The sequence below is a fragment of the Festucalex cinctus genome, chromosome 1 (genome assembly GCF_051991245.1).
Source record: "Festucalex cinctus isolate MCC-2025b chromosome 1, RoL_Fcin_1.0, whole genome shotgun sequence".
Classification (NCBI taxonomy): Eukaryota; Metazoa; Chordata; class Actinopteri; order Syngnathiformes; family Syngnathidae; genus Festucalex; species Festucalex cinctus.
In genome coordinates, this window is record NC_135411.1 from 30,307,929 (window position 1) to 30,380,017 (window position 72,089).

General features: G+C 42.1%; 2 protein-coding genes and 2 long non-coding RNA genes across 4 annotated transcripts; 3 read left to right on the forward strand and 1 right to left on the reverse strand.

The window, feature by feature from the left end:
• The first annotated feature begins 6,708 nt into the window (after positions 1–6,708).
• On the forward strand, positions 6,709–21,666 carry hs3st3b1a (heparan sulfate (glucosamine) 3-O-sulfotransferase 3B1a). The gene is made up of 2 exons (XM_077528383.1): positions 6,709–7,353; positions 19,005–21,666. Exons 1-2 carry the CDS (start codon positions 6,881–6,883, stop codon positions 19,621–19,623), a joined length of 1,092 nt encoding a protein of 363 aa, XP_077384509.1. The 5' UTR covers positions 6,709–6,880; the 3' UTR covers positions 19,624–21,666.
• Positions 21,667–22,662: 996 nt separating this feature from the next.
• On the forward strand, positions 22,663–45,455 carry LOC144022628 (uncharacterized). Its single transcript, XR_013284385.1, has 3 exons — positions 22,663–22,713; positions 41,740–41,800; positions 45,384–45,455. It is a non-coding gene; the product is annotated as an uncharacterized LOC144022628 (long non-coding RNA).
• An 8,784-nt stretch (positions 45,456–54,239) lies between these two features.
• LOC144022667 (peripheral myelin protein 22-like) lies at positions 54,240–59,150 on the reverse strand. The gene is made up of 5 exons (XM_077527703.1): positions 58,960–59,150; positions 58,289–58,378; positions 57,333–57,426; positions 57,112–57,252; positions 54,240–55,101 (listed from the first exon to the last, which is right to left on the reverse strand). The coding sequence occupies exons 2-5, from the start codon at positions 58,364–58,366 to the stop codon at positions 54,944–54,946; spliced, it is 471 nt and encodes a 156-aa protein (XP_077383829.1). The 5' UTR covers positions 58,367–58,378; positions 58,960–59,150; the 3' UTR covers positions 54,240–54,943.
• Positions 59,151–66,386: 7,236 nt separating this feature from the next.
• On the forward strand, positions 66,387–66,923 carry LOC144022737 (uncharacterized). Its single transcript, XR_013284395.1, has 2 exons — positions 66,387–66,428; positions 66,666–66,923. It is a non-coding gene; the product is annotated as an uncharacterized LOC144022737 (long non-coding RNA).
• Positions 66,924–72,089: the final 5,166 nt, after the last annotated feature.

Here is a 72,089-nt window from a genome sequence, read left to right on the forward strand (position 1 = left end):
GTCGCCACGTGAAGGAAGGGAAGAGAGCCTGCATTGAACAACATCCACATCACCAACTCGTCCGCCCCGTAAAATGATCAAAAAGTCATCACCGTCTTCCTGTCTGTTCATGTACAGGTGCTCTGTCTCGCTCACCTGGGTTTATGTGAGATTTTGGCAAGAAGCGAAGCCGCTAAGCCCGTGTGAGCCTTGCAACCTGCCACCAGGTTTCCTGCCTTCGTGTCCAGAAGGACAGCCAGTGAGAGATAAAACCATTTCTGCGGGATCAAGAGAGGAAATCCTCTCAGGCTGTGCACAGCTTCTCTCTGAACAGAGGATAGACGTGGAATTTATAGACATTTGAATTGGCCTTAGCTGCAGTTAAAGACCTTAAGCGAGTCCGAGCGGCGTCTTGATCTGAGTCTTGGCTCGACCGATAACCTCGCCATTAGGCCGAGGGCTTTGCATGTCTCCGACCTGGTTCGGTCCTGCTGCTCTTGTTCGGATTTGTGTGCTCCTTCTCTGGGATAGATGAGCTCATCCACTCAAGCCCAATTAGGCCTCTTAAGATCTCTGACATCTGACATACTGTAGACACGGCATCATGCACTTTGAGGAAGTTTATGACTCCACAATGGTCTCCTCTATTCCGTTTTAACTACAAAGCTGTGGCTGCTGTCGACGCCAGGATATCATAAACCAGAAACGCATGATTGCAGATGACCACTATGTATCCCCCAATGGGTATATTATTTTTGCCATCAGAGGACTGATTGCAACTGTGAAAACAGAGCATAAGAGCAGCAAGAATAATGGGCAGCATTGTATGTAAGAAAGAAACAACAACATATATAGAAGTGGGGGGAAAAGCACAGCTGTTTATTGAAGAAGAGAAAGAAGTCAAACACACTCACAAGTAGCCTGAGAGATGCTTACATTGAATTAACCGCATAGCAAACGGCCAACCTGACTGACTCCAGGCTCTTGATGTCACTCCAGGTCATGGCCCGTAAAGACAGACATCAACACACAAATATATTACAGTGTGTTTGCGGGATTTTCCGCCTGATTACACATGTAAAACCAGTTTATTTCTTTGTAACCTTTTCTATTCTGTTCAATTATGTTTTTGCATTTAGGATGGTGCCTTAAGATAAACTGACTTAAGCATACATTCTTTATCCTCAGCAAAGAATAACTAATTTACAGGCTTACTGAGGACTGACCAACTTTTTGTAAGCACAAATGTGGCAAAAGCTGTTTAATTCTTTATATTCTATTTCCAATGCCTTTCATACGTCAAAGTAACACTTCATAAGTAAACACTCATCATAAAATGCCATAATAGTGCCTGCCTTTGTTTTTGTTGACTCTCCAAGTCATTTAAAGTAACCTCACAAGCCAGCTTCATTATTATGATTCACTCAAGGGAGTTTGTCACATTATCAATCTGGGACTTCACTGACAGATGGAACTTGTTATATAATACTTCGAGCTGATTGGACAATGCAGCATCTTTGCACGTTTGTTTGGACCAATCAAGGCAACAGATGAAAACGTCTTCCGTCTCGTCTTAGGGAAGGGGAAGGGAGGGGGGTTTAGAAGCACAAACATCTTTACCAGATAAAAATGCACAAAGCACCTCTCGCTGTTCAAATTCAATGAGGAGAACAGAATTAATTGCAGCGTCCATTCATCTGTTAAGTTGGTTTGTTCCCCACCGCCCTCGGCACTTATTGGCTTCGCCGCATCCTAAACAATGCCTGATTGGTCCGACCTAAATAAGGTCGGCTGCAAACGTATCAGCGGGAGCGGTACGGTAAGATGTACCGCGAGAATTTAGCTTGCTGGCAAGTTTACATTTAAAGTACAGCAGCAAACAATATTATTAAATTGCCCTTTGGGTAAGTTCTGCCGAGCAATAAGTGGCCATGCATGTGTAACATTCTGCTGCTATGCTTGGTATGCCTTTTTGTTTTGTTATGTTTTTTTTTTTTTACAGTTTACATTTTACAATCAATCACGACTGCTGCTGTCTGTGTGGTGTATTAGACAAAACACACACATACACATCAAACAGTAAGGGAAGAAACTGGCAAGGTACTATTTTTTCCCTCGTTATGCCTCAACACAACAGCTTGACACAAGAATGCGTATGCGGGTTACATTTGCATTTAATTGCTGTGTTATTCACGCAGCGGTTGCCCGGCGCTGACACGTCAACAAAACAAGGTGAGAAGCAGGTACACAACGCTATTAGCAGCATGACACTCGTGTGGGAGGCAACATGTTGTTTGGTTAAAAATACACACACACAAAAGGACAAACAAACACTTATTGTGTTTATCTTGTAGCGATTGGGTGTCCTGAATATGCAATCAGTATGACTCCATATTTGCTATTCAGATCTGTCCTCTTGAAAAGTTGTTTTTGTCGCCTGTTTTGATGCTGCTTAATGACATGTTGCATTCTTTTTAAGTGCTACAGTACATCCATTTGACTATTAAGAAATGGCTGGTTGCATTCATCTTCATGCACCATCAAGCATAACAGATGGAGCAAATCTGGATAGCTCGGAAAGTAAATAAAAGCTCAATGAGCAAGCATGAGTGTGTCCACAAAAGATGCACGTCCCCGTTTTTTAACACCATTCACTACCTTTCACCTATTTATTATGATTAATTCATGAAACAAAATGGCAACTGAAGGGTTGTGGGAACCTTAAAAAAAAAAAAAAAAAAAAAAAAAAAAAAAAAAAAAAAAGGGCCGTGGGTGGCAGTGTGTTGTATAAAAGTCAGTAAATATTGGACTTTCATTGGTGACAAGCTGATAGCACGTCTCCGTGTCTGTTTACATTACTTACACAATTTTCCCATCGCAATATTCCTCTAACGGAGATTGCGGACAGATTTGCGCGAATGCTCAACACTCTTTTGATGTACATGAAATAAGCCAATTTTTTTCTTCATGGTATAATAATTGTATTCTAGTACTGTAAATGGAAAAATCGTATTAAAATACTGTTGGAAAAATCGCAGCCTTGTAAATCTCAGTAAACTGAAACGAGTGACTATGCACCCATTTTCTACCACGCCTGCCCTTCAGGTGAGCTGAAGCCGAATGACGGCCAAGTGATGGGCTACAGTTTGGACTGATCGTCAATAAGTCCCGGACAGACAAACAACCGTTCACAAATTTATTCACACCGATGGATAATTCATAATCTTCAACGAACCGAACAATCTGGTTTATGTAATATGTGAGGAAGCTACTAATACTGTTTAGTACACTTTGCAGCATATTCACTAAGAATGCGCTGCGTCCGGTAATAGCGCAAAATATTGCACCACAACTGCACCCGCAGTCTGCGCCCAGTTACCCACCTATTCACTAAGGATATTGCTCTAATCATATACAGGCGCAAACATGCCCACAAAACTGACAGCTTGGAGCAAATTTGCACCTGATTTACCACACATGGCAACGGATTTGCTCCAAGAACATGGTTGTTATAGTAACAGTTGCGAGAAAGATGACATTAGCAGGAAGCGAGGTTGGACCGAGAGGAAGCGTTTATAGCACTATTAAGCTGTGCAGAGCAGAGAGGACGACAACGACGTCATTCATTCATAAAGTACAAATTATTGGTGCGATCGTTTTTGAAAAAATATATTTTCAGAGGTTGGCGTGAGCGTACAGTATGCATCTGGCACGTAAAAATGATCGTAAAATCCTCCCCGCCATTGCCGATCAGCCCGGGTTAATGTTGTGCGGAAAATGGCATGCACTGCTGTCATGATTCCGGAGATCGAGGTGCGTCAGGTTAATACATGCTTTCCAAAAGCGTTATTTGCGTCACATAAACGCGGTGTGGCTGTTTGCTCCGGCGTTAGTGAATTAGACGCTGCATATCAATGAGTCTCATTTGCATAGGGGTGGGCATATTTTGCGTCAAATGTATGCAAATTACCTCATTTACATACGTGCAAATAACACCGGTGCACAGCGGCGCATTCTGTGGCGTGTGTGCGCGTGCGTGTATGTGCACGTGCGTGTAAATACGTGTAAATTTATACTCATTCACCTAAAACCTTTTTTGTTTTTTCTTCTTTTTCTGAATTCACCTAAAACCTAATAAAAATCCCATTACCCTTCACCTTAACCGGATACTTCAGAGTTTCGCCAGAGTCGTGAAGTTCAGAAGGTCAGGAGACCAGAGGAAAGGTCAAAGAAAGAAAAGATAAATCAAAGTAAAATCCAGCACCAACTAAACACTTCCTGCCATCCACATGGTTACAAAATCAGAGTTGTATGCCAACCCCAGAAACCCCCAAATCCAAGACCATGGTCCTCAATCGGAAAGGGGTCGGGAATGAGATCCTGCCCCAAGTGGAGCCATTCAAGTATCTTGGGGTCTTGTTCACGATTGAGGGTAGGATGGAGCGGGAAATCGTCGTTGAGGTGAAGAAGGAGCTGAGCCCAAAGACGAAGGTCTCAACCACGTTCTTATCCTCATCTATGGTCATCAGCTGTGGGTCGTGACCGAAAGAACAATATCCCAGATACAAGAGGCCAAAATAAGTTTCCTCCACAGGGTTGTCTGGGCTCTCCCTGAGAGATAGGGTAAGAAGCTTTGTTATCCTGGAGGCGGGAGGGGCTCAGAGTGGAGTTGCTGCTTCTCCACATTGAGGCGAGTCAGATGAGATGGCTCAGGCATCTGGTTAGGACGCCCTCTGGATGCCTCCCAGGTAAGCTTTTCCGGGCACATCCCACTGGGAGAAGGCAACTGGGAAGATTCAGGACATGCTGTAGAAATTCTGTCTCCTGGCTAGCCTGGGAACGCTAAAGGATCCTCCCTGAGGAGCAGGACGAAGTGGCTGGTGAGTGGGAAGCTGCTGTCCCTGCCACTCAACCTTGGATAAGCAAAAGAAGATGAATGGATGGCTCGAGATGGGCTGATAGAAATTAGCACAGATAACCCCTCAAAAATTGCTACTTTATCAATAATAAAGAAGCGACAAATACAGCATAAACAGCACTTACAGGCATACAGTATATTCTTCCCGCTTTGTTGGGGACCTTCTCTGCTTGTTATACTTACTGCATCTACACAAAATAGAGCTAAGTGTTGCATAAAATAATCAAATGTTGCAAGACTCACCACCATACAGCTGTGCCACCAAAAGCTGTGGGCAAGATTCTTTAGTAGACATCATATTTGACACAGCTCTTTGTATTTTGCAGGTGTACCAAATGTCGCAGTCCATGAGTGCATATCTCATATAGTAGTCTGAGGGATGAGATAAGGGGCTTAGATGAAGGGGGGCGGTGGTGAAACGCTGACTGACATGGCTGCTCAGGGGGTAATCCTGCTAATCCTCCGCTAGCTCAGGGGTGCGATGGAGCCACGGGCCTATGACCCCCACATCAAGATGACACACACACACACACACACAATGCAACGCCTGCACAACTGATATGGCCTCACACGTCCTCACCGTGACTTCCAGTGGCTGCACCACACCCTTCTTCCACAGTAAACCATGAACATTTATAGCTGCGTGACATGCACTAATAAACAGTATACAGTATATATAATTGCTCTAGTATAAATGCGTGTTCAACGTGTTTGGACAGGCAATTAGGAGCTCTTATGAGGCCAGTTACCTCTGACTCACTGGGACACTCACAATACAACACAACATCAGGAAGTCCAAACAAAAGACAGCTGAGACATGACAACCCTGATAAAACGTCATTAGTGCAAGCACTACCTATTTCTTACTAAGGCTATATTTCAAATAATATTAAATCATTCTATTAGTGCTTGTTCTCATTAGGGTCAGTTGGGGTCGAGCCTATCCAAGTTGGGTTTGGGCAAGAGGAATGGGGTAAACCCTGGATTGGTTGCCAGTCAATTACAATAAAGTAAAACAATACATTAAAAATAAATAAATTAAAACACTTGATCCAGCCATCCATTTTCTATAACACTGGTCCTCATAGCGTTGTCAAGTTGGAGACTATCCTAGATGACTTTCGTACACCCTGGACTGATTGCTAGCCAATCGCAGAACAATAATAAACACAAAATACAATTTTGAAAAGCATAAGGGAATATGCAAACTCCACACAGTAAAGCCAAGAGTTGAGATTCAAACCCAGAACTTCAACTGAGAGGCAGAAACCTTAAACACTACTTCTTTGTGCAATAAAGTAATAAAAATTAGAAAAGAAATATATAATGTGCAAATATGGAACCAGTATTGTATCCCCACATCAAATAAAGACCTGAGTGTTGTCTAAATGCTTGACTGAGGCTGACGGCATAAACAAAACAAGATGTGTTCCACTTGATCTTTACGTCTAATTTGATCAATTATTCATATTCACATTAACAATTCCTCTTTGCATTATTTACAGTGATAGTTATTCAAAGGAAGTCTTCCCGACAGCCTACATTGATTCCAAACAACGCATCACTGTTACCTTCGCATAAAACATTCATTTTAGATACTCGCTTTACCGTGTGTTGAAGTCACACTAAATAAACACTTACAAACTAGCAAAAAGTGACGTTTTTTTTTTTTTCCAATCCGTTTGGCTGGGAGTGACTATTATTTTCGACGTGTATCTTCAGTCTTGTATTACATTGAAGGGTTAAACCGGAAGTGTGCCTTCATGATTATGAGAAACTTGACACTGTGATAACTTGTCGCTGTGGTGCGTGTGTGCCCTCACAAGCCGCTCAGCCAGTGACGCACGCTCACCTGAGGAGCTCATCACATATTGATTTACATTTTTGGAAGACACTGTTAGGAGGAAAATGGCCACTTTAAAAGTTTAGCGAGCGTGGTGCACTTTGCCAAGATGCCCGACACCTGGACGCCAACTCGCTCCTATGGAATATAGTCCGGCTCTCCACGGTCTCCATGTTGTGCCACCACCCCACGTGAAGAACAAACTGTTCGTCTTCTGCATCATGCTGTCCCTGTGGGTCTACATGATCTACTGCTGCTTGGGCTACAGCTCGGCCGTGCCCGGGTTCGGGTACGAGCGCGGAGGAGCGGTCGCGGACCCACGGCGCGGCGGCTCTTCGGCGCGTCCGTCCCGGGACTTGCTCAACAACAACAACGCGGACAACGACGCGGACAGCAGAGGGGACGAGTGGGAGGAAGGCGACGTGAACATCAGGTCGGCTTTCCTCAATGAGTCGGAGAGTAAAAAGTTGCCGCAGGCCATCATCATCGGCGTCAAGAAAGGGGGGACGCGCGCCCTGCTGGAGTTCCTGCGGCTGCATCCGGACGTGCGCGCGGCGGGGGCAGAGCCGCACTTCTTCGACCGCAACTACGACAAGGGCCTGGACTGGTACAGGTGAGTGAGGGTGCGATTCAGTGCACTTTCTCAACCGACCAGACTTCTCCTGTCTGGCTTAAGGTCCCTTTCTCTCGGGGGGAGGAAAAAAAAAAATAATAATAATAATTTTCGGTATCACAATGTGTTCAACGAACTCATATTACCTTATTTTCGAGGGGAAATGTGAAAAAGGTGTTGTTTTTTCAGTGAGAGATGATCTTATTTCATACTTGAAAATAATGAACAAAGTAGCTGCTCAAGTGAACAATAATGACTGCGAGCGCACCGAATTTGACTGTAAAAACAAATAAAAACAAGTTTTTTTTTAATTAAAACCACTAATATATATATATATATATATATATATATATATATATATATATATATATATATATATATATATATATGGCCCCTGATGGGAAAATGGGTTCTATCTATCTATCTATCTATCATTGGATGCTAATGAGTTAAGGAGCTCAGCTGACAAATAATGGAAAATGAGGCCATTAGATACTGTGTTTAATAATACTGTATCTGGTTATAAGGCAAAAAAAAAAAAGGTACTAGTTTTTAGTTGTGTAAGCCAGCTTGTGACGTCAACACATGACAACCACCCCGCCAAAATGTCTCTGTTCTCTATCGGGGTTATTTACAAAGTGATAGCGTGCTTATTTGCGTAACCTTCGTCAGTGTACCTGGAACTCTTGTACAGCATCCAATCTAACCACTCGGCCTTGATAAGTATTTCATCCAGAATACGTTACTTTATCACAATATCTTACATTATTAGTATTAAGTGTAGTGTGGTTGCAGTTTAAAGTTGCAATTCAGCAAACCACATCATGTAGTCCCTCGGCAGCCGAGAGCATGATTCAAGCAGATTAATCTGTGCTTCTATTGATCTGTTGTCAGCCATTTGTTTTCATCTTCAAGCTCCGGTAGACATGAGAAATCAGATCAGGGATCAGCTGCTCTCTTTTAACTCGGTTGCACTATATGCAAACATTTCTTTTAAACACTCTTATCTTCCAAGAAATATGTCACAAACTTTTTATCTTTTCCCCCCAAAAATACAGTTATCGTAACAAGTTGGACGGCTGTGCAGAAGGTGCATGTGAGAGCGCAGGGATTAAGAGGGAGACTCCGTTTCAAAGAGGGGCACAACAGGGGAAGCGCAGCATTGTTCAAAGGATGATTTTGTGCTTAAACTGCTTTTGAGACTCTCTGGACAGGTTTAGAATATTTGGGGATTATCTGTCTTTGAGGGGTCTATTTAGTCCATCTCTTTGTCTACTGAGCACTAAGAACTAGCAACATTGTTGCTGCATGCACTTTTTCATGGCAAATCTTTGAAATCTCAAATCTTAATAATAAATCACTTTGACAACAATATTCCACTCACATTTAAACTTCATATTGTAAGTGAACTAGGTTTAGGAAATGTATTGATTGATTCTTGTGATGCACTGAAACCACTTTTTATCATCCTCAGTCCAAGTACTTACTGAAAATCTTAATACTCACCGATCCCGATTATCAATCCTTGATATGGTAACACCATTACATCTCACAATTATGACGAAAAGGTGTATTTTAATCAAATGTTGTTCATAAACATAAAACAAAAACCTTTCTTGAACATGACAAGTTCCATTCAAATAAGACGTTTGAGAGCAACATCATTTTAACCTCTAGCTGCACGTTTTTCAGCAGTTTTGCCACCCGTTTCTTAAAAATGTCACCTGTCACACAAGGCATTTCAAATATATATTTTCAAAGTCTGAACACGGGGGGCACAAAAGGAGTATACTCCAGATAAGAGACCAATAAAGAAACAACAGACAAAAAAAAAAAAAAAGTAGTCTCGTGGATATGAACATAGGATGCCACGATACCTCAATATTTCCTACAAAATAAAGTAGGTAAATAAAATAGAAGACTACTTCTGGATAATACCACAAGACATCCATCCATCCATCCATCCATTTTCTGACCCGCTTGTTCCTCACAAGGGTCGCAGGGGATGCTGGCGCCTATCTCAGCTGGCTCTGGGCAGTAGGCGGGGGACACCCTGAACTGGTTGCCAGCCAATCGCAGGGCACACAGAGACGAACAACCATCCACACTCACAAGCACACCTAGGGACAATTCAGTGCCCAATTAACCTGCCATGCATGTCTTTGGAATGTGGGAGGAGACCGGAGTACCCGGAGAAGACCCACGCAGGTACGGGGAGAACATGCAAACTCCACCCAGGAAGGCCGGAGCTTGGACTGGAACCCGAGTCCTCAGTACTAGGTGCTAAGCAGTCATCCAACGTGCCGCCCAAAGACAGGACAACTGAAGTGATATTTTTTTAATCACACTATCACTTCTCTTTGTGCAACGCACAGTATCACAGAACGTTACCCACCCGTCCTCCTCCGCCACAGCTTCTTGAGGCTCAAGAGTAGGCTACAACTTGTTGTCATCGGTGCTTACAAATCAAGTAGTTGTAGTATCTGAGCATTTTTTCAGAGTGGGAGAAATCAAGTACAGAAAAGCAGTATCGGCACTAGGGGTGCTAAAAAAAATCGATTCAGCAATATATCGCGATACTATATCGCACAATTCTCGAATCGATTCAATAGGCGGCTGAATCGATTTTTAAACTTCCATTTTTAATGGAAAAATATTCAACAAAACGTCTGACTTCGGGTTAGGATTCACACCTTGAGCATGGAAGAATGTTATATGAACGGAACATTAAGCCTTAATATTTTATTTTAATGCTGTTCAAACATGAAACAGATTACAACCTGTATAAGATTGAAGTTTCAGATAAATAAATAATACATTTTCATATAAATCTTACACTCTACAAGTTTACTGATTAGTATTTTCTAAATTTGAATGAAAAAAATTGCAACAATCAACTTATAAATTCATATCGGGATTAATCGGTATCGAATCGAATCGTGACCTGTGAATCGTGATAGGAATCGAATCGTCAGGTACTAGGCAATTCACACCCCTAATCGGCACCGATACAGGTTTCAACAAGTTGTGCAAAAAGTGCATTCAAAAGTTTTGAGAAGGTCAAATTATGATCACCTGTAAGAGTTTAGTACATTTTAGGTTCTGAAATTTCACCCAAAAGCCAAATGTGCATTTTGTGATTAACATAGATATTCTTCCTCTGCATAAGCCAGAATTTTGTCATAATGTCTTGAATGCATCTCAGTGTTCACAAAAGTGCCTCATCCTGACTGACAACTGAGTGAGTCCAACTTCCTCTCGCATGTAGCCGTGCATGCATGCGCGGGAAGGTGCTGATTAGCCGGTTTCACTTCACCTTCCACGGACAAACGCCGGTGGTCTGCTGGGTGGGCCCATCGGCTCCTGCGGTGGCATTGAGTAGTGCCACCGCCCAGTTATGGTCTACGATTGGTGTGTCCGCGCCACTGGAGGTCCGCACAGCGGGACGGCGACCACAACGCGGCACGTTTGGCGACGAAGCATGTCAATTGGTTGCACGCTTAACGTGGTGGGAACAAGTTCCTCCTCGACGCCTACTACTTCTCCGCAGCAAATCAAGCTCTTCTCCCTAGATGTGACTTAATTGCTCAAATCATGTTTTACCCCTTTGAGGATCCACACATAGAACAAAGAGTGGCCTTCGTACTAACACACTGACGATGGGCTAATCCTCTGCTGAGCCCCTTGGGGGAAGCTCACTGGCAGCCAGTGGCAGATAGAGGGCAGTAAATTTAGAGCGAGCCTTTAGAAAAGCGCAGCGGCATTATGGAGCTCAATGAAAGGGGACTCCAGCGAACCCCTGAGGTCTGCATTAACCCCGACAATAAAAGAGAAGACAATTAGTGTGAAACATGTTTTCGCTGCCTTCACTTTGTATGCAAATGGGCTCAGGAGTGTGAAAGTGCCCTTTGACGACAATCGGCAGGGGGCCGCCACAATGCGGGCATTCAATGGAATGGGCCCAAGAAGCTTTTGGGGAGTTTTGACTTTGGCGGATCTCTGGGATGCAAAGACTCCCAAGAGCCAGGTTCATCCCAGTCCACACAACTGGTGGCTATTTTCGCTTGCTCGGCACATTAGCGAGCACTATAGTGGAATGGTGGAAGTGGGAGCGAACTCTCGAGATGAACTTGGTCAGCATTTAGTCAGCATTTCCACTGAATGCGTTTCACAGGTTTCCCTGAAATATCTCCATAAGCATTACAACCATTAAAATCAGACCCAGCTCCATCATCATTTCCCAGAACAGAGTGCCACAGATTGTCAATAGTGATAACGCGCACCTTCTCTTTTTCTTCTTGTTACAACAACCCTGTGGGCTTTTGCCGAAAACAATTTGTCAAAGCCGCACCGCTTACTTCGGCGCTCTGGAAACACTGAAGTTCACTCGGCTCTATCCCCCCAGAGTTGATTCCCGCTTCCTCATCGCTCTCTTTTGTAGTATCTTCAGAGAGAATATGCTGCTTCCTGCGGCTGTCTCTCTCTTTCTCCCCACTGGAGACTCCCTGACAGCAAGTCGCAACAACTTTAGAAAGCAACAATCTGCCACAGCCATCTTTTGTTTGCTTGCTTTGATGCCGTTGTTTGCTTTCGCTCTCGCTCCCAGGCCAGCATGCAACTGAGCCTGCACTCTGGCAATAACCCTTTCAAAACCGGAATATTGGTAATATTCCGATTTTGAAAGGCTATGTAAACACGAGCAAGAACCGGGATATGTTTTTTAAAAACCCGAATAAGACCCCTTTCATAACCTGAATTCTTGTGCATATAAACGCATTCGGAATACCTCGATCGATCGGGGCATTGTTTTTTGCTGTGCGCATGCTCCCTATTTTCTTCTTCATCTTCTTTTCTTCTTCTTCGCTTATTTCATTCTCAAGGAAGCTTGGTCCATGTAGTCAGCTCCATCCTACTCGCGAAAGGAGCCTCCCTTGAACTCATTGATTTCTCCGCTATGTTTTCACGATTCACTGATTGTGTGCATCAGTACATGATGTTGTTTTCGGCAGTTCACAAACACTCCACAGTTTGTAAGGCATTTGTCTCAAAACATGAAAATAATGTTAAGATTGTTGCTTTTCATCAAAAATCTCAGCTTTAATGGTCTCATTGGAAATAGCCCAATATTTCTCTCTTGATTAAGTGCTTGGCCTGAAAAAATAATAGCCAATTTTGTTTCCTGGTTGAGTTTGAATCCTTGACGTAATACAGATCCTATCACACTGAGCTTTTCTTGGTAATACAACATGATTGTGAACACTCGACTCTTGAGAATTTACACAATCACGCTGTGGCTCAAAATGAACCACGTTTTGTGTTCTTTGCCATTTGATTGCACATTGGCAGTTGAATCAAAACATCAGAGTGCATTTCAGCCACACTAGATAGAGGCTGTTTCACGCAGATCTCACAGAATTGGATCAGAGCCGTAACAGAAGACTAGCCACCTTTGCCTTTGAAGCAGAGTACACACATACCATCAATCGGGCCAAATTTGAACATTTTCCCTCCTGTGCGATCAAAGTCAGATGTCTCTGTAACATGAGCCTGAGCAATTATCCTATGGTGTTGGGGTTTGTTAGGAGTCGTTTTTCAAAGAAGCTATGTGAAGTCTGCAGACTCACAAAGCAGGAAAGTGAGGTTACCGTACACACATACTGATAATCGACCAAATATGAGTATTTTGTCCTCCCTTGCCATCAAAATCAGTACAGGCAGGTCTGATGTCACCGAAAGATTATCTAGTTTGAATATCTTGTGGTATGTTTAATATTCACAATGGCAAAATGTGTGTCGTCTCCGGGTGTGAATCTCACTTGTGAAATACGATTTGATATGTACCTCAATATATGGGATCTCGACACAATTCAAGGATGAGCATTAATGAATCTGTGTTTTATTGCAGCGCTCCAGCTGCTGCAGTAGCAATACGATTCAGGGACGGTTTATTTTGATTTACTTGACACTATCCCGAAATGAACCAGACATTTTCCACATCTTTTCCACCTACTTCCAACAATTGGACTTTGTGCCCCCAGTGTGTGCCGTGAAAAAGCTTTGTACCATGTATAAGGGGCTTACATTGGCCTATAATTAGGGCTGGGTATTGCAGCTAACCTCACGATACGATACGTATCACGATACAGGGGTCACGATACAATATGTATTGCGATACATATGTATCCCAATACTTGATTTTCAAGGCGATACGTATCCCGATATATTACACTAATTTACTTGCATTTTATAATAACAGTCATATGTATACCTAAAGGATATGTCTTTTTATGCTGACTGACACAAAAATATTTTTGTTAGCAGCTCTTCTGGTTTACCACCAAGCGGCATGCCTGGTTTAAATGTGCATGCATTGGAGAGCAAGCAGCTTTCACAGACACACCGGGAAAATGTATTAATATGCATGAGCCGATATGAGCAAAAATATCAAAGTATTAAAATTACAGCTCTAAAATGTGCTTATTTGAAATATTTGGGGAAATAAAAACAGCATTTTTTTTTTCATGTAACACATTCTATTTCGTTTTTAAACAAAATATACAAAAATTGGTACATTAAGACATGTGCCGTGTTAAGTTGTAAATAAGTAAAATATATGTTGATGTTTTTCCTTTGCTTTCATTTTCTTAGCAAGACACAGTGTCCAATCACTGGTGAGCTATTTTTGCATTAATTGAAGGCAATTAACTTCAAAGACGCTGCTGGTTTTTATTTTTTGGGTACAAAGCAAACTGCAAAGGCAAACGTTAACTGCCTATTTAAAGTTAACGAGCAATATAAATTCTGACGCCTGCGTATCGATACGTATATTGTAATGAGGCCCGCAACGATATATTGCCGTATCGATTTTTTGAGCACACCCCTACCTGTAATTATTCGATTGTAGTCCTATAAGCAAATGCAGTACCATCCTGATGATAATTGTCTGGTGCACAATTTGCTGTTAATGCGAGGCTGACACTTGCCTCCTACCACTTAAGCTGTGCATAATAATGGATGCCGGGCTCTATTTCTACTGCTGTTCAGCGTCACATGAGAAGATCTTGCACGTAACGAACGTCATTTGACAACGGTTGCGCGATATGATGGATGGCTTCCCCAGACCGTTTGATTCGAGTCTGGAACTTGTCTCACTCTCAACTGATGCGATTATTCCAAGTGGCCACATACCAGCACCTCTCATCCTTTTCTTGGAGCGAAGAAGTGATTCCCACAGTCACTCAAGCCCCCACGGCGCTTCAAAAGCATAAGATTAGAACTCATCGGGACATTAGTTCATGCTCTGCCTTTTGCTTTCGCCAAGGTTTGCTGTCCTACAAGGGGTGGAGATGACTAGAAAGCCGAAGATTATTACTGTAAGAGTCAGTCAGGCACGAATATGTGGTAGGGAAAACCAAAGTCATACTGAAAACACTTCAGCATGGATTCACAGTACATGGTAAACACAGCCATATCGGATATGTCTCACCCCAAATGTACGTAGAAACAGGACGTCATAAAGAAAATAAAAAAATCAAGGTATTCTATCAGAACTTGTCACTTGAAGTGCGAATTTGCCTCAAGTTGCTACTAGTGGTATCATCAAACAGCAGCCACATAAAAGTCGTACCTTTGAACCTGCCCTCCTGATAGCAGTCCATACAAACAAAGGCTTTAAAAACTTGGTGGCTGCTTTAGTGGTTACACCTGACTGCAGGCTAGACTAAACAGCCACATCACAAAACAAGCCACTCCTATCCCTGTGTCTGTCTTCTGCACTATATACCTTCATCTGCAATACTCTTATTGCTTTACTCCTTCTCTTAACTGCCTTCCTACGTTATCTCCCAGTCCTTCAAGGATCCTCAAGACTGTTAAGGTGTATTGTTTATGTGCAAGGATCCACATACACTGACTATAGCATATAAACTAAAGGTAGCCGTAGCTTTTAGTGAGGAGCACATTTCTTCCTTAATGGTTCTAAACACATTTTTTTTCCCAAGTGCCACAGTGGGCTTGGATGGTCTGTTTTGAACTTTGTGAAGTTGAACAGAATAGGGCACTCAGTGGTCACTCCATTAGGTACACCCGCACTTTCCACAAATACTGTGGTGTACAGTATACAGTAAATGGTTGGCATCATGGCTAAATGGCGCTTCACACAAATGTATTTCATGATTCTGTTGAAACATCACAAACCAATATACTAATAGAATTACAATACGGAATAAAAATGACACATTTTTGAATTTACAGTTTAAACTTGATCTACCCCCCATGTGCTGTAATCACATTGAAACTTTTTCAAACACACTGCATGAGGGTTAAATGTAGTTCTATGAAAAACAAATAACAGGAAATATGTTTCAAAAATTTCCTGCACAACATATTTTTTAAAAACTTGCTAATATTGTATTGTGTCTTTATAGTGTATGAGCATTTTTTTTTTTTTAATAAAGTTGCTACTAATTTTATTTTTTTATTATTATTATTACATCTCTATGTTAGCTTGGATTGTGTATAATTTGTTTAAAAAGTGTGTTTTATAAGCCCCAATGTGTTTCAAGTGTGTGGGAGTGGTACTATAAAACGTCCGAGTGGCTAGAAAAGCCCGATATGAATTTGATGTCTTATTTCAGGCTTAAAGTATACCAACTTTTTTAAATATGGTCTCTATACCATATATTTAAAACTATTGCAGATGCATAAATGTTGTGACGTTACCTATAATGAAATTAAAAGTATATTATAATCAACAATTTAAATATAATACAAAATATATTTACACAAATGACAGCTGCATTTGGAAATAGTCATTTGTGCACATCTTTCATCTTTCACAGCAGTCTGTCTGCATGCGTGGATCTACAGTAAGAGATGCATAATAACTGCGGCATGGTTGTTTGTGCATTTCACACTCCGCTTGACTAGTTATGACGATGAATGTGTGAGGCTCTCAGGAAGGAAAAAAATGTAAGACCCCAGGGTCTAGACTGAGGAAAAAGGGTCAGGTGGCACAGGTGAGAAGAGTACGCAATACATGTGAAAACGAGGCATATGAGGACGCTTATTATTTATTTCCATCAATGCTAAAAGGTTCAAAACATTCTCAGCTCAGTTTTGCTTGATTAGTTTTTATACTAAAACTGCTGTGTTTGAAGAGAGGAGGTTGACACTGCTTGAGCGTGTACCAACACATAAATGACAGTAATCGCCTTAATGGCGCGGCTCCACTCCTTTCCTTGTTGATCATTAGCTTTCTTTAAAAACTTTAAGTATCCACAATTAAAGTCATTATTGTATGATGTCATGCTTCAAAAAGCTGGAATGTTGGATTGTTGTAAACATATCATGCATTGATTTACTGATACAACATACACCAGAAACACATTTGGAGGTTTTGGGGATGATCGACTGATAAATTGAAATGGAACAGCCCCACCTAAAACTCAAGATTCCGTTAGTTGAGTCATTGGGCCAATATTCCTGACAAGCCAGCCACCGAGTCTGGGCCAGTTGCAACAGCGTGTTTGTCTTAAACCTAATCCCCCTTGTCTCACTTGAGCCATTATCCAGTCAGGCCTGCAGTTAACAGGCTACATTATGATCCACTGGAGGCATCCGGGGTCAAGACGAACACGCTGCCCCGGTGCGAAACAGTTCTGAAGGTTTGTCTGCACAAATTCCTACAATCTCAACAATCTTCACACGGAATTACAGAGAAACACGAGATGAAAAGGTGCGGGCGAGTCAACTGTCTTGCCGTGACATTAAGAAGCGTAACGCCGCCTATTCAGGGCTAAACCGTCCTTTGTGTGTGGTAATGAAGGTGCGCGGTATTTCAATGTGAGATCTGAAAAATGATTGAGGTTTCACGCTAGATTAAATGTAGCAGCGAGAGATGAACGTCTTCCTTTAGGCTTGGTATTTAGAAGCTCGCGTGGCGCTCACACGCGAGTCCTTGTCATTCCAAAGAACACTCATGCGCTCTGTTAATACCGGACACTATGTCTACATTTGTCTTCATGATGACGGCTGGCTAGCTGCAATCTCACAATTTTATGCCTCTCGTGGAGCGAGGCTGTCAGAGTTCATCTACCAAATTTGAATACCATCGTCCCTTCCGAGATTCTGCGGGGTGCTACAATTTCTAAAAAAGTACTGATTTAATATCCTTGAAAAGAGACTCGCACAACTTTATTTTGACGTTGGAAACCGTACAAATGGTGACTTCGGAGTCCAATTATTAGCTCTGAAGAAGCAAATGAGGACAAAAAATTGATTCATAAAATAGTACTGTTGCCTTGAAATCCAATCAGTGGTACTCTGAGAGGTAGAAATAGCTTCATGCCTATTTTGTCCCAAATCAGATATGGATGGGGTGAATGCTCCCACAAAAAGGTCAAGTTCTGTCACATAAGGTAGATTAATTTGGACTAACGTCCCCATTAATGCTAACCATTAGACTCCAGGGTAACCATGGGAAACCGTTGTAATCCTTAAAACAACTGCTTTTTTTTATCATACAAAAAAAATAATTGTTTTCAGGATTACATTGGCTTTTCATTGGGGTTGTACAGTGTTAGTGCTTTTATACACTTGACGCTTGACTTTTAAAGTTTGGGAACATTTGTGGAAACAATACAAACAGTAAATGGACTCTAATGGGTAGCCTTAAGGGGGACATTAGTCCAAATTAGTCTGCCTTAAGGAACAGAACTTGATGTTTTTGTGGGCGCTTTCCCCCCCATCCACAGCTGATATGGGAAAAAAGTCACCTTGAACTTGGACTCGAAATGCAATAATAAATGGGGCATTGATTGGGAATGGATCCCGTGCTAGTCAGCTCGTGAGCCCCTACAACGTAAACCATGGCAAACATATAATACACGTTTTTCCACCGCTGGAACTTTTGGAGAACTTTTCAGTTTACCTTGGTAAAATTCAGTTTTCGCGTTTTTCCACCAACAAGAATTACCAGGGTAATTAAATTCCCCAGGGGGCATCTCAGCAGCAGAGTCTTGCTGAGCAAGGGAGGAACTTTGAGGGGGCGGGCTGCAATGACCACGGCTGATTGGTCAAATTTGGGGGCGTTGTTTTTACATCGGCGATGTATCAAACTCATTTGAATTAATTACCGAGAACTCGAAGACGCTGTGAAAACACAATTCTAAAATCCCTGCTGAACTTTTACAACCAAGAACTCCCTTTACTCAGAACTAGGGCTGCACGATATTGGAAAAACATGCGATATGCGATATACTTGCTGAACATAGCGATATCGATATTATTGCGATATTTAACATGTACCTAAAGAAATTACATTTTTATATCCTAATGAAAGAAAAACATTTTTCATGTGGCAAAATAAGCAACCTTAATGTAATCTTAGTTAATTAATTGTAATTATGTCTTGATAATTTTCAACTATTGAATGGCGATGCACATTTTAGTTAGCATCTGACTGGTCAAATTCATATAAAAAGCATAAAATTCCATATAAAACTTATTGCATGCCTTTGCGATATGCATATTGCAAGGGCCAATATCGCGATATCGATATTTTTTCGATATATTGTGCAACCCTACTCAGAACTCAAAATTCCTGGGCTTGTTGGTGAAAAAACGCCTAATGACTTTGCTGTCTGTTGCAGGGAACTGATGCCAAAGTCCTCCGAGGGTCAGCTGACCATGGAGAAAACGCCCAGCTACTACATCACCAAGGAGGTCCCCGCCCGTATCTACACCATGTCTAAAGACACCAAGCTCATCGTGGTGGTCCGAGACCCCGTCACTCGAGCCATCTCGGACTACACGCAGACCCGCTCCAAGAAGCCGGACATCCCGTCTTTTGAAAGCCTGACCTTTAAGAACACGTCGGCAGGCGTGATCGACTCGGCGTGGAGCGCCGTTCAGATCGGCATGTACGCCAAGCACCTGGAGCGTTGGCTCCACTACTTCCCCATGGGGCAGCTGCTGTTCGTCAGCGGCGAGCGGCTAATTAGCGACCCTGCCGGGGAGGTGGCGCGGGTCCAAGACTTTCTCGGGCTCAGGAGAGTGGTCACAGAGAAGCATTTCCACTTTAACCCGGCAAAGGGCTTCCCTTGCCTAAAGAGGCCAGAGGGCAACAGCAAACCCCACTGCCTGGGCAAAACCAAAGGCAGAACCCATCCTAACATTAACCCCGAAGTGGTGCAGAGACTACGAGAGTTCTACAAGCCCTTTAACAAGAAGTTTTACCAGATGACTGGTCAAGACTTTGGCTGGGACTGAGGGGAAGACAAGTAAAGCAAGGCTCGCTCCTTGACAATTGTATGTGTTTTTGATAGAATTGTATCATCCAGAAGGTTTAGAGTATATTTGCCAGATATGTACAGAGTTCAGAAGTCTATTTTATGATAATTTATTGTTGCTAAGATATGTAACCAGTTTCACTCTTGATCAGGGATTCCCACACTGTAAGGCAGGCGTGCACCCTTGAGGGTGGCTGTCTCGTATAATAATCATACTTTGTGTTTTTTTCCAAGCGAAAAGCTGAAATACAGACATTTCCTTAAAAACAAACATTCGCGGGGTATGTGCCCGGAATGCTTCTCAGCTGCTGCCAGTCGTCCCGCCAAAGCAAGCATCTAGCTCTGTGCACCTAGGTTGTGCTGGATAAATTATATATATATTACAATTATTTTGTCAGCTGTTTTTACTCAGCTTTTAAATGTGCTTAGCTGCTTGTTTAAAGTCCCTATGAAGTGAAAATGAACCTTCACAACAGGTTCAAATAAAAGGTGGGGAAAAAAACGAGAATTAGAATTGTGAAAAATCAAACAAATCAAACAAATATTATAAGATGGACTTAGATAGCTATTAGCTACACATAACTACTGTTAAAAATATACCCACATAAAGTCTCCAATGCCTGGAATAGAGGCCACCTGGTGGTCGCAGCCCTTTTCCATGCTGCAACAATCGGCCTGGCCAGCCTGAATGCCCAGTCCAAATGCTGGATGTTAAGTTGGACTTAAAAATAAATGAATAAATAAAAATAAATTTCCTTCAGTCTGTGTGTGATGTACACACTCACAACCAATAATGAGGCACTCTGTGCAATATCTGAAGGAAAAGGTGTATTTTCAGGCAATATGCATAGCTAGCAAGCAAACTACATGTTGTAATTGTGCAGGATAACTACAGATGTGAATGAAGATGCTCCAGATTTGTATAGTGGGGGAGGAACAAATCATTCTCGGGCCCAAATGCACCCAACCCAAAAAAATAGAAAGAAAAAGAAAATAAGGAAAATTGATATAATAAACAACCTCAATCTCCACAATCTCTGCATTCACTTTACAGGGTCTTTAAATAAATGTTTGTTTGTTTTTAGGGTTGAGAGAGAAGTGGTGCACCATCTGTGTCAGGAAGTTGAGGGGGTGCATGAATGACTGCGTTTGGTAAAGGCTGCTCTAGATCGACCAAACATTTTTATTCCTCAAAGCACAATGTCGTTACGGGTATTTCAAGTCAAGTCATTTAGGTCTTTAGCATTCATTTTCAGTTTTCGTGTCAGTTCCTTTCTTATAAGCTGCTTTTGGCCTCATCTCAACCTGACTGACCTCCAACTAGTAATATCCCCTTAACATTTGTTTGACCCTCAGTAGACTGTGGACTCACTTAGGTAAGGTCGATGCAGGCCTCCGATGATCCAGTGTCACTCGGTGCGGTCGATCAATACGGTAATAGCTCCTCATCACGTCAATTAGGCCCAACGGATGGTGCCACCGCCATGGCTGGAGCGCTGCAATAAAACGCAGATCCATTAATGCTCCTCAGGTTCTGGCTGACCTTTACGCCTGATTCAATTTGATATCATAATTTTAAATTTCCTCCACTAACTTTTGGGCTTTTATAGCATTTCTGTAAAACAGCGCAGGCAGATTCCAGTCCAACCATTTTGGGGCGATTTCATCCGTTTTCCACAGAACTGCTGTACACCTGTTTGGAAGCCAACATGATTGAGCTGAACTCAAATGGCGGCCATGAATCATTTTTGCAGAACGCTTTTATAACTTGTGACATCAAATGTGACATTCACACCCATGACGATGATATTTCAGGTGATGGAGAGTCCACTCTGTAGTCTGACTGGTGGGGGTGGACATATGGTTGAGTTTTATTCAACACATATAAAAATGTGCTCAAATAAATGCCATTCCCTGTTGTCGTAGAAGCACTAATTTGCTGGATGCATTGTTTGAATATTGAAATGAAGCAGGTTAAATGGTGTAATTTTTATGAAGTAATAAATATCTTCTACAAAAAGTGTCACAATTGCACTCTAATCTCTGTGTGAAACTTCCAATTAGTCTCAATCAACTTTAGCACCCTCATCCTCTTTACCTTTGCTGGAGACCTGGCAAGGTGTACTGCTGTGCGTAATTAAACGTCTTGCACATTAAGCTGATTAGCATCGCGCTGTTAGCTGTTTTTAGCAGCCAACTGCTGCCACCGCTGTTGACATGACCCCTGCAAACAAAAAATGTCACTCTCCTCGCCAGCAAGCACATTATAAAGTGAGGCTGCTCTTTTTCAAGTGACATAGAGTGAAACCTCTAAAGATGAGCATCTTAGTGAGGACACAATATGCAATTTGGCCTTTTAATTGCTAGTACAGTACAGTATACACATGACATATTTGGAACTCTGGAAGGTCTGCTGGAAGTGAGGAATCAAACAACAGAGTCAATCTTATTTTAGCTGCTTATCTCTAAAAAAAAAAAAAAAAAAGGTGTCTGCTATTGGGGCATTGTGTACTTCTGCGAATTTACATAATTACCGACCCCACACTGAGTTTCTCCATGTATGACTTGGCACCCAGTCCGAGTGAAGGTCCATTCACTTTCATGCAATGGCTGAAGTCTGTCTCCTGGACTATATTGTTTGAATCAGTGAGAAATGCCAACAAATTGATGGATGTGACACCCCTACTATCACATCAAACGGTAAGAAGAGCAGCAATGAGTTTTGTTTGACACACACACAAAAATGCTTTTGCTAACGTGTCCATGCGTCACATACAAACAGAATAGTGTATGTATGAAGTGCCACTAGAAAAATGATTTTATTGTCTTTCCCCACAATATGGGCTTTGCTTCCGCAAGTAGAAGCTGCTTACCTATCGCTTCACCCTGGCTCTATACACGAAGGTCAGACTCATCAATCTGGTCCAGAAGTCAATTCATTCTCAAATTGTTTTCACTGCTTACGGTTTCTTCTGCCTGTTAGTCTTCCCCATCTCCACTGGCTAACCACAACGCTATTCTGATGGAACACATCACAGCAAACAAAATGAATCTGAATGGCAAATGTGAGGTAAGAAAGATGTCTCATTTTCACCCACCAGGATGTTGGAGCTGTTGCAGGTCTTTATTTCATTTTTAGCAGGCTCCGGAAATATATTTATCTATGATTCACCTTAGGTAACCGCGTGGGCAAAAAGGTCGCCGTGCAAATGAGACAGGAAGCTCCTCTATTAACAGCCAACCTTTATTTAACACCTCAGCCAAAGGCCCTCATTTACCTGGGGCTGCCAGAATTGATGAAGCCAGTCTCCCAGATGGCAGACGAGCATGCCGTCTGCTCATTCAGGAAGCTGCACCTCCCTCCTGCAATTACATCCATGAAGGAGGCCCGTGTAATTGCCAGGCTCCCAACTGGGGAATTGTTGTTAGCACACATCCCTCTGGGTGCTTGTAAGTGAGGCTCTGTTGTTTGAAGGGTTGGGAGAAGACAAGGAAAATCGGCACCTGGCAGGCAGAGATTGCACACATCCACTTGGCATCCATCGGGACAGCTTAATAATAAAGTGACAATAAAACGTTGCACGCGCACAGACTGCTTTTAGCGAACAGAATGAGCGCGGGATCAAGTATGATCTCAATGAAATCTCTTCTGTCAACAAAAAGAATGCAATGCACACACAATAATCATTTATACATTTTTGCGCTTGTGCAAGTATGATTCAGATTCAGAAAAATGTATGCTTTTTCATTTGCCAGAATGAAGAATTGTAGCCTACGACACATATAGCATTCACACTCACGTTTACACCGAAGGATAATTTTGAGTCTTCTGTAAACCTGGGATGTGTTTGGGATGTGGGTGGATACTACAGTACAAAGACCGTGACAGAACATTCCAACCTACAAGAAAAGAAAAAGGGAAAATAACTTCACTTAGGTCAACTTTGTCCCACACGGTTAATAAGACAATTGTCTCCTCTCTTAGTCTTTCATACCGCATTGTCCCACCGCTAATCCTAATCCCGTAGGGAGGGCGCCTATTAATCTGAGTTGACATATATGTGCTGACAGAGCCATTGCAAATCCTCTTCCGAAAAAAAGAGGGGGCTACTTAGTGCTGCGTGAAACCAACTCGGTTTGAAGTAACTTCAAATAAAACGTGCCAGGGAATTTAGGCAAGAAAGATGAAGGCGTTATGTTTTCCATGCGCGGGAGCTGACGCACTTTTCAGTCTTGTCGGGTCAAATCTGAGAGCTGAAGACACCGTAGTCGCATGTTTGAGATCAATCTGTCATAACAAAGCTAAATTATTCCTTTTTAAGCCTCTTGTGCTGTAAATTTAAAGGCAAAATCTACAAATGGGCATCTAAGATTGCATCTCGTCAGTATTGCTGTGGAGAATTTACTGTTAAATGCTGTTAATCCCATTAAAGCATAGTTTATGGATTTATTGTCAAAGTATTTATCAGCAATAAATATGAAATATTACATTTATTTACTTTATCCATTTACAACATTCCTCGAAATCTTCAGCTTCTGCTTCATTGAGTTTTAAGGTTATTAGCGTTAGCACTTGTAGATGCTAGTTAGCTATCCACGCCGAACAAACTGAGTCTTCAATAAATCTGTGATATGCATGTTTTTGGAACGTGTATGAAGCAAATGTGCAAACTTCACACACTGTACAGGTATCACCCAAGCTGTGCTTCATGTGCTCGCGGCAAAATGTTTTGAATTGTTGGTGACTGTAGCAAGATAGTTTCCTCTGGAGTTGTGCTTTAATCACAAGCTGTTTCATCAGACATTCTATCATAACCTGTACTGCTCTAACACCCAAATTCCTACTAGAAACTGATTATCGAGCCTTGTTTCTGTGTAGCACATTGACAAGTGAAGTGATGTTGTGGAGCCTGCAGCTTGCATCAGCACCAGCACTGTAACTGTAGCTTCCCTAGAGGAAAGGCGCCCTCTAACCAATCCACAACATTGGTGCCGAGGGTTGATTCCGTGGTCAGCACTGTACAGCGCTTATTGCTTCCGGTCGCCCGCCTGCCTGGTACCACTTGAATCTATCCATTAGGACGAGACAAGTCCCCTCCACAAATCCCAGCGGCATGCGCATGCAATGATTTTAGCAGTTCAGCTATGAAAGAAACGTTTAAAATGAAATGGAAGTCAGGCAATTGAATTATTTTACAGATCATCATTTACCTGAAATATCATTCTGAATCTGAGGGCCAAGAGGACTGCTTCAGTAAAGTTACGATTGTGGAGTATACATTAGGAAAATGTCCAGCGCTCTGACATAGCAACAGGGCCAGGTAATGTGCTTGATCAATAACGAGTACAACCATAGCGAGCAAAATAAGTGTTGGATCATCAATACTATATTTGTCGAGTATCATCGTGTTTTTTTTTTTTTTTTTTTTTTTTTTCTCTTTTAAAGCTGGTGGGCAACTTCCTGGTTTACATAGAGGATGGGGTAAGATGTTTTGGATGGATCGTGTCATTTTTGATTCTTGCAAGAATGCACCATAGTAGTTACATTTGCACCATAGTGACTTTAATCTCTTTTTTTTTCTTCTTTTTTTTAAATGAATGCTATGCGCAAACCAAAACCAAGAGAGACAAGGAATACATAACCTTGGAATAGTTAATACTCAGTTTTGAGGTATACTATTTCAAAATGGTTTTGTTTTTTTTCCAACATTTATTTCAGTAGTTCAATTCAACAAGGCAAATTCTTTATGTTTGACCATATTTCAACCCTAAAATGTAGTTTTTGTATTTTGTTTTGGATATAATACTGTAATTACTTTTTTTTTAAGCTCTTAGCAACAATCATCCCTAATATAAAACAGCATCATGAAATATTTGACCATGTACCGTAACGTACCTAGGCAATCCATGCAGTGTATAAATTTCACTTTGTGAGCTACTGGAAGTTCTCCACAAAATTCTCATCTATTGAGATGCAATTGTTTATTACCTGATAAGGAGCATCACTGGCAAAGTATTTATTTTTTAAATGATACAGCTGTTGCCATTAATTTTATTAGATTGTAGGTATTAGGTATCCCTATCTTATGGCCAGTCGGAGTACAGACTAAAAATAAATAAATAAAATCTCGTGACCTCACCCATCTCAGACATGGGCAGAGATTTTCTTCTTCTTATCCTGCTTTCACCCTAATGAGGTGTGTAGAGCCCCCTACTCTCCATGCACCAATGTCACCTGCGTAAGCCACCATTTGTCTGTGGAGGGGCAATATGGGACCCTGGGTGGGATTAAGAGGCCAGATTGTCTGTGGCGGTGTCTGTTGTCTGTCTGCGGCAGGAGAAGGCCGAGCCGGAGGATGCTTTGGCTTTTTAGTCACGGCTAATCTGGAGTGTGTTGTCCTGTCTGAGCCGGGTTACAGCTGGCTCAAAACAGCACACTTACTGTATCTCTCTCTACATAATGACGTTCATAAATGAGGCTATTTTTAAAAAGTGTTGCTATAGGAAAGATAAGCCTGTAGTACTATCGACTATATTCCTGCAAATAATCCTCTAACACAGGTGTGAAATCCAAGGCCCGTGGGCCATAACATGTATGGCTGTGACAGTTTGCTGTAATTTGAGCATCTGACAATAAGAGTGGTGCTTATGGGCTGACTAAATTTTTGTCATTTGAAAGTTAAGTGATGAAATGAATGGAGAAAAGGCATATCAATATGATAATAGAGGCTTAGTTCCAATCTTGATATATAGGAAGCAGTCCATTATTGCACTCTAGACAATTTCCTTATTCAGTGCAACTGAGCCGACTCCTATTTCCAAGATGGCCGCAACCATGAAAGCTCCCACAAACGCATCCCACAAAGTAAGGTTCAGAGATCGAAAGAAGACACAGAAAGTAGTGTAAGCGGTGTTGCATCTTAGGTAGAAGTGAATCAATACTTTTTGACAGGTTTGGAATCAACGGAATTGTGAGGAATACCCCCAGACTTTAGTGCACCCATAAAATTTCTGCCACGATCCTGCTCTCAGTCTGTGTTGTCTGGTGTTTTTCCAGTGAGCGAGTGATGGTGCGTTCTCAACAGCGCTGCACCCAGGGTCGCCGCACCCTATACGCAGAGTACGCATAGTGCATAAGGCACCATCGTCCGTGCGGGGCCCCATTTGCCTGTGGGTACGGCACACGCATGCACTTGACATGTTGCATCCGTGAACACACGTGCCGGGGGGAGTATCACTCGTGCTAGCATTGGATGCGACATTACTACGTTTGTTTTCAGTTAAAGACACGAAGAACCCATGTATTGTGATTGCCGGTTACATAAAGTTTTTTTGGGGAAAAGTGCTTTCATTCTACAATCCAGAGATGCGTGGAGAGAAGCAAAAGAAAACGAAGCATGTCATTCACGTTCAGCAGTAACTCTTGGTGACCACTCACACAATTGGATATTTCAAACATACATAGAAAAAACTCATTCAATGTATCAAACAGAAATAAATACTATGTGAGCACGATGCAGGGGGTACTTGGAATAATTTTACAATTTATTTCCCAGATCAAAAATCTGTCATCGACGCATTAAAATCAGAACATCTGCATGGCAACCTAAAATTTTCACAAAACTCATATATATATATATTTTTTAAGCATACATATCAGCCTCAAAACAACCCACAGTCTATTGATTACTTTCCAAAGGGCAATATGGCTCTGTGCTCTATGATTAAGAATTGTGATATAATGACATGGAGCTGGGAGCATCGGCGAGTGATCAGATGCGATGGAAATGTGCGTGACATCAGCCAAATCAGAACAGGTTTCCTTTCTCTTTAGCGGTTTGCAAGTTGAAAATGTAAACGAAAGTAAAAGAAACAAGAAGTAAACAATTACCGAACGTGCATCTAATCAAGCCATGACTTGGCGTCATCTTCCCAAGATGAAACAGTTTCGACAAGATCGTAGTCTTCCCCGTCATTTTTCTGGTGGTATCTCGTGAAGTAAATGCAGACGTTGAGCAAGGTAAGTACAGTCAAACCTCGGTTTTCGAACGCTTCTGTTCTCGACCAAATCGGTTTTCGACCAGAAAATTCGAGAATTTTATGTCTCAGAACTCGTCCAAAAATCGGCTCTCGAACTGAAAAAAAGCCGAGCGTACCTGAACGCGACTCACTCGCCGAGTGTAGAAAAGGCTACAAAGCTGTCTATTCCTTAAAGCCTAATTTATGCCTCCACATTTGCTCTCGCGTTGATGATCGCCGTAGGTCACATGATCGACGCGAGCCATGAATTTTAAGTGCCGCGTCGCTCGTGGCCGGCTGCGGTGCACACGTCGCCAATCCTTGAACGCAGTAGATGGCGGGGCGTAGCTCGCTTCTGATTGGTCCGTTCGATGGCGTTTTTTCTTTTTTTTTCTCTCTCTCTCCCCGCCCCCCGCCCAGATAGTTTCCGTGAAGGCAACTGGCGGCGCAAATCGACTTCCTGCTCGGAGACCACGGCTGTGCATGTGGATACGTGCCTGGGACGAGAGGCGGAAAACAACAATAACTTAAAAAAAAAAAAAAAAAAACTGTGTTCGCTAAGCGCATGGCTGTTGTGTTTTGGCGAGTTTACGGCCGACACCGGTGCAAATTGGCAATAATTAATTGCCACGGTGATGAACTTACTCTCCCCCCGGCTTTGTTTCGTGTTTCTGAATTAAATTGAACTTCCTGAATCCGTCATAAAATGCAGAGGAATCGCCACTCTGTGGCGGCCCAGCCATAGCGACAGCGGGACTTGGTGTGAAACTCCAGCAGACACAGATGTGTATTGCGCACAAGTCGGAAGGCAAACGCACGAGCGGAGCTCCGACGTGACGCCTCCACGCGAGCCTCTCGCAGAAGCATACTGAGGCCTTAAGTCTGATATGTTCAACTTTAACTGCGTAACTGAGACGAATCCTAATTTGCATAATTTGTAGTCTGTTCATTGGAAAGCGAGTTCACGTGACACAATTTACCCTCGCGTTCGTGCGTGTGGCCGCTTTAACAGAATCAGTCTTCGCCAGCAGCGATAGCAGCAGGAAGTCTGGCGCTAGCGTGTGCGTCAATGACTGGTGGGTCCTGTTGTCCTTATTTCTTGTCTGTAACCTTCTTGCCAGAATCAGCTATAGCTTGTTCCTTCTAAAATGTTTGTTACGAATGTTTGGGCGGTGTTTCCTCATCCTCAGGTTACCACATAGCACTCGTAAGTTGATGTTGCGCTGCTAAGCCCGAAACCGGAAGTGTCACCATTTAGTTTCACAATAAGAGCGTATACCGGAAGTGATGTTCTAAATGACGCTAGCTTAATTGCGCTAATTTAATTTGTGGAAATTGTTTCGGATTTCGAATAATTCGTTTTTGGAACAGCCTTCTGGGACGGATTATGTTCGAAAACCGAGGTTTGTCTGTACTCAAAAACAGTTAACACAACAATCCTGTTGAATCATTACAACAAGCTAGTGGAGCAACATGTGGAAAGCATGCACAGGCTGCCGACGTACCATTAGGAGTTAGCCGTTTACTAAGTAGCCGTGCAGCCACCACACCAAAGCAGCAATCAATGGTGTTATCGTTTGATCATCCCATGAGAATTGCGAATGATTGCTGGTCTGCGAAAACTTGTTTGTTTGGCCTTTAAGCCATGCAAACTTTTATCGTCGCATGAAAATTCCCCCCACCCCTCGAAAAAAAATAAAATAAAATTCGGGGGCACCATCACACTTTAAAGCTTAGGGCACCCAAAGGGGTAGCGGTGGCACTGGCCGCAACTGTGGCGCATTTTTAATCAAAGGCTCATGTAGGCTACACGTTTTCTGTTGTTTTTCCCGTTTGCCAGCACCTTTTGTTACTGTTTACACTAGTGTTTTTCTGTTATGAATTGCCAAATTGTATTTTCGTTGTCTGGACCTATGTTTCTGGGATCTTCTTTTCTGCCGACTTCTGTCGGCTCGTGTCAACTTCAATGGCTCTGTTTTCGTAGACGCGCAGCGTGCAGATCAAAGCTTCATTTAGTGTGCATGGCGAATATGGCGACCATGCTGAGCCAGGCTGGGAGTTCTGGCAGACATTTTCTTTTACATGCCACCGATGCACCTGACAGTTTGGTGGCTGAAAGTAGACTTAAAAAAAAACAAAAAAAAACTCCACCCTGGTGCACAGTTACACCACACTTTGCACTAGAATTGCACTGGGCACAAAAATAGGGCTCTAAATCTCTCCTACAAAATGGTAACAAAGGAGTTAGCCCACTTTTGTTCTCTGTGGCTTATTTTTCCTTGACTTCTGTTCAAACTTCTGTAACAACCAAACACAGGGGCAATGACATCATATGGTGGGGAGTTCACATCCAGAACATAATAGGTGATGGGGGAAACTTCCTTGCGCTTTTCCCACGAGTTCATAAACAAACAGTGTAGTTCAGCTTCTGACTAGCAGACATCATGCCTAGCCATGTCTGGAGGGGGGGAAATAAAAAGAAAAAAATCCCCGCCTGTTCCAGGCTCTTCACCGCCAGTGCAACAACTTAATGCCATTTTCTGTATGTTTTTAAAGCATAATTCACACTGTTACTATTTAAGAACTTCAAAGGGGTTGTACATACCACACTGGGATTTTTGGCACACTATCACACCCTTAGCAATTATACTTATGTGCATTGTCTTGCTCTTGTAACCGCATCCTAGAGGGCAACCATAATTTTTATGGTGTGACAATTAGAAATATGGCACCTCTGCTCTAACAGACAGAATTAGTCATCAAATGTGTCATCCATGCACTAAAGACAAATAAACACCTGTCGAAAATAGACACCTCCTTTTTAGCATCAGGAAAAATACCAGGTAGGAGCTATATTAATTGTATAGTTCACACACGGACAAAGTGTTCCCTGCTGAGGCCATTTGAAATCCAATTCAGCAACACCTACATGTAAACAGCCTGTCAAATTCATTGTTTGTTTGTTTTCGCCCGCTGAATGTGCCGCAAATCTTACTGATTCCTCCATAACAGTCCTTTTCTATTTTGTGCACCCCAACAGACCTTTTTTTCCCGTGAGTATATATCAATTTCCCCAGCCAGTACTTGTAGTAGATATGTCATTCAGAGATTTGTTGGTTATAGGGAGGCAACGGTTTCAGATTTTGGTGTACAATTATAGTCTGCCAAAAAACAGTTTTACGGTTATTCTTATTGACATAAAAACATCACATCGGCACAATAAATAACTGAAAATAAATGTAAAAAAAAAAAAAAAGTTGGTGCCTTTTAAAACAAATACAGCAGATTAGACATGGATAAAATATGGCCTGGTACCCAGTTTTTCTTACATCTTAAAAAATATCATCTTATTCTTTCATCTTTCAATTTCTTTCCATTTCAGTCATACTTAGAGGTGAAATGTTCATCCACAGCCTTTAAACTGGCGATTTGTGCAGTTTACCACTACACATGTAGGCATTTTGCAGCCAAATGGCAAGATACGTTTCTTTTTTTTTTCTTTGAGAGAGCTCAGAATTGTTCATTCGACAGTCTTACCGATTCAACATCTTATCATCATTGCTTAATCTCATTTTCTTTTTGTGAGTATGTGTGCATTTGTGTGCGTGCGTGTTTATGTGTATGTGTGTGGGCGTGCATGCGCGTGTGTGCGTGTCAATTTGTGTAAATTTGTACTCATTAGTTCACCTAAAACCTAATACAAATCCCATTATCCTTCACCTTAACTGGATTCTTCAGAGTCTCGCCAGAGTCGTGAAGTTCAGAAGGTCAGGAAACCAGAGGAAAGGTCACAGAAAAGAAAGATAAATCAAAGTACAAAGCACAACTAAACACAACCTTCCACCCACATGGTTACAAAATCAGAGTGTTATGCCAACCCCAGAAACATCTAAATTTCAACAAATTAAGGCGATCTCAAGAGACCAGAGGAAAAACTAAAAGGAGGAAGGAGGGAAGGATAGCAGCGAGCAGTGGGAGGGAGAGGCGAATTCTGTTTGAATTTCAGTAGATGCTGGTGTGATAGATCTGGCATGCATAAGGACCACCACCAAAGAGGTGAGCCATCGACCGTGGCCCAGCAAAGAAGGCGTGGCCCTCCAGTATCACACAAGCTATGGTCGTACCAAGGCACAACCCCCCACACTCCCCGGGCGGCCACCGGCCGGAGAGCCAACCCAGACACCCGGAGCAGCCCCGCCCCGGCCCGCGCCTCAAGCCCAGCGCCGCAGAACGAGGCCTGGCAGGCCCCCACGGCACCCCACTGGCCCACAGCCCCCACGACCACCCCGCACCCCACCCACACCCGCCACCCACCACGACCCAGTCCCCGCCACATCCAGGCCCCCAACCCCAGCACTCCCCCAGGCACCCCGCAACCCCCACCCCCAACCAAGTTGTAAATTCGTGTGTTTTGTCATTTTAAATACATACAAATACATACATGCGAGATACGTTTCTTAGGAGCACCAAGTTTGTGGCCCCGCGGCTTCAAAAGTCTTGGCCTTTGGCCTATCCAGTGCGCGGCTATGCTCGCGGGAGCTCACTGCCTAGCTGCGGCCCGGAGCCCCGAGGTCGGGAAGGCGGCCGGTCGTGGCAAGCGGTGTGCCGTGGCTCCCGGCGACGGCTCGGGCTGGGAGGCCAGACCGTCACGCCCCGCTGGGCCTCCGCCTCTGCCTCACCTTGCTCACCGGCGCCTCCACGGTTCAGGTTCCACTTTTCCCACTACACTCAACCTGGTCCAGGCCGCCTCGGAACCCAGCCGCGGGTACGCAACTCTCCCTGCGCGTTTAAAGCTGAGCCCTGTGTTGTTGTGTGCCTGCTGAATGGACCGTGTGGAAACAGAATCTCTGTTGTGAGCGGAAACAACCAACCAGTGTTGTTGAACAGCTGTGGTTAGATAATGCTGACGTTTAAAAACCACGGTTAATCAATTGCTGCACCCCTAGTTGGTTAATGCAGGACACTACAATAAATAATAGGTTTAAAAAAAATCATACACAGAGAAAAGGGTCGAGATAATTTCCAGTCTTTCAGGGATTCAATCTGATTTCCCATTTAATTGCTTCATTAAACTTGGGCCCCAGGGAGGTGGGCAGAAAAGGCAGAAAGGAAGCGGGAAATTTCCCAAGAGCAGCCTTTCTCACCACATTCTGTTTATCTGCCATCCATACAAACACAACGCTTATCTCCAGTATTTCTGACGTCTGCCGCTTACTTCCAATGTGCTTTAAACCTTAATCCGCGCGTCTGGGCTGACTCCGGGTGGGGTGCACTACCCCTCGTATCTTCTTTCTTCGAGCGTTCCTCTTTGTTAGTTCATCCAATAATAATTTAGTACTGCTGTTTGAAGAAAAGAAAATAATATGTTTGATTTAAACAATAACCACCCCCACACCAAGTTTCAATGGCCTTGACTTGACAACCACACCGGATGATGATGATCCAGAGCATTTTCAGGTGGCAGCTAGACCACATTGTCTGAAACACTACAGTAAAGCCAAATACTGAGTTTTGCACAAATTAGCTTCAGCTTTTAGCTTATGGTAAGCGACATACTTGATTGCTCTGTGGAATTGTCAACATGGTGGGGATGAAGGGGGTATTTGTTCTGCAATGTTTAGCAATGTTTGCCACATTCAAGGCCGGGTCATGGTCACAAAATCAATATTGCCCAGCAGTATTGTGCTTAGATGACAGAAAGAGAGCATTATTATTAACTAGCGTTTGAAATATACCCAATTTAGGCAGTGCGGCATACAGTGGACGACGAGACTAGTAAACAAAAAACGTTTTTTGTCTTTAAAAAGAAAAACAGTGACTGCATCTGAACCATTTCTGCTTAACGCTAGTCTATAAAAAGCAACCCGAAGTTGTGAATGAGCATGTTGGTTTCCAGGTGGAATAGTGTGATAATAGAGGTGATAGAGTGACATCCCAGTTTCTCACTAGGGCTGCTTGTGTTTGTAGCAAATAAAGGTGTTCTATTTTTGGTATTCCTTCCTGGCGGTCCAACCAAAATGACTCCCATTTTATCAAATTGATTCTCAACATGGCCACAAGCCGCTCTTTCTGTTTACTGGCAGAAAAAAAAGTTGTAAATCTCGCTGATGGGAAGTTTTGTCCTTCATGTCCCTCCCCACCCCCTGCCGTCCTTTGTTGCAAAAGCAGTCAACATCAAGGGCCCGATTCGTCTTGGGCGCGATTGAGTTTGAATTCCTTGTGTTGCCATGGCACCAGCGGGGTGCTGTCACTTAGCGAGATGATGAGCTCTAGTTTCTTTTGCAGCTGCCATATCCGCTATTTTCAGATGAGTTGTTGCACCAACTCGAAACAGACGGGAAGTCAAACATGTCAGACGACGTCAGTTGCTGCGTTGCCGATGATGCATCCGTTTCTCGACTCAAACAAGCAGCATGAGGAGACAAGCTGAAAACAAATGTAAAACAATAACAAAATAATGGAGAAAAAAAGGATAAATCTATCATTTCTTGTAATGTCATGACAGCAAAGTCCCACCACTGTTGACTTTGTCCGGCCCTCCAACTACTTCAAAGCATATGAGAAAGCGCCCTATAAATCTGATATATTAACATTATTATAAAACATTTTGTTGCCAATGCAATTTTGTTGGTACCTGTCAGTGAAAGTGAAGTGAAAGCTTCCACAGTAAAGATGCTGTAATTGTCTTCTTGCTTTGTCAGTTCTACACAATGAACACCCGCCACCATTAAAAAAGATCTTCATCTAGGTCAAGAGACTATAATGCCTTTGTTGTCATCGCCACGTGTCACCTTCTATTCAGCGTTCCTACATAGCGTAACATTTACATCAGCGCCGATGTGCTGGCTGTTGCGTGCCGCTGTGCCACTTTCGCAAGGTGACGTCGCCAAGCCATCGAGGTTCATTTCAATCAAGTACGTTACGACGAGGTCCAACGCTGACTCGCTTCTCACCTGCCAGAGTCACTCACGGTCCAGACTGAGCCACAACAAGAGAATTCCTCGTGTTGGCGACATCGCTCTTGTGAGAGAACGCAGTGAGGGGAGGAATTTAGTGTCATAATCAGCAAGAGTCTTGTTTTGTCACAGAGAAATAATGTGGGAGCGCTTAGCAGTTGCAATCGGTAGACTAGACTGGGCCCAAACAACATGCACTGATTATGGGTTGAATGACTAAAGATTTGTTGTAGTCTACTAAAATGAAATATGACTGTTTTGTTTTTTGTTTTGTTTTTTTCAGTACAATACTGCCATCCATAAACATTATTATACAGTGGTACCTCTACTTACGAAATTAATTGGTTCTGGAAGAAAGTTCTTATGTAGAAAATTTTGTAAGTTGAGACGCATTTTCCATGTAAATGCCCTAATCCGTTCCAAGCCTCCCAAAATTCAGACATAAATGTTTTATAAAGCTTGTAGGTTAAATGTGGGTCCCATGTTGGTTTGATTTGGCAGTCCCGGTTAAGACCGTTTCTTTTTTCTTGTTTTTCTTTGACCATTTTATCATTTTAGTTCTTGTTTTTATTTCCTGTCACAGTAGTTAGAGTAGTGCTTCTCCCCGTGCCCGCGTGGGTCTTCTCCGGGTACTCCGGTCTCCTCCCACATTCCAAAGACATGCATGGCAGGTTAATTGGGCACTGAATTGTCCCTAGGTGTGCTTGTGAGTGTGACTGGCTGTTTGTCTCTGTGTGCCCTGCAATTGGCTGGCGACCAGTTCAGGGTGTACCCTGCCTACTGCCTGAAGCCAGCTGGGATAGGCTCCAGCACCCCTGCAACCCTTGTGAGGAATAAGCAGTTAAAGAAAATGGATGGATGGCTTAGAAAATAAATATGCACAAAATCAAAACCTGATTGTGTACTGTACGTGTGTTTTATCAATTTATATTAACCTCTAAGTTGAACAAAGAACTCACCAAATTGTAAAAGGATACAACCTTAATTTTAATGACTGATTAAATGAGGTTCTCATGTTATACTGATAAAATGATCAAAAATAGATGTGGTGCTCCACAGGCTTGCGCAAAATTAATATAAATAAAATATTAAGTTTGAGTCTCTTTCAATTAATGTAGTCAATTGATTATTAATTTAATAATTAACAATTACTGATTTAATAATTAATTGAACCAATTTCCCTTACAGTAGTATGGTCGACACGCTGAATCAAACCTAGCACTGATATGAAATTTTAATCCAGCTGCTTCAAGTGATATGCATCAAATATCAATCATGCTCAAATATCGACATTATCCTGCACATGCAACTTGTCATATGTGATTAAACAGTCAATGGTGTTCTTGCTTGGAAGATAATCCGTGGCTAGGAGAGCCTTGAATACAGAGATTTACCTTCGGTACTCTTGGCCACATTACGTCAGATCCATCAATTCATTTTCCATCCCGCTTATCCTCATTAGGGTCAGCATTTAGCTGGTGCCTGTCCCAGCTGACTTTGGCCAGGGCAAACACTGGACTGAGCAATCACAGGGCACATATAGAGAAACAAGCATTCTCAGTCACATTCAAACTAATTGATCATTTAGAGTCCAGAATGAATCTAACATGGATGTTTGGGGAATTTGGGAGGAAGAAAATGTGAAGTCCACACAGGACGGTCAAAGCCGAATCCCAAACCTCAAAATTGTGAGGCAGACATACTCACCACACATCCTTGCCACTTCCTACATCTGATATACAGGGGGATGCAAAGGTAGATTTACAACTAACCTTTATCAAACATCATGTTACATCACTTCAATTCAAAATACATTCTTCATATAATATGCCACTAATTTCACTGATGTGATTCTACTGTACACCAAATTTTGGACCCTCCTGTATATTTCCAAAACTAATAGTGTTCTTTTTATCATGTAACCGTGGTATAGAACCGCAGGATAAGCAGAAATTAACCGTAAATGCTACCGCGCTCTCCTGCGTGTGGCGCAATAATGAGGGAGTACAATGGGGTGGTTAGGATTTCGTTTAGGGAATCATGTCCTCATTGCTGCACACACACACGTGCATGCACACACTTTCTAGTTCATGTCAAGACACATTTACTGTAGCAGGGCATTATCTCTGCTAGGTCCACTTATTACCGTTGCACAGTTAAACAATTCACGTCTCCCTCTCTGGTCCCAGGCAGAGAGCGGTGACCCGTGGCACGGGCCCCCATGACGTGCTCGATATCAGCAGAGACATTCCAGGCTAATTCAATTATTCCTGTGCTGATACAATAGCTAGAGAAAAGGCTACACATGCTTATTTGGTCTACTTTACTCGCTTATGATAGTGTTTGTTTCCAGATTAGGAATTAGATTATTTAGATGAAAACTGCTGCTTGACACATGATTTATGCTTTTGTTTTGTTTGTAGTTTGCATGTATATTTTTCATATACCTTAAGTCAAAAAAAAAAAGAAGTGATAATTTCAAACAAGCCCTCAACTTGAAGAGCATTTATCTTCATAGAGTCAGCACCTCATCACCATAAACTGAGTTACACATATCAATGAGTGGACACAACCAAACTCTCACTTCTTTCATTTTTCCTTTGTCCTTTTGCCCTCCAAATGAACACACAAAAAATAACATGACCTATAGTGTAAAAGCCTGTTACGATTCAATTAGTCTTTCCCAAAGCTGCTTAAGACAGGCTGTAAATTGGCCCACGTAAATTTTCTTCATTTAGTTTCAAGGCAAATGTAACAGCACAGCCTCATCCTCCATCTTTGTTGAACACATTGTGAACCCCATGTGCCGGAGTTTGTTCAACAAACTTGTGACAGCTTGCTGTGTAACTCGCAGGCTTCCACACAAACAGAAATCAGGGTCCAAATACAGAGGAAAATTAAAAATGCTCCAAAGTTTAGGGAAAATATGCTTCATGGTGAGTGCTAGGACTCAACTCAGTCAGCATCTTTTGTTTTATTGGTTGTTTGTTTTTTGTTTTTGTGTCTGTGATGTATAGGATATTTCATTAACGGCAATTAGGAGAAATATGATGATAGCCACAATTCTTATTAGACATAGCGGTAACATAGCAGCAGCTTAAGTTAATTAAAATGGCTTCCCAGTTCCCATAATGGATTGTGTACTCTGTGTATGTCACACAGCTTCTAAATGACCGACAGTCAAAAATGGCATACAGAATCGGCCTGAGAAGTTTTAGGAAGAAACTAATTTTCTCTGAGACTTTGGAAAGAAGATCTTCAGGATGACACATAACACAACTGACACTCGAGTCCAGAACATCAAGACTAATCCAACCAATGCGCCAGAAAGAAGAACAGAGTTAAAGCCTTGCGTCTTAGATTAGCTGCTTTTTTGGACCTTATACGTTCCACTGTAGTCCCGATAAGGTGGCGCAGCTGAAAAGGCATAAAGGTGTGCCTTTGTTTACTCCTTTATGTCCACTGAGGGGGCGGTTTTACGGCGCAGTCCCATTTACGAGGCCCAAGGTGCTCATGGGAAACGGGAGGCAGGGACGTGTGACTTACAGTCCTGTCGCTGCTTAATCAACCTGTGAACAAACTGACCTCTCTGATTAACTGGAGAGCACAATGAATGCCCTCCCGTCCATCAGTGTTTTACAGCCGGTGCATTCTCTCTTGTGAGTTTGAGTGCTAAATGAGTAATTAGTGTCATTGTATTAAAGTTATTTGAGTTCACAATGTCATCATTTGGACATGGAACCTTAAATGTCGAACTCAAGACTATTACATGAAATTGGACACTTTCTAATTTTTTTTAGGATTTCAAAACTAAATTTTCCAGTGAGATCAATACTTGGAATAGTTTAAGTACAGAGAGTCTATTTTAGACACCTAATACTGTATACTGGTCAGGAGATCCTGCAGAGGAAAGTGGTGGTCCTGGGGCTTCCTGGTCAGACGAAGGTCCTCCTGAAGGATGTGATGGTCCTATGGCGTCCTTGTCTGGAAGTTCAGAAGATCCCCCTGGCTCATTATCTGGAGCTCCAAAATATTTTAGAAGTGCTCCTAGAAAGACAAACCTCCTTATGTTAGCAAGTAAATAGACCATGAGTGAATATTCCTATACTTGTATTTTTTTTTTGTTAATTACAGTAATATTGCAGTAATGCATCCAACCATCTATTGTCTTAACCGCTTGCAGTAATAGAGAATAGTCATTAAAATTAATCTGTTTTTCTATTAAAAATTGTGATGTACAGTGCTTGTACTCAATTACAAATTTGTCACTGAACTATAGGACTGGCCAAGAGAAAGTTAAAATCTGTAAATAAATGCCAGAGGCTAGCGAGGCTTGCTAAAATATATAAATAAACAAACTTGCTAAAAATAAAATAAAATGGAGTTTCACCTCCAACTATCCATCACCAACAAGTCCCTTACCTTTTTCCTTTGACCGTTTTTCATATTCAGCTTTCTTTTACTTCCGTTTTTCCGCACCGTTGAGATGGCTTCTTTTTGATGACATTACGGTGGCTGTTTTATTAAGTAGTACTCTCGCTAATGGGAAGGGTAGATGGGTAGCTGTCAATCATTCTTACAGAGTGACGTTACTGACGTAGCATATCACAAACGGACACAAAAACACCAGCCACTTCTTAACATCACAGTTTATTTTAGTTATGCCCTGTTCGTTAATGAAAAATGGGATGTAATAAACCAATATTTGAGACAGAATAAAGACAGGACATTTTAATCATCCTCAGCTTGGGGCCCCCTAGTGGCTTCGCCAAAAACGGCTATGAGGGGACTCCAAGTCTTTGAATATAAGGGTCAAAGTTCTGTGGCTAACTAGCTTGCGAACAGTGCACGTACACCTTTACTCCTTCTCGTCAAACAACACAAACAGATGTGATTCAAAGTTACAGAATATCACAAAGTCCTTTGTTCTCAAAACCTGTCAATTGGCTAATTAGCAAGCAGCTAGCGCAAGAAGCTCACAGCAATGTAGGTGTATTCTTCACTTTTCCTTGTCAAACAGCACAAACAGATGAGATTGTGAGAAATCAAACAACCCAATAAAACCAAGAGTGATGGAAGAAAAACATTTGATTCAAAGTAATTGAAACCTTCAAACATGCCATTTACAATCAAACAATGATGATATCCCAGCCATCCAAGATGAGATGTTGCAGCGGTCAATGAGGAATCTCAAAAGCAGATTTCAATAGATTCGTACAGGAGGGTGTCATCTACAGGATGTAATTTAAAAAAAAATAATAAAAAAAATCCAATGTTTCTCAAATTTTAAGGTTTCAGTTCGCTCCCATGAAATATTTTTCTTCCATCACTGTTTTATTGGATTGTTAAAAAGTTCCTTTTTTTTTTTTGTGTCACCCTGCATTTGAAGGCTTCACGCTTGACTTCACAGACCAAACAGCATCAGTGTGTGCATGTGCGTGCGCAAGTTGAAAGGTTAACTGGCTCATTAGACGATGCTCTTTATGATACAGCTAATGATCACCATTGTATGCCATAAGGAATCCAAAGAATGCCCTGCTTTGAAGGCCCGCTAACATTATGACATTAAAGAAAACATTTTTTTTTCCTCTGTGGTGTAAACAGTCAAAGCTTTATTGGTGTTATAAGATTCACATTCCAGACACAGAGGGATGTTGGGTTTTAGTATTTGTGGTGAGGCGTCTGATCTGAAGTGTTTCGTGCTTAGCCGCGACTCACTCGCAAGTTGAGACTTTTCCCAAACCTTTGTAATATCAGTAGTCCTGTGCGGGCCTGTGCTAGTTGCTGTGAGGTATTAATAAATAAGACGACGTGCGAACAACATTTATTTTGACAACTTGCTCTCACGAGAATATAGTACAAGGATTGCATGCAAAAAGTAATACATGTTAATGAGTAGCGGGGGGGGGGGGGGGGGGGGGCACACTAACATCTACTGCGCTTAGGAAAAAAACTCCTTTAAAACTATGACAAAATCTAGCTTTTTTGTGACAATTTAACACAGGTTATCACAGAATGTTAGAGGTGAGTGGAATTTTACTGTTTATTTTTTCACTCAATACAAACTTTAGATAGTGACTTTCATATTTTTAACAAGGACACAGGAGACTGGATTTGTTTTTACAGTATAGTTGGGTTTATTGTTTTGACACCACTTTTTTCAGACCGATACCAGTACGAGTACTCATCTCTTGACTCCTCAAAAATAAAAAAAACAATGACAGATCATTTTAAAGAAAAAAAACTATATATTGCAATACAGCATTTTTACATGGAATTGTTTGCGATTATTGGCAAATTTCTACTCCTCTAATTTCATATTTCTAGATCCTGATGGTAAAATGGCCACCAGAGTCGCAAGTACCAATACCTTGAAATAAGGCCAGGTATCAGCCCAATACGATACCTGGCATTGCTACTTTTTACAGTGTACTTAATAAAATTGTATATGGGAAAGAACAGCCGCAGTCTCTTTCAGCCATTTACTGAATACCGGGATAACTGTAAAACATGCAGGAGCTGCTGTCAGCTACAGCTCATGGTTAGACACTCGCCAACGCCTTCCAAATTCAATAATAACCAATGTAAAAGCTATTCATGAACCACAAATTAAGGTATTCTTGTAAAGTGGTGCCATTTTTGTCAGTGATGAGCGGTAAGGGCAGGCAAGGTACGCACTGCCTGACCAAGGCTGAAATGAAACGAAAATGAATTGATCTAAATTATTTTTGCATTTCACATAGCCTGCACTATTAATATAGATTTGAAAGTGACAACATCTGGCGATTTTCATAGCTCAATTAAAAAGGACTCACGACTTCTGGCCTGCAGGCAAAAATGCTGCAAAATTCTCCTGCTGAAGGCACGCGTCTCCGATGCCTCCAGCAGCCCTTTCAGAGTAGCGATGTGTGTTCGCGCATGCGTAGTCAGTTTCCCAGTAGAAAAGTCCTTTACGCAAATAGGCAGATTGCTACGCAGCCTTTTACGCAGCTGTATTATTCCTATGCGAACATACGTTCGCACAGTGCATTCGTGAATTCAAAGACACTTAGCGCAGAGTACGCCGGTAAGATGACACCACTCTGGAAAATATCAAACTATTTTCACGCCTTTCTTTTGAGGAAAAACGTCATCTTTTGAAGGATGGGAGACCAACACCTTAGCTACCGGATCTTCAGCAAAGTAAGGGATATTATTATTTGTACTTTTCACAAAGAATGCTACAAAAGGAAATATTGGCTTTGTGGTTGGTTTCACTTTACATGATGTTTGACATTGCTATTTCTAGCTTGATTTGACAAGGAATTAGACTGTTTTACTGGGAGATGTCCACTTTATTACATCCTTTCCGGGCGTCCGGACGGGTTTTTATTAATGAATGAAACTGTCCGGTTTTCGTTGTGCGGCAAATGGGAGGTGGAGTGCACTGCACCGTGTTTATCACGACGGGCAGACCCACATTTGCGTACATCAGTTAGCGTTCGAATGATGTCCTCGGCTGCAACGGTGGGTCAGAGTTTTAGCTGAGTGGCGAAGTGATGAGCTGCCTCACGGGAGGCGAGGGCACGAACCTCGCTCATCCCAATTTGTTTGCTGAGCAAAGAATGCGCTTAAAACATTGTGTCATAATCATTTTTGGCAAGTAATTTTGGTTTCTAACAATACAGAGGAGGCATGCATTAAAATAGTTTGAATGTATAGCATCTTGGAGTAAACTATCATTTTTAAGTATATTAGTTCGGCCTAAGCGTCCTTTTTTTCCGATTAAAATAGAGTCACCCTAGGATATGTTGTACACTTGCCTGCCGACACGCATTTGGAATTGGTGTGTATGTTTCAATTTACGACTGCCTGCCTACCCAAGCCTAGAGCTCACTGCACGTCACTGATTTTTGTACAAGGACTCATACAGGTAGGTAAGAGGTTTGTCATGTCATGTGGTAATAATGCTGATACCATGACAACAATCTGTCCATGCGCGTCCTTAGTGAGCGAGATGTGACGAATTATTAGCAATGTGGGTCAACAAGCGCTGACCGGTCTGTCTTTTACAAAGAAGTGAGGTCTCATGAATGTTGGTGTGCAGCTTCAAATGACGTGACCACACTATGGACCAGGTGGGTGGACGACATGACTGTCAGTATTTGGCGAGGGGTGTTGGTGGTTTGAAGCGGAGATGTCTCCCTTCAACAATGTTTACAACATTGTCAGCGATGGAGGTTAACAAGATGTAGACCCGGGGTGCTTACAACTGTATATAAGTTTTATGCCAGCACTTTTAGAAGGGCTGCTTACATTGTCGTGGTCTCCATCGCTTTGAAGCCAAACCAGACATTTTATTGTCTTTTAAATTTGGAATTTGAAGGGCACAAAAAATATGCACCAGTCTCCACTCATGGAGAGTCTATATTAACAGACACTTTGCTATTTAAATGCACAATAACATCACTTTGCTGCTCATTGGGTGGTCTTGAGTGAGACTCTTCATAAACTTAGTAGGCAGCTATCACATTATATTAACTCTAATTTGGAACACTTTTCATCATAAAAGATGGTATGTGGAAATATTTGGGAAACTAAACTACAGGAGGTGTACAGTAGCTCTAACTACTAAGACTGTGGTCAATTCCAAACCATCCATCCATTTTCTTGACCACATACTCCCCACAAGGGTTGCAGGGGGTGCTGGAGCCTCTCCCAGCTGGCCATGGGTACACCCCGAACTGGTCGGCAGCCAATCGCAGGGCACGGATTAATTATTGGATTAGTTGTGATCTAATACCGTATGTGATGCTTATCAGCAATTTTCCAGTGTGTCAGGCTAAATTAATACTTCGTCCAAGTGCACAATTCAAATTTATTGCAGATAGATCCTTTCGATTACTCACCGATACAGAGTACAGATACCACTAGTACTTTTGATATTTAAAATTTCATTTAACACAATGACAAGAAAATGTGAATAAAGACCTTTCTTTCAGATGCAGATTATGATGATGATACCGATCTGCCAAGGAGGACATAGTCATTGCCAGACTTTATTTTATGTTTTGCTTTAAGTATCGCAGGCCTGTATCGATAGCCTCCTCCACAAGTACCCGATACCTTATAATAAGGCCAGTATTGGCCTGATACAGATAGCTAGTATGATTTTTCACCCATCCCTTGAACTCTTACTATTTGCTGCGGATACAGGCCAAGCCCTGATGTGAATAGCGAAAATCTATAAGAATTCCATGTTGTAATTGCGTATGGAAGAAATGCATTTGTATTCTGTACATATATTACAGCTTTGATCTTAGCACAAAAACAGGATTTTACAGCAAGTAAGAGACTAGGTAAAACTAAATACAATGAATAGGCAATTTGCAAATGCAAACCGCTAATATCTGAGGGTTTGTTGTGTCAGAATTTTTTTTCAACTCTCTATATCCATGTACATTTGAAGTCGCACATACCGTACATGAGCCGACATATAAAGTCTATATCTGCGTTTAAACTGGTGGTGGAGCACATGAAACAACCCACTGGTAAACTTTAAAAGTTAAGTTGGTCTGAGTTGAATTCCCCCCCTCCTTGTTTTAAACGAGGGTAACGTCCGCATTACTCCACTGGCCACTATCTTAAATTATTTTGCTTATCTCATGATGGACACACCTCAACTTTTGACCATATTTAATCTGCGCTTTCACTGTACTTCAGATTTACTGGTGTTTTTCTTTTTGTTCATTTTTGTTTTTTGAGGCAGAAGTGCTTGTGTATACCTCACCAATCAGTGAGTTTTGAGGACCTTAACATCAGATTGACTTGGCATAACCAATCTGTGCATTTTTGATGCACTTGCATTGCAGCATATCAGACATGATAAATATTGGATTTGTATCCACATTTGAAAGAGTCCAATCCGAAGATATCCAATTCCATGCGTTCTTTTCTATTTACACTGCCATGACGCATATCTGAATTGTGCCACTCGAAAGCAAAATAAATTGGAATTGGGTCACTTGAACCTTGCAGAGTAAATCCAGCCGTAGCCCATGTTTGCCAAAGGTGTGATTCTAGCTTTCCTCACTCCACACTTGATGAGGACTCTCTGTGATGATCAGTCATTGGTGAAGGCCTTGTAACCTGGGAAGACAAACAAAAGACCCCCACGTCCCTGCTGTGGGGAGACTGGGAGCGCCAGTCCGGGATCGGCAAGGTTGAACTAACACAGCTACTTCACTCTGACCTCTTATTGAGCCCGTATCCGCCATCCTTCATTAGATCCGGCACTCACACCTATTTAACCTGCCGACACATTAGTGGCTGTAAATACCGCCTGGCGTCAAATTGAAGGCATCACATTAAAGAGACAAAGCAGAAACACCATCACTGTAATCGGATTTCGACAAAATTGGAAAATTTGGGGTCAACATGATGATTTTTACTGCGATTGGCTGGCCACCAGTCCAGGGTGTACCCCGCCTACTGCCCTAAGCCAGTTGAAATAGGCTCCAGCACCCCCCACGACCATTGTGAGGAATTAGCGGTCAGGAAAATGGATGGATGATGGTTTTTTATTTATTTATTTAATGATCTAATGAATGTTGTGTGTCTAATGAGAAAAAGCACGACAGAAAATGAATGGATACATTTTTGCACACAGTCCAGTCCTATCTTTCTGCCATCATCTACTGTATCTGTTGCATCACGCTGCATTCACAGAAACATGTGGATGGCACAATCGCATTCTCTTCGCATTTAACCGTATCATGTTTTCCAGTCCTGTTCATTCCGCCATGTAATCGCCCCCATGAGCCAGCGCAGTACGTGTGAGCCCCGGCGAATTATCTGTTCCATCTCAAACGCAAGGAACGCGTTTGAAGCATCGGCCGTGCTGGACCTGCTGTTTCAACGCTGCTCTCTAATTTGGACTTTGCTCTGCTCGGGCCTGACACGCACATTGTTGTGTAATTAAAGGAGAAACGTGAGTGCACAAAGCCTCGGTAGCCCGCCGAGGCTCCATGAGAAGAATTAAGGTGGCGAGCGCGCTGTGCCTACATGGGGTGTGTAACAGAAGGGCTAGCACACACACAGGGAAGTGCCATATTGAGGCACCAAATGCTCATCAGAGCAAATATTTCTTTGTGAAAGTACATAACAATAGACATAAAATTATCAGAGGCATTTGGGTGCACCAAAACGGGGCAGACACGATAAGACCTGTCTTCTTTCTGCTCCTTTTCATTAACAGTGAATAATATGGTTTTATACTGTACTGTTTGTTTTCTTTTACAAATGACTGAAATAAATGATTAAATGAAATGAATGAAAAAAACATCTCTTTTATTTAGATTCAGTGCTTCGATGCAATTATTGGCAGTGTATTATGTGGAGTAGTTTGTTTAAAGCAAACGTGTCAAACGTATTTTGTCTGAAATATGGTACAAGATCAGAGGCCTGAGTGCAGAGGCACCCATAAAGACAAAGCTTTTTCACTCTTTCAAGCAGCACTTCATACAGTACACTAGGGGTGGGGAAAAAAATCGACGCAAAGAATGGATTTACCTCGCCATTCAGACATGTCAATTAAGATGGAAACATACTCAACATAACACGCCGCCTACGCAAAGGCTAACTTCAAAAATAAAGCTTTACCAAACAGTACACTGGTGCCAATGGAATTGCCTTGGTGGGCTTTTACTTTGAAGTCAGCCAGCGTGGTGATGTGACCGCCAGCTTGACTTGCCTTTTCGACGTGTTGGCTTACATATCGAAGTTATTGAAATTACATATTTTGTACCAACATTATCACAGTGCCGTCCTGAAAGTATTTTTAATCGCTAATTTAGGATGCTAAGAAACCTCAAGCTAGTTACGCCGTCATCGTACGATACGTTGCAAGCCTCCGACGTTAGTGTTAACTAGTGTTAGCAATGCATTAGTGTCTGGCCGGTATGGTGGCCCTGAAGTGCAAAACACATAAAAGCGCTAGCAACTGTAATGAGCGACAGCTACCTGGCTTGCTTGCTTTACTTTTTCAATATACTGGATTTAGGCTACTTAGTAATTTGCTCTCCATGTTTAAAGGAAGAGAATGTGCCTTAAATTGCACTCGGTCTATTTCATTATTTAAAAAAACAAAAAACAGAACTTTGTCTTCATTTATTTTATAAAACACCTTTGCCAATAAATAAAAACATTCAATTCAAGATGTCAAATATTGCTGTTTAGATTTTAGGATCCGAACCATGACTTTTGTAATCCTTTGCTGTCACTGTCAGTACTTAATCTCTCTTGTCCTTGTTTGTGGGGGTGCTAATCCCCTAAATGGTGGTAAAGTAGGTGGGAACAGTGGCGAAGAACTGGTGTCTTGGCACTATTTGCGAAGAAGAACAGTCAGCAACTTTTTCACTGTCACTCACATTCTGATATTCTCATATCGTGATATATTGTTGAGAAGATTTCTTACAATATTTTGAATGTCGTAGATATTGTGTATCGTGATATGCTCATTATCGTGGGCCACGTATCACAGTATCGAATCGTGAGTAACCCCGGGTTTTCACTGGATGCGGTTGCGGTGCGGTGCGTCTTGACTGCGTGCTCCGGACGGGTCAATTTTTTTGTCAATCCACACCGGCTCCGCACAGCTGCGGTCCGGCAGCTCCGTCGCCGCCCACTTCCCAACGTGTCTCGCGGGACCGCGCGCGCGCGATCATGTAGCATTTCACAACGACAAACATACAGAAAGTCTGCTCAACAGAGAAGCAGAAAGATATGAGATTCCATGCAGCATCCTTTTTTTGGTTGTCCTTGTAAAGTATATTAATAACGAGAGTCGGGTCAGTGCGGGTCCACTCTTTATTTCTGTCTTCCGCGTCCGGCTGCCGCTCAGTACGGCAAGCGAGACGGGCACAACAAGCAATCGCGAACATCAAACTCAAAATACATTACAGTCCTTATAAAAAGGATGTGCCGTGTCATATATTATTTTGTGGTTTTCCACCTCCAATATAAACCTCTCCTCGTCCATGTTCGCTGGTGTCTAAACCGTGAATGAGCACATGGCCCGGCGACGCCCACGTCACGTTTTGCTGAAAAACTTGCGAAATAGGAGCTGGCGAGTATTTTATTCTGAAAGGTAACCGGAAATTTATTTTGAAACTGCCTCGGTCTTCCTGTCCCGCTCGATGTGTTTTGTGCTAGCTTGCCATTTGCCGGAGGCCTACCGCTGCGGCGTCCGGCAAAATTAGAAAATAGGCTATCCTTGCGGAAGGCTTGCGGCACGCCGCAGGCCTTCCGCAGTCGACACGCAACGCACCCGCAAGCGGTGTAAACTGCACCATTCGAATGAATGGAATCTAATTGCTTGCGTCGCCGGACCGCACCGCAACCGCACCGCAACCGCATCCAGTGAAAACCCGGGGTTACCCGTATCGTCCCACCCTTAAACTACACCAGTGATTCACAACCACTAATGTGCCATGAGAAATTATCAACCGTGGTAACTGGCAAGGGAAGTCATCTAATTTCTCTTAATTGGTCCAAAATTGTGTTATTAATGATAATGAATGCATTTTATTTTATGTATCTATGCTTGTGACGTATATTGGCAGTACACCTGTTTGCCATTCATACAACAGAATGTTGTAATGTTGAAAGTTTGTGTGCAACTAAACAGGCCCAGATTTCACACTGTCTATTTATGAGTAATCTGACACAGACTTATCTCAAAATCTGAGTGAGACGCAGGATTCTGGGTGAATGTCAGGATGGCTAGATTGCAACCGCGTTGAAGTCAATTCATGTAATTTTGAGTATCAGCCAATAGTGAGACGGTGAGTTTGTCCCATTACCTCTTCAACGCAATGACAACAATTCTCATTCTGTGCCTCAAGCCGGTTCCAATATCAGGTCTAAAACGCCAAAATGTTGCTTTGTGTCATAAAAACATCAGCTATTGGGATGGATGTGCAGTACTACTCTTTTAATGACATTTGTGTTTGGTATTGTGCCTTTTTTTTGGTGTTGAGATTTTGTTAGTGTAAAATATTAAGGATAGTTGATGCTAATATTTTGTGTAAGTGAAGCAGCCGGTAAAGGCACCTCAAAAGTGAGAGTTGAATGCAGGAAACAGAGCTCGCAGATTCCAGAGTATGCCGGGGGTCTGAATCAGACAACTAGTAGCCGGATTTAACAGCAGGGGAGGCGGGTCAAAGGTGGCTTCAGGTTCCACATGTGCAACTTTGCCCGGATCCTGCCGGCGCTGCCGTCAAAGTGGGCAGCGGGCCGCGCGCTAATGTGTATTAGCAAGACAAAAAGGGCGGAGAGGGGCGGGCAGGAGATAGGCTTTGATTTACCCCGAGATTTATAGGCGTGATGAAATCAGCGCTGAATAAACTGGGCCCGCCCTTTTTCTCCATCGTTTAGCGACTTGTGAAGGCTGCCGGGTCGGTTCCGGGGGAGAAACGGACTTCTTCAGAAACAACAAAGGCAGCAAATCTGAAGAAAGGGCGTGAGTCTTCTCTCTTAAGTCCTCACATCCCATTCAGGGGAGCCATCAGCTGGCTCCATTGTGTACTCCACTGCACTGTCACCAGTGGAACCAATTGGGCCAACGCGTTGCTTGGCCTGGCAAACACAAACCCCTTTCACACTGCCTGTAGCAGCAGGCATTTTTCCATCATTTTTCCACGTTGTCATTGCGTATGAACAGAACACGACCACGTTGACCAGATGATTTTCCACCTTCAGATGTTGTTTCTGACCCTGAGCAGAGGCGGGATGTCGCCTGGGTCACCACTTTCACACTGCCTGTGAGATTTCCGCCTTTTTTCCCTGTCGTTCTATTTCAGTGGCAATGACACGGAATGATGGGGGGTGTACCTGACAACTTCAGTAGTATGCGAGCCATGTATAGCCATTCACCAAGCCGACATCTTTCCACCTATTTTCCCGTGTCATTTTCTGTCTAGGGCGGCACGGTGGACAGGTGTTTAGCACGTCCGCCTCCCAGTTCTGAGGTCTCCGGTTCGAGTCCAGGCTCCGGCCTTCCTCTTACATTAAATGGGCTGGGGGGTGGGTGATTGAAGCCAACTCCTCTGACAATTTGGCCCCATCTGAGGTAGTTTCAGTAACAGAGGGAGGATGCCACCTGTGTTGTCCTTTTTACACTACCTGTGAAAGATAACATCTTTTGCAGCTTCTTCTGTGTCCCTGTTCTGTATGAACAACACTGACAGGGAATGGCGGCCAAATGTGACACAACAACTTTTTACCTTCGGAGGTAGCATCTGGTGCATAAACAGAGGTGTGACGCCACCTTCATTCTGCCTGCAAAAGCCAACATCCTTCCACTTTTTTCACCAGTGTCATTGTTTTGTATAAATGCCACTTACTGTACGTAAATGTAAATGGAATGGGTGTGGATGAAGTCAACGCACCAAGAAATTTTACAGCTTCTCCTGGTAGTGTCAAGGTTATAACATAGAGACGAGTCGCCACCTGCGTATAGCCCCATTCACACAAGTCCAAATCCTTCCACATTTTCTCCATGTCACTGATGTGTATAAATGACACTGACACGGAATGCAATAAAGTGAAGTCGACACAGCAACTTTCCAACTTTGTAGTTGAGCTGCATCTGAGCTATAAAAGCAGAAGAACTGCAAATGTGTTGCCCCTCTCACACTGTCTGAAGCGGAATAACGGGAGGACAAAGTCCATCTGAATTTTCAAAGTTGACCACTTTGAGTTGTTAAGTGTTAGTTTACAGTGGTTTGTCTCTTTAGATGTGCCTGAGGAGTGAATGGAGGTTTACAGATGTATTTAGAGATACTTGCGTAATTCGGCCAGCACCAGCAAGTTAATATTTTGCTGAGAATTAATTTGATAACTTCATTATTTTTCATGTGCAATTAATACCTTGAAAAACACTTTTTTTCCTTTTAATTATTATATCATTCACTCGATCACTCACACAAGCTTACATCACGTAACCCCGGGTTTTCACCGGATGCGGTTGCGGTGCGGTTGCGGTGCGGTGCGTCTTGACTGCGTGCTCCGGACGGGTCAATTTTTTTGTCAATCCACACCGGCTCCGCACAGCTGCCGTCCGGCAGCTCCGTCGCCGCCCACTTCCCAACGTGACTCGCGGGACCGCGCGCGCGCGCGATCATGTGGCATTTCACAACGACAAACATACAGAAAGTCTGTGCTCAACAGAGAAGCAGAAAGAGAGGTGGACTTCTTTTGATTTAACCTTTTCTTCTTCTTCTGCTATGAGATTCCATGCAGCATCCTTTTTTTGGTTGTCCTTATAAAAAGGATGTGCCGTGTCATATATTATTTTGTGGTTTTCCACCTCCAATATAAACCTCTCCTCATCCATGTTCGCTGGTGTCTAAACCGTGAATGAGCACATGGCCCGGCGACGCCCAAGTCACGTTTTGCTGAAAAACTTGCGAAATAGGAGCTGGCGAGTGTTTTATTCTGAAAGGTAACCGGAAATTTATTTTGAAACTGCCTCGGTCTTCCTGTCCCGCTCGATGTGTTTTGTGCTAGCTTGCCATTTGCCGGAGGCCTACCGCTGCGGCGTCCGGCAAAAATAGAAAATAGGTCTATCCTTGCGGCACGCCGCAGGCCTTCCGCAGTCGACACGCAACGCACCCGCAAGCGGTGTAAACTGCACCATTCGAATGAATGGAATCTAATTGCTTGCGTCGCCGGACCGCACCGCAACCGCATCCGGTGAAAACCCGGGGTAAGCCACACATGTTCTCCCAGGCGGAGAAGTGAACCCACGCCAACCGGCACCGAAGGCAAGTGACGGTTCCACTCCTCCACTTGGAGCCGTGAAAAACACATTTTGCCACTTGTTGTTGGCTGAAAATGACATGTGTGCTCGGCTCAACTTGCAAATGTTACATAACCAAACCCAGAACACATGTAAGTAGTGTTGTTCCGATACTGATACTGGTATCGGCAGAGGTGCCGATACTGCATAAAAACAGTGGTATCGGTATTGGTGACTACTCACAAGTAATATGCTGATACCATTAATTCCAAAGCTAATATAGGATTTTGGATGCAGCATGTTGTGTCTTGCTCGTGCAGGACATTCACTGATATGTGACATGTTGACTGCATGCCGATCTAAGATATCCTGTTGGCCCTTGAATGCTCTGAACCAGTGACAGGACAGCTTTTTCAATTTTCAAAAAAAAAAATTATTTAAGTATCGGTATGGTATCGGTATCGGCCGATACTGCAAAGCTGGGTATCGGTATTGGTATCGGGAACGGTATCGGAACAACACTACATGTAAGCTGTGATTGGTCGTTACCTAAACTCTGCTGTCATTTTCAGTCGACAGCACATGGCAAAATGTGTTTTTAAAGGTACTAATTGTACAAGAAAATAATGAAGTTATCAAATTAATTATAGACAAAATATATATATTTTTTTTTATTGGTGAAAATGTCTAAACTCAAGTATCCCTTTAAGATTTTGTGACCAGCCTCCAGGAATGAGCTCAACTGTGCTGTATCTGATTGCAGCCACCAACCGAAGCATCCTCTCCATCCCCTTACTACATACCCCCATTGTACACGTCCCCGCAGTAAATACTGAGTGCCCCCCAGTGACCCTTCCAGTGATAAATAACTCTTAAGATTAACTACGTTTGAAATGGAGCTGTGAGGCCATTATGGATCTCTGGAGTTTTCCTGACACGGCCAATATGTTATGTGCCTCTCTTTTTGGTGAGGTGAGGCGTGCAGGCAGCCGACAGCGAGCTTGTGTAAAATGCATGTGCATGCGCTGTGTGTGCACAGATGGCGGCTGGGAAGTCAGTGTGTTTATCTCACATCACTCCGCTTTTATTTATTCATCATGTCAGCACGGCAAGAGGGAATATTTCACTGTCGTGATAGTATTGGCTGGGCGGTGCCTGGTTTCCTCCAAACTTGATACCCGCCATTCATGCCAAATATTCAAATGTTTGCCTTATCAGACCAGATAATTCATTCAGTCATTCAGGTGTCTTTTGACAAACTCCAGGCAGGCTGCAATGTCCCAACAGCCATTTTAAAAAAGAGAGAATCTATTTGTAAGTGAGCAAATTCAGCAAGGGATAAAATCATTCTGCTCCCCACTATATTCCTCACACATTCTCTGATTTAAATTCAGCCTTGTGTCTAATTTTGGCCCACAGAAAACCTCAAAACTCTCCAAGTTTTCCCTCTGATGCTTAAAAGTGTATAACACATCTAAAAGTGCTTTTGATCACAGGCAGAATCCTCTTTCAATAATCCACACTGGTGCCAACTCGTGAGCGCCGGAGTGAGAAGATTAATGTCATGTTACTTCACTGTTATTGTGCGTTTTGAACAAGAAACCCAGAGTGGAAAAAGGTGACATTTTTAGCATGGATGTGAGGAGCAGCCCATTTCTTAAACATGTATATCACTGAAACCATCTATTGATTGCATAGTTTAAAAATATATGATCATCATTGAGATAAGATTTAAAAAAGGGGGCTGGCATAATAGTGTGCAAATGTGTTGATGGCGCTCTCTAGTGGCAAGAATCCGTCATTACATATTTAATGCATTTTCCTCAACAGTTCCCCGCCGCATGTTGAACTACATAACTTTAAAATGCGTTAGATTAACGCTCCTTTGAACATATTATATGGTGGTTATGTCCACGTAAGTACCTTTAAGTCTCCTTATGTTATCTAAGCCACGCTGAAAAAGGTAAATTAATAAGAAAATAACATGTTTGTCCAGTTAAAAAGTTGGAGCATCCTGTCTTCGATTCGGGCCACTTATACTAACAGCAAATTATCAACATCACTGTAGCTGTTGTTTGTTGCTCTCTTTTAGACCAAACCGATTGTTTTACAGTGTCTTCAAACATTAAACTCTTCATTAAGCACTGGGGCTCCTTACTTTCCAGTTAAAACATACTTGCTCTTGACTTTTGTAAAACTCGCCCGTTTGCACATAATTTTGAAACATCATTCTATTTCCAACAGGCCGCGTCTGCTCTACTATACATGCGAAATCGCAGATGGCTTGGTGGTGAAACAGCGACACACAATGTCGAAAGTGAGAAGTACAGCACATTCAAGCCTCAGTCAATCGTGTCTCAAAAGTGCAACATTATTAACATTAATATGTCTATCACTTCTTTTGATGTAAATGTACAGTAAATTTTACCATTTAAAAGGCGAATATCATTTTCATTTATTTCATGCGTTTGGTACGAGAATTAACATATCAGCACTACTTGGACCAAGAGGGACAATGCGTTTTTATCATTAATGGTTTATTTTCCAAGAACACTGACAATACTTCATTCAAATGAATAGAGAAATGCGAACAATTTATCTCATATTATTTAACGTTCATAATCTTCAACAGTCAAACCATTTCAACTTTCAGCTTTACTCAACTTTTTTTTTTAAACAAAATTTACACATTTTTCATGTAAACATTACCAAATGAATGGAGACATTTTTCAAATTGACATTGTCCTTGCACACTTCTAAACAGATTAAAAAAAAAAAAAAATATCCCAATTTCATATGAATTATACAATTACCTTAACAACATTATTTGTACCAAGTAAATGAGTTTTTAATCAAGTGAAGGTTTATTTCGAAGAATACTTGACAATACTTCACGTTTACACAAAGCGAATTAATCACAGGACATGACACGTTTGCGAAGTAGATACAGACACAAAAGAAGCTATACACTTCAAGAATAGGTAAAAAAAAAAAAGAAAAAAAAAGCACCATTTTATCAAAATTAAAATGCAACATTTTTATTTGGAGTATCAAGTAACACACACACACACGTAACCAAAAAGACACTTCATGATGCAATTGCTATGAGTTCCTTCAGGAAGTACACCTTTTTCAAAGTTAAGGCACATTATTCAAAGCATAAAAAAAGACACTACAACAGGAAGCGTAATATCTTGCGGACGAATCGACACTTCTTTGGCACAGCTGCATGACGTGTGAGAGACACACACTCTTCGTAACGAGGGAGACAATGTTAACAACACTATGTACAACACGTAAAGTAAAAATGCTATAAATATGTCTAAAAACCACAGACGCTATCTTTGTACTTTTGAAAGCAATGACAAGTTTTGACACGTGTTTGGCCGACGTGTGCGCTCTTGTTGTGCGCTGATGATGTCAGTCTGTTTGTTGTTGGTCTGTGGGCAGTAGGCACAGTGCGACGCCTCCTCTTCTACCTCCTCCTTTTCTTCTTCCGCCTCCTCCTCTTCTTCGTCTTCCTCCCTCCTCCGCCACGCCCTCCCTCATTCCTTCTTCCTCAAAACGATGTAAATGAGGCCGCTGATGAGGCAGAGCGGGAACGCCACCCAGGCCAGCACGTAGGCGTAGCCGAACTGCGACTCGGGCATGTCGTCCGTCCTCATCACCGTGTAAATGATGGCACCGCACATCACAAACAGACCTGGAATGACGAGGGACGGGAGAACAGGTTTGTTGCTGCTTTCTTCAGCAGTGATGAACAATTAAAAGTTCACATCACAATGTAGTAGAATGCAATTTTCATTTTGGTCAGTTGGTAGGCTTTATTTTTTATATATATATTTATTTATATAAGGGCCTATTCGCCTGTGTGCTTAAGTCAGAAAAGCTGAGCTTGTGCACACATTCGACCATTGACTAAAGTATGTCAATTACAGACCTTCAAGAAATGTCCGTAATGTGGGTGGAGTGACGTTTAAATGAGGGTGTCCCCTGTCAAATCCAGCAGTGTGCATATTCTCCCACATAATACAAATAATACACTTTAGATGAGCGCTTGCATCACTGATGACGATCAGGATATAACTTCCAGATCCATACTCAAGCCACCTTCGCATTTGAGGTGTGAAATGTATTTCAAATGGATCTGTATGGAATTGTCTCAGAAAAGCTCCACAATTCAGGACTTGCAGGCATCCTCAAAATTCAATGGGTCACACCTCTCAGGTGGCTGCCGGAATTTTCACCGGTTGCGCGTGTGGGTGTGTCAGAAGCCTAGAACAGCAGACTCGCCGCACATGTAATAGTGCGTAAGGATGGTGCGTAAGAAATTGACTTAAGCGCAAACGGAAGGATATGCCACGCAGTGTCTGTCTAGACAAGTTCAGCGCTTAAGAAGGGCAGTCCATATTTTCATATCGTTTCATAAAACATGAAGAGATTAAGTGAGAAATCCAAAGATGTGTTTGCATTATTGTTGTAATCTGATTTATGACTTTCTGACTTGTGTTTTCATCACATTTATTTTTCTTTTCTGTAGTTGTAGTGAACGTTGAGAAGACTGCAAGCCTTTAGTAAGTTAACAACTCTAATTGAAGTAGAGAAATCATGTTAATGTATGTATTATTTGCATTTATTTTTAGCACAAGTCTAACCTGCAAAATCAAAATAATTTGTCTATAATTAATCTAGACATCAAGGTATACAATGAACATTTCTTAAAAAAATAAAAAAAAAAGTGGCTAAGTGCATGCTTCAAGCTGATTATCGTCAGTACCAGCTGAGGGTTACCTTAAAGCAAAACTTAAAGAATTACACCAACAAATAACTGACAAAAGATGCAAACAGGCAAGTATTTGCTCGCTTCTCTGGCTACATGTGTTGCTCCACCATTAGTGTTCAAACTGTATGTCCATCCATCCATCCATCCATCCATCCATTTTCTTGACCGCTTACTCCTCACAAGGGTCGCTCCTTAGTTTAAATCAGTGCTTCTCAATTATTTTCTGTCATGCCCCCCCTCGGAAGATGAAGGAATAAGGAATAAGCGGTTAAGAAAAATGGATGGATTCAATATAACAGTTATTATTATTAGTAGTAATAGTGGTAGTAGTAGTATTACATTTATTTGATTTGATTTTATCTTTTGCCGGGTGAGGAATATTTTGCTTGTACCATTATGTGTGGGACTTTTGATTATTCTAAAGTTTTTAAATCCATAAATATTGATTTGTTTTTATTTATTACTGCATTATTTATTTGCCTGTACCAAATGTTATCAGAACTATAACAATTATTATTATACTGTACATATTGCTATCATTATTACCACTATTAAAATTCTAAATGTACCTTATATATTCCCCCCCCCCTCATATTTTACGTTTTCCTATAACAATGTGACATGAAGTATGAATATTTATTATTATGAACTTTACTCATTTTCATCAACTTTGCTTTCACACTTTTTTTTAATTGCCCACTATCAATGTCCCCCCCACCCTTTTGTCATCTTGCTAGTCTTTTATGTCTAAATATTAAGTATGATATTTTAGCCACAACTGTATTGTAGTAAACTGATACTGCACATATTGTTTGTTGTATATGGTGGTCTTGTAGGGTAAAAAAAAAAAAAAAAAGAGAGGCATTTTACAAAAGTCAATACAACAGCAATCCCACGCTGGTACGACTTTAGACATGATCGAGTACTCACTAGCCAAGATCTGGAAGATGGCAGTGAAAAAGAAGCGTCCTCCCTTCACCAGTTTGAACAGTTGGAACACAAAAGCCACCATGGAGAAGAAGCAGAAGAGCACGGCCAGGATCATTAGGGCCTGCACCGCCTGGATCCAGTCTGTCATACAAAGCACACTACATTACATAATCATGCATACACACACAATGTATTTGCACAATGCATTTGAACTGGCAAACCTTCATTGCTGGCCGGAGTACACTGGTAGATAACATCATTGGTCAGGCAGCTGTACCATAGATCCTTGCTGAGGTCGCCGGCTACAGTCCAAGCCTGGTCAACACAACAACATGGGGGGCGTGTTCATTACACCACACCACCAAAGAAAGTGCAGTCACATTTTAAATTATAGTTGTAGAGCAAGGATGGTAGGGGGAGTCATACCTATTGGCTTTTGGCCAACAGGTAAATTATTATCAAATGATCAACTGCTAGACCCTGCACTATACAGTATATCTTGAATACAATTGCAGACAGCAATGTCATGAATCAAGGACTTAAAGCTGATCTTTGTAATAATTTGACAAAATATAATAAAACAATCTACAGTGTAGCATAATATCCATCCATCCATCCATCCATCCATTTTCTTGACCGCTTATTCCTCACAAGGGTCGCGGGGGGTGCTGGAGCCTATCTCAGCTGGCATTGGACAGTAGGCGGGGTACACCCTGGACTGGTTGCCAGCCAATCGCAGTGTAGCATAATATATAATAAAAAAAAAATAAACTATATATTGTTAAACATGTACAGAAATCCGTCCATCCATTTTCGGAACCGCTTACTCCTCACAAGGGTCACGGGGGTGCTGGAGCCTATCCCAGCCAGCTTCGGGCAGTAGGCGGGGTACACCCTGAACTGGTTGACAACCAATTGCAGATATACAGAAATGTTTAAATAAAATACAGTACATATATTTTCAAAGTACAGTGTTATATAAGACAATATGATACTAATATGAATAATAATGTTAGCAACATAACATAGTGAGCGGTGTCAAAAATATTGTTGTTCTACATGTATAAGTCAGTATATATAAATATAATGTACAGAAGAGAAGATAGTAGCTAAATCAAATGTCCCTTTGAGGCATTAAAAAGAGTAGGACAATACAGTACATGAAACCCAGACTTACACTTGCTGCTGTGGACACTATGAGAAGGATGAGGATGATAAGGTGCAAGAGGAGCACTCCAAGCAGGATGAGCAGCATTTTCAAGTATTTCTTAGAGAAAACAAACAGAAAGAGAAACCTGTCATTAAAATACTGTACGTGGGTGGGGAAAAAAGGCCAGTGCACTTGCAGACGACGAACAATAGATGGCGACATTTCCTCACTTGTGGCCACCAACCGCAATGTTTACTTCTACAAGTATCCTCTTACATTCCCAGCGTAAAAAGTGCAAACTAGGAGGAAAAGTCGTGTTTAAAATGCTACTTTCCATCCGTACTCAAACGTCGAGGTAGGAAAATATAACAACGTAATTAATACATTAAAAGGAAGTCTAAACTATAAAAAGTCCACGTTTTGAAGCGGAAAAAAAGTGATGGCGCCCGCCAAAGAGTCTGCATTGAAACGCGAAGCCGACGACAGAAACTCTAACGAACATCATTATACTTATGCGAAAGGAAAGAAGGTTGCCTTAAATCATCGACCTATTGTTTAGAGATTTCCAAAAAGTTCGAGTTAAAGTCCAGAGAGCGGAGGGGACATTCCTGTTGCGTGGTTGGAGACAGGAGGGAAAAGCAGCAACAACAACACAGGAGTAAAACAAGTCAAATGTCCTTATAATAGTCCAAACTTACAAAAAGTCAACGTTTCCGTGGAGGTGAAAAAGAGTGAAAAACAGTTGACTTCTAAGCTCCTCTCGAATCGAGCGTCTTCCTCCCTCGCTGCTATTCCAGATGTGGCTCTCACGCCCCAGTCGGACTTTTTCTGGGCCGTAGAACACCGCCCTGCAGGGGCCTGCACGTCACCGTGGAGCCACTCCACTCCAATCCACAATCCACTACACCAAACTCACCCCCGCCCCAAACTCTTCCCGCCCGAGCAAACTCATCTGGATAACATTCAGCGGGATTTGCGTGTTCCTCCTTGCTCTCCATTAGAATATTGCCATTAAAAACACATTGATATGACTCAAACTGTCAAATTCCAGCGTTATCAGTCATGCATTTTAAGCACACACTTTGGCTCCTTGGAAGCCCCGGAATTTTAAAGAGAGAAAAAAAAAAAATCAGCCACCGACACAAATCAAACCGAAATTTAACAGAGCACACCAAACTATCAAGTTTGCTTGACACCAATAAAAACAGACAAAACAACAACAACAACAACAACACTAACTTCCACTGTCGAGACAAAATTTCATAAGCATAACTTTTAATAACAGGACACCTAAAAGAGTGGAGAGGACCCATGGCTGAACCTCAACAGGAAGTTGGCCATTTTGTTTTGAAACAACTCTTTGCATGAATACCAGGGCTATTTCATATTTTGACATGTCCCTAACAAGGAATTACCCAAAATGAGCCCTGAATGTAAGCAGGTATCCTCATTTGAGAACCTCCTATCCCCATGTAGTTTCACGGCTCAACACAAAATTGGATATAGGCATGTCTATCACAGCAGGGCACACAAAGCATGCAGTCAAGCCATTTTGCTTTGAACTTTGCTTTGAAATCCCCTAACTTTAGATTGTTCATATGGGCTGAACTAAGATATTATAGATGATTTGATTTTTGAAAAATTGCACCAGATTTGCGCATGTAACAGAAAATGTACACATGCTGTGAAGACGCTGTCACTTCCCAACAACTAACTCCTAACAACCCAGGTTAAACTTAGCTCCTCCCTTCACAGACCTGAGAAAAGTTGAGATGCATCAGGTCAACATACTTTTGTCATGGATTGGGTTGGGTTTTGGTTAGTTTTTTTTTTGTTTTACTTTTGTCATGGTTCAGGTTTAGTTTGGTTTTTGTCTTTATCTTCATGTTTCTTTAAGTTTCATCCATGATCTGTGTTTTGTTTTGTTGTCCTTGTGTGCCTCGCTAGTCTTGTCAAGCATTATGTCCACCTGTGTTTTAGCCTGCCATTCCTAACGTGTCAACCAATCAGGAGCACCCTCTGCCACTTGTGCCTTGACAAGCTGTCTTGTTGTGTCAATTAGTGGGGGTGTGTTTGCGCGCGCGTGTGTGTGTATTTAGTCTCTTGTCTCCCCTCTGTCTGCATCGATTCATTGTCATTTTCCTCCTGTCTTGCTGCCGATTTTGTTCCATGCCTTGTCTCGTTTTACCCTTTTGGACTTTGCTGTTTTTGTTTCTTAGTTTGTAGCTCGTTTTTGCCTCCTCGTTTTTGTTTATTAAACTTTTTTCTTTTTTTTTTTACCTCATTCTTTGCTTCCTTGCCCTGCTTCCCTGCATTTGGGTCCACCACCACACCTCAATCGTGACAACTTTCTTGACACTACTACTACTATTAGCCGTGCCATCTTGCGGAATTCTAGAAGGAACACTAAAACTCCAAAACTGCGTGGCCTTTTCAGGAATAGTTGAGGAGAGGTTCCACAGCTTAGTGGATGTACAGTATGTATGTATTTACAAAATAGCAGTCCTTGAATGGTCCCAGGTATGTCAGGCTAATAGTGAAGCAGCAGACCGGCCCTCCTGAGGCCCCTACGGAATGCCCACAACGCCTTGCTGCTCCCTCACAGGAAAACATCCATCCATTTTCTTAACCGCTTAGTCCTCACAAGAGTCGCGGGGGTGTTGGAGCCTATCCCAGCTGGCTTCGGGCAGTAGGCGGGTTACACTCTGAACTGGTTGCCAGCCAATCACAGGGCACACAGAGACAAACACACATCCACACACACAATCACACCTAGGGACAATTCGGAATGCCCAATTAACCTGCCACGCATCTCTTTGGAATGTGGGAGGAGACCGGAGTACCCGGAGAAGACCCACGTAGGCACAGGGAGAACATGCAAACTCCATCCAGGAAGGCCGGAGCCTGGACTCGAGCTTGCGTCCTCAGTACTGGGAGGCAGACGTGCTAACCACTCAGTCACCGTGCCGTCCCACAGAAAACAAACAACAACATACAAACAAACAAACAAAAAATGGCACAGAACAGAGTGACGTCATCGATCATCAGCATATTCCTGCATGACAAGGCCCCAAAACAAGACCGGCTAAAAATCATCTTTGGAGTTTTGCCAGTCGTGTTCGTGGCCTTCTGCTTTTTATTTTGCACCTCTGGCTCATCAGGTGGATTCCTGGGGCGTTTGCGCGTTTGTAAACAGGGGAGGAATGTGTGGAGCGCCGCCCGAACTCACTGGTTGTTGGGTCGAGACGGTGCCCTGTGTCCTGGTACAGCTGGAGGGGGAAAGCAACGTGATGTAACACTGTGCTTCTGCTCTGCTCCTACTGCACTGATGCAATACTACAGACATACACAGAAGAGGGGAAGACTATCGTGAAAAACGCAATTGGCTACAATGTAATACTAACTTTAATAGTATTACTTTATGTATTAAAAATATATTGGGGCACCAAGCTTTTGGGCAGATTACATCCAAGGATAACATTATATGAAAACACACCCATCCATACGCACACGGCTGGACTGGCCATCTGCCATAGCTACAGGGCATGCAGATGCCCGGTGGGCCGGCATCTTTTGGGGGGATGCAATGCTTTTTTAATGATTATTTTTCCTCCATTTTAGACTGGCCCCACAATTTAGAGGGGCTAGTCAATTAATCCATTTGGAATACAGACAGCTAACTTAACCAACTTCATTCAGTATCAGTGGCAGAAATATGCTCATGTTGGTCAGGCCGGACCCGGCTGGCGGGCTTCAGTCAATTTTTTTTTTTTGCCAGTTCAGCTCTGCATACACATGACAAGACTATATTGTATTCCACTACATTTTTATAAAAAAAAAAAAAAAAAAAAACAGCAACTCTTTAGAGGCTACATCCAATAATAAAATGACATTTTTCTGAACAACAAATACATTAAAAACAGAAAAACAACTGTTGTTTAGTATATTTTTGTATGCATAAATACAATACTGTATGAGACTAAATTTTGTGGCGTCAAATAATATGAAACATTTCATGCCACCCGCGCCCGGCTCCAATCATTATCATTATACATTTCTGTATAAAATGGACAGTGGTGCACCAAACAGTTGCTTAATATATATATTTAATTTATTGGCTGACAACCAGTACAGGGTGTAACCCACCTACTGCCCGAAGCCAGCTCCAGAACCCCCGCGAACCTTGTTAGGTATGAGCGGGTAAGAATATGGATGGATATATATTTAAATTGGAAAATGAAAAAATCCCCAAACTGTGTAGGGATTTATTTATTTTTTTAAACAGGATTGGCAAACATGAGAACTGCTCGTATTGTTTTTCCTGGTTTACAGCCGCTTGTTGCTAGGCAGATTCTGAAGCTGTCTAATCAAGTTACCAAATGTTACTTGCTTAATAAAGTGCTCACAGTTGTGTTCATTTTGTAATCAAACGACCACTGCAAATTATGAACACAATAATTTGACAATAACTGTCAGTATACTGTGAATCAAAATTATGTTAAAAAAAAACATAGATTGTAAAGGTGGGCCTAATTAAATGTCTGGTGTTCCTGGTGACATTTATTGCTTCCCTTATGCAACGTTGTTTGTTGCTTAAAGCTATTGTTAATGGTGTTGTTTACAATATGAAAGTTTTTTTTTTTTTTTTTTTTTGCAGTCCCTCCATCCCTATTGACTGACAACACAATTGCTCCAAAGCAAAACACGTCTGGAAGTAACTAAAGTCGGAGTCATTGTGCGGAGAAATCTGAAGCCGACACGCCCTACCATATTGTGGGATTTAGGCGAATTGTTTTGCCAGTTCAACAAACTGCTTGTTGCATGTCACGGAAAGGTACTTTCTGTCTCTCACTCTCTTCGTTTGTTCAAAATTACTTTCAGCTCCATTGAAAAGATTACCTCAAGCAAAACAGCTGACCCAAAACCGAAGCACGTCAGAGGCGTTGTCAGTGTTATCTGTGAAAGTTAGAATTGCAAAGCAATAAAACTTTAGACTTACATTACTGTCATTGAAATATACTGAGTATACGGCACTTATTGGAATTTTTGTGGACGTACAATACATGAAGTAATTTGACACCTGGGGTTTGTTCTCACTAATCTGACTGCACTCTGGGATCATGCAATACCAATACTGCCAGTAGGTCAACGGTGAGAATCCTGTCAAGTACATGCAACACGGGTCTGGCATTGAGCCACCATGAGTCATAGCTTTGGCCTGGAGTCTCCCTCTAGAGGAGGGCCCATATGTGGTTACTATAGCTGCGGGATTGGACTTTGGATGTAGGCCTTAAAACTAAGAGGCAATGAGGAAGTCTTTAGCGAAACAGCTGGACTGGAGTGGGATGGGCAAGAAATGATAAAACACCCTAGTTAAGCTTCCACCTGTGGACGGCAACACCAAAAGTATCCGACTGCAGTCACCCACGGGTCATGGAGGCCCACCTGCAAAGTGGCGACTATTTGGCGAAATCCAAAAGAAGTGTTGAAAGTTGCGACTCGGTTTCCTCGAGCAGAGATATTCCAGATGGATTTTCTCAGACTTTCGGTTCAAGGCAAGGACATCACAAGTAAAAGTAACTTTCGCATCTGTTTGGCGGAAGTTTGCTCAGAATCTTTACCACCAGTTGTAAAAGTTTTAGGGCAGAGCGGTGGTTTGTGCTTCTGTCTCACAGTCAAGAGGTTCGGTATTCGAATCTTGGCTCTGGCCCTTCTGTGTGGAGTTTGATGTCAATGGGCCTCATTCACTAATAAATGCGTACGTGACGTTTGTACTCTGCATGCAAGTTGAGCATAAACGCAAAATCCCTGTTGGATTCATGGCATGTTTGCACCAGCCCATTTTCTTCACACCACTGTATGATGAGGAATCAGGATACATCCAAAATGTCCTTTTATTTATATCAACCACACCCATATTTCCCCCAAAAAAGGTTACCTGTTTGATGCATCAGCCAATGTGCAGATTTAAAGTTGTGAGACATTTAAAGAAGAAAACAATAGATGGCTCCAAATATTTTTTATTTCCTTTCTCAATATTTCTTATTCCATTTGCAAACGGTTCCTCTCTTAAGCTTAGTGAACACAGAACTCGACAACATGAGTTGGAAGCGACAGACACGACATGACGGTCAGCGTCACAAGCAAGCCAGCGGTGACGTGAATGCCTTTGATTTCTGAAGTTTCTGGAAATGTTCTTTTCGATTTGTAGAATGCATGTGTGGGTCGACATGACTGATATGAAAAACCATTAGATTCATGCGAGTGGCTTGATGGATTTCCTGGTGCGCAATCAAAGCGTACTCGCACAGTCTGCCAGACAGACAGACAGACAGCATCATGCACTCATATCGGACATACGCGCAAATACATGTAAGCACTTGAACGACATGAGGGTAAAAGTTAGTGTTGTTCCGATACCGTTTTTTGGCTCCCGATACCGATACCGATACCCAGCTTTGCAGTATCGGCCGATACCGATACCATACCGATATTTAAGGTTTTTTTTCCTCAATATGAAAAAGCTGTCCTGCCATTGGTTCAGAGCATTCATGGGCCAATAGGATATCTTAGATCGGCATGCAGTGAACGTGTCACATATCAGTGAATGTTGTGCACAAGCAAGACACAAGATGCTGCATCCAAAATCCTATATTAGCGTTGGAATTAATGGTATCGGCATGTTACTTGTGAGTAGTCACCGATACTGATACCACTGTTTTAATGCAGTATTGGCGCCTCTGCCGATACTAGTATCGGTATCGGAACAACACTAGTAAAAGTGATGAGAAGTGTCTTTCATTGCTATTCAGCACAACTCATTAGCAGATTCTCAGTGAAGTTATTACCATTATTAGTGTTTATGACTCTAGCTTCAATACATTGTGCATCTTGAGTAAAAGTTGTGTATTATTATTTTTTTTCAAAATTCCATCATTATTTGTGCGTACGCATTGTTTGAAGAGGTCCTGTATTGTTCACTAAATACGCATTACTTCAATTCAGTAATGATGACATTACTGTCTTCTTGTAGGGTTAGTGATAAACTGCAGCATGTTCAGGCTTGCATACGGTTTAGGTTACATCATGTCGTATATGAACAGAACTCCACCGTAAAGCAGGGACCCCCTGTACTGCTAGCAAGAATTATAGCTTTTGATCTGGGTTCCACCTGCGGGAGGATTACGGCGGCTCCGGGACTAGAGTAGACAGTTCAACTGGGCTTTGGATGAAGACCTAACTGAGCTCCACTGAACAGCTGGCCTGTGCTGTTTTACTTGGGGGAATACGGAGGAATGAAGAAACGCCCCATGACCCTTCACCGCTGGTTCCAAAGTCAAACATCCCAGATTTTTTTCCCTCTGTCGCAACTCCTGATGGAACTCTAGGTTTAAGGCGCATACTGTAAGTTGATGGTAGCGCTGAGTTTTTACTGGTACGGGAAAACATTCAGAACGGGTATCGCAAATTAAGCCAATTTCTGGAGTTTGAGTGAATTGCTGGGTCTCTAGCCGCCGGTCCTGCATCTGCACAAGTCTGAGTTTGCTAATACTGAATAGCCCTTCAGGGAATTGAGTAGACAGTTTGGAATTGGGCTGGAATTGCCTTAGCAGAACAGCTGGAATTGAAAAAGAATGACGGAATGATCCTTCACCTGCGGAAACCCCCGCCATATTGCACTTGCAGTCATTCACGGGTCACAAGACATACTTCTGCTCACTCGTTTACTGCGTCAGAGTGTCTCATGCATTTGCCCTGTGAGACAACCCAGACGTCGTATTCTCTTGCATCAGCTGATTGGACTTTTAGTTCAAGGCACAATCAAAGGACAACTATAGTCAAGGCACAAATACCCATTACTAACATCATAGCCCATTTTTATGGTGAGGAAAAAAATCTGGGCGGCACGGTGGTTGAGTGATTAGCACGTCCGCTTCCCAGTACTGAGGAAGCAAGATCGAGCCCAGGCTTCGGCCTTCCTGGGTGGAGTTTGCGTGTTCTCCCCGTGCCTGCCTGGGTCTTCTCCGGGTACTCCGGTGTTCTGACAAACCAGCATACCCGTCGAAGTAGCATACTTCACACATCTGCGCACGCGCTACGCATGCGCAGTAGGCAATTACGTCATCACACTGTCGAACTCGTCGGAGCAGCATACCTCGGCTGACAAGTAAGTAAAAGTATGCAATAACTGATTATTTAGAACTGCATTTTACTTCGTTTTGTAATTATTTTATATAGTGAAAGTATTTTATTCAGAGAGTAAGTTTTGTTCTGCAGTTAGCGTCGTGGATCACTGTGCGTTATTATTATGGCACAGCGGCAGTTAGATGCTTGTACTGTACTACACTTATTCAAAAACAATTTTGGGGCTTCACTAATGTGTGTTTTTTCTTCTTATTTTAAGGTGCAATGTGAATTCTGTCTGCGGTGGACACATGCTGAATGTGCAGAATAACGTTTTTAAGTGTAAAAAAAAAAATGCAACTTAAATTGCTGACTTGCTACAGCCATCGTAGTTTGGAATCTTTTGAGACGTAGGTTGATGTTTTTGTACTTTTAGCAAACTGGCAACGTGTATTGTAGTTTGTACATAAAATATGTTTCATAGTCCTCCTGCATCGGTTTTCATTTTGAATTCAACAATAAAGCTCATTTTTTTCGAGTCTTCTCAAATGTTTCTTTCAAAATTAAGCAATGGTGTTCCAACTGGCAAATTCTCTCACAGCCTGCAAAATCTGTTCAATTAAATCTAGACAATTTTCTGTCATGTAGACAACTATCATACATAATGGTATCGCTGGAGCCAATACAGTATTTTGTTGTTTGATTATAGTGTTGCCTTTTACATTAATTAGAAATGACAATTGTGTCACCTAGTGGGCAGTTCGTGTGCAAGTCATTATAATGTGCATTCAGCCTCAGTTTGGTGAGGAAACTGTCATCCGCGCCTGTATATGGTTTTTGTTTGATTTATTGACAACAGTTTGTTTTGATATATAAAAATGTTTTCGTATGACGACCCTGTGCAGTGTGCACATAAGCCTACACCTGAACGCAGCAGTCAGCAAAATGAACACAACGGAATGAGACGCGAGGACTTAAATCATCTAAAAATACAGAAATTCATGCAAATCGTTTGTGGGAGCGCGTTGGCATATTGTCCTCTGAAGTTTTAATGTGGCTCTATAGTTGGCCTTATTTTTTCTTGACTAGTAAACTAAGGCAACAATGTGCTGTGGTTGCCCATTTCAGCCATCAAAACAGCATACCGATGTTACAATCAGCCGTCAGAACAGCATGCTCGTGTTAAAACTAACTATACATATGCTCCTTTGGTAGCTCTAGTGTTTTAAATATGCATCTGTGTTCAGCCTAATTGCAGTGTATTATTATCATTTAAGGGATCGTCGTAACGTAGGAATGCTATTCTGACTACGTATGCTAGCCCGATAGAGGCAGCCGTCAGATCAGCATACGGGTATGCTGATCCGACAGAACACCGGTCTCCTCCCACATTCCAAAGACATGCATGGCAGGTTAATTGGGCGCTCTAAATTGTCCCTAGGTGTGCTTGTGAGTGTGGATGGTTGTTCGTCTCTGTGTGCCCTGCGATTGGCTGGCAACCAGTCCAGGTTGTACCCCGCCTACTGCCCGAAGCCAGCTGAGATAGGCTCGAGCGCCCCCGCGACCGTTGTGAGGAATAAGCGGTTAAGAAAAATGGATGGATGCAAAAAAAATCCCCAAGTTTCTACTTATTGCTCTTATATTGTGTGGTGTACTTGAGATGACTAACACACAACAGCACATCGGTCGCATAACCATATTGCCGCAGACAATCGCGAAGAAAACCGTCAGCACAAAACCCCGAAAACCGAACCGTGGATTTAGCGAACCGTTACAGGCCTTATATATATATATATATATATATATATATATATATCAGAAAACAAATAAGTGGGTGTTTTATGCCAGAATCCCTATATGGGATAATGCGAGCAAGGGAAGAACTTCATTAGACAATTTGAAATTGGACTTTGGGCTTAGCTGCACTGTCTTAGCAGACAGCTGGACTCAGCTACATTAGCTTTGTGAATAGGAAAGAATGATGAAACACGCCAGTGACCCTTCACCTGTGGAATCCTCTTGCCAAACTACAGTACTGCAGCTGACTACAGGTCACTCAAGCGCCAGCTAAATCGACAGCCATTTCCATGGATGTAAGTGGAGGTTTCCAACGTATTCACTCAGTCTCTCCATTGGTGAAGACATTCCAGATGTTTTCTCGTCTTTCCATTGTGTGTGCGTGTGCAGCCCAATCCTATCCCTAGGATGCCATCTCCCGGGCCCATGCTAGAGCCTTTAAGGAATGGGTTCGACCCTTGGCAATTGGGCTTTGGATGTGGGCTGCACAGAGATGTCTTAGATTTAACGTTGAGTTCTACAAGCTGGACTGTTACCGTTTGGGAATACAAAGGAATGATGCAACGCCCCAGTGACTCTTCCCAAGCAGAAGAGGTTTTAGTTATTGGTCCTGAAGGTCAGAGAGAGAAACTTTTACCAAAACTATTAGATTTCAAACCCTCGCAATGTATGATGATTTTGGGTGTGATTTTTTACTCTAATCTGACTTTTAGTCCTCATATTAAAAATCTAACCAAAATTGGTTTTTACTATCTTAATAATATTGCCAGAGTCCGCCCATTTCACTCGCAGGCCAACACGAAGGTGCTGATACATGCTTTTATTTCTTGCCGCTTAGATTACAGTAATGCCTTGCTCTCTGGTCTTTCCAAAAAGAATAATTCAAGCCTACAACTACTTCAAAATTCAGCCGCACGTGTGCTTGACGGGGACCAGGGGGCGGGAGCACATTACACCAGTTTTAAAATTGCTGCATTGGCTCCCCATGTGCTTAAGGATTGATTTTAAGGTGCTTTTATTAGTCTTTAAATGTCTTAATGGTCTCGGCCAACTTATTTATCTGACCTGCTTTTATCGTATCAACCATCACGGATCCTGAGGTCCTCTGGTAGCGGCCTTTTAACTGTTACTAGGGTGCGGACCAAAAGGGTGGGTTTTCTTTTTATTGTATTATGGATGTTTTAATTGTTCTACACTTTGAGATGCATTTTAATGTATGAAAGGTGCCATGTAAATAAAGATTGATTGATTGATTGATTGATTGATTGATTGATTGATTGATTGATTGATTGATTGTTTTATAAGCCCCCTTAATCATACTGTGGTCCCCTATTGAATTTATAGCCATTTATATGGCTCTAAATTGAGTTTTCTTCCACAGTTATTCAGCTTTCTCCATTAATGAAAACATTCTCACATGTGTTTGGCTCTAGTGTGGGTCAATTCTATCTTCTAAGGCAGGGGTGTCAAACTCATATTAGTTCAGGGGCCACAACAAGTTAAATATATTACCAAGGGGGCCGGATTGGTAAAATCACTATATATAATAATAATAATAATAATAAAAAAAAAAATGCTGTCAATTATACGCAGATTTTCGGTATTTGTGGCCAGCCCTAAATTGTTGGACGCAACTGTAAATATATTGTCCCAAAAAAATTACACAAATGCAAAATGGAACGCAGCAACACTCTGCCTGTCTGAGTTCCGGGCGTGTTATATCTGCCTATTTTGCATATACCTGTATATTGTTCACAGAATGCATAAATGACGTTATATGGACGTTATTCCTTGTCATACGTGTAGTTGAATGTGTGTCTTATTCAGCACGTTTGTGTTTGATTTGTTTGTTTATATTTTTATTTTTATTTTTAAACAAACTTCCAGAGCAATTCTGTATACAAGTTGCTTTGCTCATCTGAGGATTGCTTGTGAATTTAAGACTTTATATGCTTTGACTGTGGCTGGCTGATTAATTGGTCCAACATTACTCCTTTTATTTATTTATTTATTTATTTATTTATTTATTTATTTAGTTTTAATCGTCTCGCGGGCCAGATTAAACCCCTTTGCGGGCCTTATCCGGCCCGCGGGCCGTATGTTTGACACCCCTGTTCTAAGGTCTAGTTGTAAAAGCTGCACTGGCTATGTTAGCTCTGGGAATACAAAGCAGTGATGAAACAGCTGCAGAATCCCTCTGACAATTGTACTGTATTCGCTGGCTGAATCGACAGCCATTTTGCAAGATCTGAATTGAGTTTTCCAACATATTCACAAGTTTACCTTCATCGCTGAAGACAATCCAGATGTCTTCTTAGCTTTCTAGGATGCATGTGTGTGTGTGTGTGTGGGGGGGGGGGGGGGGGGGGGGTGACTCTGGTCTATCCTCAGAGCCCGCATGGCCTCACCATGCTAGCCTTTTACTGTTTGTGTTTCGCCACTTAGCGGCTATCAGATAACATCCCACGAAACCACGTCTGGGTGGGGGTGCAACCCGTGTTGGAGGGGTTGCACATTTCCCCAAGAACTATTCCCACTCAAAAACACGGATGCCACAATGGCCAACGTGCAGATTCACACACTGGCTTTTAAAGCAGAAAAGTCAGACTGCGGCACTTTGAAGCTTGCAAACGAGCCGTGACCGCAACGAAAGCTCTCAAGCAGCTCGGGTGTTGAATCAGATGGACAAGTTGGAGTGGGGAGTGGCTTTCATTTCTCTCTGCTGAGCAATAGCGGGCCCCTCCCTCCGAGGCCGCGACAACACAATAAATCAGACACATACGCCGTGACCGGCGCTTACGTTATGTGGCACCGGGCTGATCCCAAACATGTGCTCGCCATTAGCTGCTGGCTTCCTGTTTGAAGAGATGTCATCCTTTTTTCTTTTCTTTTTTTTTTTTTTTTTTTTTTAAGAAGAGATGTCATCCTGACAGGGCCGGCCAGCCCATGACCTCACAGTCCGAGCGGCTGTGAAGGAGTTCAAATGGAATCAATGCAGCGCTTTTCTCTCCTCAGATACATTCCAGGCTCTTTGGAATTCCACACCAAATTGTTTTGAAATCGACACCTTAAACCCAACTACAACTCCCAGGGAAGAAAAATCAACTTGTCAGCTCGTTATCAGTTTTTTTTTTAATTCCAGCGGCCTCTCCCAGCATGTCTTCTTTTGACAGCAAACAGCCGTGTGCATGACCAAAATTGACATTTACGCCTCTTTTATACAGAGATAGTATGGATGGAGGTGGCAAAAGCGCTCACACTGTATATTTAAAATGAAGTTTATAAAGATTGGTAAAAGCAGAAGTACTGCTACTGGTTCTACGGTTGTACTTACTGTAAGTAAATACATACAGGCTCTATAATATAATTAGTAGGGCTGGGACGATCCACTTCTGTCACGATCCAATATATATATATATATATATATATATATATATATATATATATATATATATATATATATATATATATATATATATATATATATATATTATATTATTTATATATTTATATTATATATATATATATATATATATATATATATATATATATATATTAGGGGTGTTAAAAAAATTGATTCGGCAATATATCGCGACACTACAGCACGCAATTCTCGAATTGATTCAATTGGCAGCCGAATCGATTTTTTAACATCCATTTTTGATGGAAAAATATTCAATAAAACGTCTAACTTTCACACATTAAGCATGGAAGAATGTTATATTAATGGAACATTAAGCCTTCATATTTTATTTCAATGCTGTTCTAACATGAAAAAGGTTACAACCTGTTTGTTAAATACAGTGGCTCACAGTTATAAAAATGAAGTTTGATATCAATAAATAATACATTTTCATACAAATCTTACAGTGTACATGTTCAAGTTTACTGAATGGTATTTTCTAAA

Excerpts from the sequence above, each read along its gene's own strand:
- LOC144022667 (XM_077527703.1), bottom strand. The coding sequence starts at position 58,366 with ATGCTGCTCATCCTGCTTGGAGTGCTCCTCTTGCACCTTATCATCCTC. Across the intron at positions 57,427-58,288 it reads TAGTGTCCACAGCAGCAAGT|GCTTGGACTGTAGCCGGCGA; the intron begins GTAAGTCTGGGT and ends TGTGTTGACCAG. Across the intron at positions 55,102-57,111 it reads CATCTTCCAGATCTTGGCTA|GTCTGTTTGTGATGTGCGGT; the intron begins GTGAGTACTCGA and ends TCGTCATTCCAG.
- hs3st3b1a (XM_077528383.1), top strand. The coding sequence starts at position 6,881 with ATGGAATATAGTCCGGCTCTCCACGGTCTCCATGTTGTGCCACCACCC. Across the intron at positions 7,354-19,004 it reads AAGGGCCTGGACTGGTACAG|GGAACTGATGCCAAAGTCCT; the intron begins GTGAGTGAGGGT and ends TGTCTGTTGCAG.